The 72,089-nt window shown below is 54.5% G+C and overlaps 2 protein-coding genes across 2 annotated transcripts; one reads left to right on the top strand and one right to left on the bottom strand.

The window, feature by feature from the left end:
- Window positions 1-3,164: 3,164 nt before the first annotated feature.
- On the top strand, window positions 3,165-3,743 carry LOC133355227 (putative uncharacterized protein DDB_G0271606; the record flags this gene model as incomplete). The annotated part of the gene is made up of 1 exon (XM_061572599.1): window positions 3,165-3,743. A coding segment is annotated over one exon (579 nt), but the record flags the coding sequence as incomplete, so codon positions are not given.
- Window positions 3,744-4,542: 799 nt separating this feature from the next.
- Window positions 4,543-60,198, bottom strand: LOC133355026 (colorectal mutant cancer protein-like). Its single transcript, XM_061572282.1, has 4 exons — window positions 59,936-60,198; window positions 7,781-7,923; window positions 4,943-5,082; window positions 4,543-4,589 (listed from the first exon to the last, which is right to left on the bottom strand). The coding sequence occupies exons 2-4, from the start codon at window positions 7,903-7,905 to the stop codon at window positions 4,543-4,545; spliced, it is 312 nt and encodes a 103-aa protein (XP_061428266.1). The 5' UTR covers window positions 7,906-7,923; window positions 59,936-60,198.
- Between the last annotated feature and the right edge of the window lie 11,891 nt (window positions 60,199-72,089).

Below are 72,089 nucleotides of genomic sequence, written 5' to 3' on the forward strand. Positions count from 1 at the left end.
CCGCCTGATGACGAGCACCACTTTGTGTTGCGATCGAAACGTCGTGAGTTGTTGGTTTTTTGAATTTTACATTTTTACTATTTTTTTAATTTCTATTCTTACATTTTTATATCTACATGACTTTACAGAAAGAACTAAAGAATATGGAAACCATCTGTCGCTAACGACCCCCCCTCCACCTCTGCCACCCTCCACTCCACCCCCCCCACCACGGCAACCGCGGCACGGAACGACGACACTGAAAAAAACAAAACACAACAACAACAAAAACCCCGAGCGAGCGTCTCGGTTTTTTTTCCCTCCGCGACCCCCCCCCCCCCCAACTGCGGGGTCTAACGGCGGCGTCTTCAGCTGCGGGCGGCGTGGCTCAGGGCAGCGCTTTGTGACCCCCCCCCCCCCCCGCGAGATCCCGTGGCGCGCTGCGCAGGAGGCTCGCGCCGAGTGCCCAAGCCCCGTCGCACCCTCTGTGGCTCCCACGGCGCTGCATAGGTTGGGCCTCGAGACTTGCTGGGACCGCTCCCCGCTGCTGGACGTGTCACAGCCACCGGCCCTCCGCCCTCCTGCCCAATATCTACGGCGGTGGTTCTCGACCAATTTGTTCGCTGCGACTGTTACGCCCCCCCCGCCCCCCCCCCCCGCCCCCCGCCTTGTTGAATTTTGTTTTTGACGACCGTCCTCGTGCATGCGGGGGGAGCGGTGGCGCAGCGGTTAGCGCCACGCTGCGCTACGAACCCGGCGACCCGGGTTCGATTCCCGCTCACGGCCACCAACACCGCCGGTGACGACTATCTGAACCGGTCCTGGGCCTCCCCCAGGTCGACTCGGCCTCAAATGAGTACCTGGCGTGGGTTGTAAACATCGCCACTGGGGAGACAAAGGCGACCGGGTCGTGGTGCTGGCCACCCCCCCCTCGTGTGCCGTGCCGGCCCTTCAAAGGTGCTCGCTAGCAGCACTTGCCCCAACAGTCTGTTAAGGCTACACGGGGGATCTTTGTCTTTGTTGTAGGACAATGCGTCGGCGTACGGACACGGCCAACTCGGTAAAGTCACGTAGAAGGGAAGTAATAAAATAATAAAGAAAAGAGGGAGGGGAAATGAGACCGCAGGCGATCGGTTGACATGAACGCTCGTTCGATGGCCGCTAGCGCCTTGATGGATATCAGGGTCACGGACCTCGGTGTGCCACGGTTGGCAAGATGTTGACTACCTCGCCTGGTGTACAGGAGGTCGTGGGTTCGATCCCGACCCTGACGCCTGTTGTATATTTGGAGTTTGCGTGTCTCTCTCTATCATCATCACGGTGGCTAGGAGATGTTAACTACCTCGCCTGGTATACAGGAGATCTTGGGTTTTATCCCGACCCTGACGCCTGCTGTATACTTGGAGTTTGCGTGTCTCTCTCTCTCATCATCATCATCACGGTGGCTAGGAGATGTTAACTACCTCGCCTGGTATACAGGAGGTCGTGGGTTTGATCCCGACCCTGACGCCTGCTGCTGTATATTTGGAGTTTGCCTGTCTCTCTCTCTCTCATCATCATCACGGTGGCTAGGAGATGTTAACTACCTCGCCTGGTATACAGGAGGTCGTGGGTTCGATCCCGACCCTGACGCCTGCTGCTGTATATGTGGAGTTTGCCTGTCTCTCTCTCTCTCATCATCATCACGGTGGCTAGGAGATGTCAACTACCTCGCCTGGTATACAGGAGGTCGTGGGTTCGATCCCGACCCTGACGCCTGCTGCTGTATATTTGGAGTGCGCCTGTCTCTCACCCCCCGTGGTCGTGTAGATTTTTCTCCGGGTCCTCCGTTTTTCCCTCCACATTTAGAATCAACTCTTCCTCCACGTTTGTGCGTTCAGAGCATTTGGCTGCTGTACATTTCCACGCGATAAGGAATCTCGTGCAGCTATCAGTTGTGACAGCCTGGTCGCTTCTCAAAAAAAGCTGTACAGCTCTCCACAAACAACAACAACAATCGCCATTCGCCACTAAGTGGCGGTGACGTCACCACGAAGCTTGTGCCAGGCAAACACACAGAGACACACACGCAACTAAGATACAGAAATAGGGGGATTATGGGTAAAAGACACTGACGCCACCACCGCCGTCACAATCACTGCCAACGCTTCAACCCTCCCTCCGGCAGATGCCGCAGCATCTGGACATCTGCGCCGAAAGAGCTTCGTAAGCCACATCGGATTCGTCCGATATAAATAGATATTCTGATTCCGCGACCTTCCAAAGCAAGCAAAAAGCGCGCGCGGCAAACAACAACAACAACAACGACAAGAACAACGACAACGACAACAACAAGATCAAGAACATTCGAAAACTCCGAACACGTGACCACTCCATCGGAGCAAGCAGCACGCACTAAAAACAAACCGACACCGTCATCGTGTTGCGATGGTGCCGCACATCGCAGGGATCACCGCGCCCACCGTCCCGCGCTCACCTGCACCCCGCCCCCCCCGCCCATCTCCTCGGCTCGTAGAGTCGCACTGCTGCCTCTCGGCAACCAGAAACACTTCGGGGCTCGGCGTTTTCGCCTAATAGGGCCCACCTCCCCCCTCCCCCCCGGCGCATGTGACCATCCGGGGAGCGCTGGTAGCATATAAAAAAAACCACGCACGTAGGTATGTTTTATATATATGACGGTAATAACGGTGATGGGTTGAACGCAGAACGGGCACGGGTAGGACGGTCGAAATGGATTTGGGGGGCGGCGGTGGTGGTGATGTTGGCAGTGGTGGGGGCGGGGGGGGGGGAATTAACGACGGCGGTCTAGCCTCTGCCACCGTGGCACTTTCCCACACACAAGGTGCCCTCTGGATCAAATTATTAATAGCAGCAGCAGCAGCAGCAGCAGCAGCAGCAGCAGCAGCAGCAGCAGCAGCAGCAGCAGCAGCAGCAGCAGCAGCAGCAGCAGCAGCAGCAGCAGCAGCAGCAGCAGCAGCAGCAGCAGCAGCAGCAAGCAGCAGCAGCAGCAGCAGCAGCAGCAGCAGCAGCAGCAGCAGCAGCAGCAGCAGCAGCAGCAGCAGCAGCAGCAGCAGCAGCAGCAGCAGCAGCAGCAGCAGCAGCAGCAGCAGCAGCAGCAGCAGCAGCAGCAGCAGCAGCAGCAGCAGCAGCAGCAGCAGCAGCAGCAGCAGCAGCAGCAGCAGCAGCAGCAGCAGCAGCAGCAGCAGCAGCAGCAGCAGCAGCAGCAGCAGCAGCAGCAGCAGCAGCAGCAGCAGCAGCAGCAGCAGCAGCAGCAGCAGCAGCAGCAGCAGCAGCAGCAGCAGCAGCAGCAGCAGCAGCAGCAGCAGCAGCAGCAGCAGCAGCAGCAGCAGCAGCAGCAGCAGCAGCAGCAGCAGCAGCAGCAGCAGCAGCAGCAGCAGCAGCAGCAGCAGCAGCAGCAGCAGCAGCAGCAGCAGCAGCAGCAGCAGCAGCAGCAGCAGCAGCAGCAGCAGCAGCAGCAGCAGCAGCAGCAGCAGCAGCAGCAGCAGCAGCAGCAGCAGCAGCAGCAGCAGCAGCAGCAGCAGCAGCAGCAGCAGCAGCAGCAGCAGCAGCAGCAGCAGCAGCAGCAGCAGCAGCAGCAGCAGCAGCAGCAGCAGCAGCAGCAGCAGCAGCAGCAGCAGCAGCAGCAGCAGCAGCAGCAGCAGCAGCAGCAGCAGCAGCAGCAGCAGCAGCAGCAGCAGCAGCAGCAGCAGCAGCAGCAGCAGCAGCAGCAGCAGCAGCAGCAGCAGCAGCAGCAGCAGCAGCAGCAGCAGGAGCAGCAGGAGGAGGATGATGAAAAGGACGAGGATGGGGGAAGAGGAAGATGAGTAGGACGGAGGAGGAGGAGGATGGAGCAGGAGCACCGGACCTCACCGCTGCACCGTGCCAAGTTCTCGCATCGCTCAGCACAACTCCTGCGGGCGTGGTGGTGCGGAACGTCGGGACGTCGTGGCAATTGCCGCAGGACGTCGTCAAGTGAGCACTCGAATTCGACGTCTCCATGGCGCACCTCATTGGCTCGCGAGTGACGACATCGCGTTGAAGAGTGAAACAGGAGGAGGATTTCTCCACAAATCTGGCTGTCGCCTGATGATGCCGGTCGCGAATGCTGCCGAAACGTCGTGCCCAGATTGTAAATGTTGTGGCTTTGCTCTCCGACACACCGGTGTTGCTGTACCGGTAACGAATTGGCCACGTTCTGTTTACGTGACAAACCTTACCAATCGGCTGTGTCGGGTGGTGGTGGTGGTGGCGGGTGAAAAAGACAACCCCCTCGTGTGCTTCATTTTAATTTCGTCCCGAATCATCGAGGACCCATCTTCTTGGGTCTTTCGGTAAAGTCACGTAGAAGGGAAGTAATAAGACCAGGTCTGTCGGGGAGACAGCTGTTTCCCCGACAGACCTGGTCTTCACCTGAGGACGGCTGCTTGCGTTGTGGCCGAAACGTCGTGAAAATTATTTTATTATGTTTTATTTTTTATTATTTTATTACTTCCCTTCTACGTGACTTTACCGAAAGAACCAAGAAGATGAATCCCTGCAGTCACGAAAGCTTTAAATCGAAATTCATCGAGGACCCGTGAGCGGACGGAGATTGTCGAGCGGCACGGCGACTTGCGACCACCCGCGACAAACACCGCAAAGCGTGACGCACCGTGACCTGGACACACGTGACCTGGTCACACGTGACCTGGCCACGGTCCGTGACCCGTGGCGGCCTGGCCACAAATGACAGCCCGACCGAGTGGCTCAGCACGTGGTAACTGATCGCACGTCGATTCTAAACGCGGAGGGAGAAAAAGCGGAGGAGCCGGAGAAAAACCCGCGCGACCGCAACGGGGGGGGGGGGGGGGAGAGACACGCAAACTTCAAACGTGCGCCGGGCATCGTCAGGCTCTGGGATCGAACCCACGACCTCCTGTATACCGGGCGAGCGCAAGGAGACGGAACGCGACAACCCACGCACCGGCATCGGCCGCCACCATCGTGGACTGGTTCTCGGGCAGCGACGGCGTCTCCTCCTGCTCCAGGCTCTGCGAGTCGTCCAGACCGTCCGCCTGGCTCGCGCTGAGCTCCGACTCCTGCTCCAGGTACTCATCCTCCTCGCTGGCGTGAGGGCGGCAGGGAAGGAGGGGGGAGGGGCGGACCGCACGCAGAGGGGGACAGCGCGTCAGCGACGTCCAGGCGACGTGTTAGCGCGGCGCAGAGCAGCGCTTGTCCTACGCCTGTGGATCCCCGCCGTAGATGACGACGCCGCAGCGGCTTTGTTACCCCTCCCGCTGCATGAGGCTCGCGGCGAGCTCCAAAGTCTCATTTCGATTTAAAGCTTTCGTGACTGCAGGGATTCATCTTCTTGGTTCTTTCGGTAAAGTCACGTAGAAGGGAAGTAATAAAATAATAAAAATAAAACATTATAAAATAATTCTCACGGCGTTTCGGCCACAACGCAAGCAGCAGACGCTGTCTCCCCGACAGACCTGGTCTTCACCTGAGGACGGCTGCTTGCGTTGTGGCCGAAACGTCGTGAGAATTATTTTATTATGTTTTATTTTTATTATTTTATTATCTCCCTTCTACGTGACTTCACCTCCAAAGTCTCGCCGCACCCTCTGGCTCCCACCGCGTTGCCCCCGTTGGGCCTCAGGACTCGTGGAGACCGCTCCCCGTTGGCCATGTCGTAGCCACCGGCCCTCCGTCCTCCTGCCCGATATCTACGGCGGTGGTTCTCGACCAATTTGATAGCTGCGACTGTTACACCCCCCACACCCCCCCACCCAACTTGTTGAATTTAGTTTCAACCCAAGATACCAGCCACCTTGCCCGACCCCCAACATGGTTGTGGAAAATAAATGGACGAATAATGAACGTCAATGTCTTGTGAGGTGTACAACATAACATAACTAGCTAAGTAACCGCAAGCGAATTAAATAAGATTCAACGGACGCTCTGCACGCGTGGCGGAATTAGTTCCGCGCGCTGGTTTGAAACCACGTCGCCTACGATCAGCGAGTTCAGAAAGGTCTTTCACATCGTTCTGGTTTGCCCTGTGGATGTAAATGTAATCATTGTTATTTTATATTGGCAGATTCATACGTGATTATTCGCCAATTTACTCTCATGCATTATATAATTTCACACTTTTATAAGTCTGGGACATTGCCACGTACCGCCCCCCTCCGCCCCCCCCGGGTGTCCGCGTACCCCTGGTACAGAACCACTCGTGTGGACGATGGACCTCGCACGCCAGTTCGTTGCGCGTGTCGTACTCTATGTCCAACTCTGCTCAGGCCGCCCGCCAGTCACGTGACCTCCCGTCAAATCATGTGACCTCCCGCCAGTCACGTGACCTCCCGTAAAATCATGTGACCTCCCGCCAGTCACGTGACCTCCCGCCAGTCACGTGACCTCCCGTCAAATCACGTGACCTCTCGCAAGTCACGTGACCTCCCGTAAAATCACGTGACCTCTCGCAAGTCACGTGACCTCCCGTAAAATCACGTGACCTCCCGCCAGTCACGTGACCTCCCGTAAAATCACGTGACCTCTCGCAAGTCACGTGACCTCCCGTAAAATCACGTGACCTCTCGCAAGTCACGTGACCTCCCGCCAGTCACGTGACCTCCCGTAAAATCACGTGACCATCGCTCTAAATCCCTCCCCTCTGCCCGCCCCCCTGTGAAAACACAAACAAACCCACCCCGTGCAGCTCGGTCCTTCCTTCTCTCTTCTCCCTTCTCATCACAATCACCATCCCTCTCATCCCCGACATCTTGGCTGTCCCCCCCTCCTCCTTCCCCCTCCCCCCCTCCTCATCCCCCCCCCCCCCTCCTCTGATCCTACTCCTCCTGCCTCTCCCTCTCTTCCAGCCCCTCCCCCCCGTCCGCTGCCCTGTTGCGCAAGCAACTCCAGTCCCCTTCCCGTCATCGTCGTCGTGAGCCACGGGTTAAAGGTTTTTACGCAACAACAGTGAACTCACCGTGACGAAAGATAAGTGGGCAACTGCAGAGGTCGGCCGTGGTATGATCAAACACTGGGCGCCACAATGGCGAGATGTTAACTACCTCGCCTGGTATGGAGGAGATCGTGGGTTCGATCACGACCCTGATGGTGTTGCGTTACGCGGCGCACGGCCGTGGGCTGTGCCGCCAATTAAAGGTGACCGGGCAGGACGCGATGTCCGCACCCCTCCTGCATCCCCCTGCTGCCCCCTCCCCCCAGAGAGGGGCCACCGGGCTTGCTGGGTAAAATCGTCCACGAGCCCTTGGGGCCAAGTCGATCGCCGGGAGAGAAGGCGCGGCGTCAATAATCGGAAGAGACGGCGTTTAATTTTCTCAATTAGTGAATGCGATTATTTTGTTTTCTTACATTAACGTCTTTTGGGCAGCGCAAGCCTCCGTCGGTCAGAGAACGAACGCGCTGAAGCGGACGCCACAGCGCGACCTCTCATCAAATCCCCGCCAGCACGGACACGTGTGTACGCACGCTACGTTGAACATCTTTCACACCGTACGTAGCCGACCGTGGATAATTGGAAGTGCTAAGCGACCGCCCCCCCCCAAACCCCCCCGGTTCCACGCAGTACAGGGAGACGTCGTGAATTCGGGGGGGCCCCCGTTTCCCTTCCCTCCCTCCCCTCCCTCCCACCCTCCCACTCTCCCTCCCACCCTCCCTCCCCTCCCACCCTCCCTCCCCTCCCACCTTTCCTCCCACCCTCCCTCCCACCCTCCCTCCCCTCCCACCCTCCCACCCTCCCACCCTCCCTCCCTCCCACCCTCCCACCCTCCCACCCTCCCCTCCCACCCACCGAATGGTTGACCCCTGCAGCCGGTCGATCTTCTTGTTGAGCTCGGCGATGACGCTGTGCAGCTCGGTGATGCGCTCCTCGTAGCGGAGGGTCGCCTTCTCCCGCAGCTCCTCGTTCTCACGCATGAGGCAGGCGGGCTCGCGCTGCGCACGCACACAACAAACACAAAGATCCCCCGTGTAGCCTTAGCAGACTGTCGGGGCAAGTGCTGTTAGTGAGCAGCACCTACGAAGGCCGGCATGGCACGCGAGGGGGGGGGGGGGGGTGGCCAGCGCCACGCCCGGCCGCCTTTGTCTCCCCAGTGGCGATGGTTTACACACCGCACCAGGTACTCATTTGAGGCTGAGTCGACCTAGTGGAGGCCCTGGACCGGTTCAGATAATCGTCACCGGTGTTTGGCGGCCAAGAGCGGGAATCGAACTCGGGTCGGCAGGTTCGTGGTGCAGCTGCGAAAACCGCTGCGCCACCGCTCCCCACATGGACGCACAAACACAGACAAAGATCCACGGTATAGCTTTCAACAAACTGTAGGGGCAAGTGCTGTTAGTGAGCACTTATGAAGGCCGGAACGGTACATAAGATGGAGCATGGCATACACCACGCCCGGCCGCCTTTGTCTCCCCAGTGGCGATGTTTACTACACACCGCACCAGGAACTCATTTGAGGCCGAGTCGACCTAGGGGAAGCCCTGGACCGGTTCAGATAATCGTCAAGGGTGTTGGCCATGAGCGGGAATCGAACCCGGGTCGCCGGGTTCGTAGCGCAGCGCGCTAACCGCTGCACCACCGCTCCCCACAGTCGGGCACACACAGACACACAACAAAGCGCCACCATTCGTCCTTTCGGATTGTTGGTGCCGTTGGCGAGCGTCACGGGACGGCTATGAAAACGACAGAGCACGCCGCGGTTACGGACTACAGTAATCCCTCGCCACTTCGCGGTTCAAGTTTCGCGGCCTCAGTGCATCGCGGATTTTTCGAACTGATTTAAAGGCCTCATTATACCTGTGCAGTAGCACCATCATCATCATTCATCATCACATTCATCGAACTGCACAGGTCTGTCATCGTAGTCATTGTCATCGTCATTGTCATTGTCGTCATTACTGGAGTCAAGTCTCAAGATACTACCGTCATTGGTGAGTGTAGAACACCATAATACGTATCGTATGAGAGACAGAGAGTGAATGTATAATATTAAGGTTTAATAATTAAATAGATTTAAGTAAAATATATAAAGTATAAATATACATATTTTAAACATTCTGGTACCCACACACACATATACGGAAATTCCTAGGGGGCCAATCCTATTTCGCGGATTTTCACCTATCGCGAGGGGTTCCGGGCCCCATTAACCGCGATAAACGAGGGGTCACTGTACACTTTCGTCGCTTCACTGCTGGACAGGCGGCCTCCCGATTGGCGCGTCGATCATCGACGTTGTCTGTCCGACCAGACTTCGCCACGCTCGTCAGTGCGCGGGAGGCGGCGGCGGAGACGGGAGAGCAGTCACGTTGCGGTGCGCTAACCGCTGCGCCGCCGCTCCCCCCGCACCCCCACCCGCAGCTTAGGGACAAGGGGGTCGATAGCGCAACGCAACTCGGATGTGCAAAGGGGCCGTCCATAAATGACGTCACGCGATTTTGACCCCCCCCCCCCTTCGTCACACGGCATCACAAAAAGTCAGACCCCTCCCTCAAATATGACGTCACAAAGCTCTGCCCCCCCCCAAAATAAAACATGCTTCAAATCGCTTTAAACTATTGTCATTGTAGTGCGTATTTAATGTGGCGCTGCACTCTGATGTTGTAGGAGAAAACATTCATTAAAAAGTTTATTTAATTAAGTAGAACGTGTTGTCTATATTTGTTTAAAGTTGCGCATTTTTACGTGACGTCACATTTCTCAAACCCTGCACCCCCCAGGTGCGTGACGTCATTTATGGACGGCCCCAAAGGCGTCTCGAAGGACGCCTCAACCCTGACGCGAGCCGCGCCGCGTGGGGCGGTGACCTCAGGCTGGCCCCCGTCGGGGAGGGCCCAGACCACGTGGCCGAGAGACCACGCGGCTCCGAGAGACCACGCGGCTCCGAGAGACCACGCGGCTCCGAGAGACCACGCTGCGCCGAGAGACCACGCGGCTCCGAGAGACCACGCGGCTCCGAGAGACCACGCGGGCTCCGAGAGACCACGCGGCTCCGAGAGACCACGCGGCTCCGAGAGACCACGCGGCTCCGAGAGACCACGCGGCTCCGAGAGACCACGCGGCGCCGGAGACCACGCGGCGCCGAGAGACCACGCGGCGCCGAGAGACACGCGGCGCGAGAGCCACGCGGCGCCGAGAGACCACGCGGCGCCGAGAGCCCACGCGGCGCCGAGAGACCACGCGGCGCCGGAGAGACCACGCGGCGGCCGAGAGACCACGCGGCTCCGAGAGACCACGCGGCGCCGAGAGACCACGCGGCTGCCGAGAGACCACGCGGCTCCGAGAGACCACGCGGCTCCGAGAGACCACGCTGGCTCCGAGAGACCACGCGGCGCCGAGGAGACCACGCGGCGCCGAGAGACCACGCGGCGCCGAGAGACCACGCGGCGCCGAGAGGACCACGCGGCGCCGAGAGACCACGCGGGCCGAGAGACCACGCGGAGCCGAGAGACCACGCGGCGCCGAGAGACCACGCGGCGCCGAGAGACCACGCGGCGCGAGAGACCACAGCGGCGCCGAGAGACCACGCGGCGCCGAGAGACCACGCTGGCGCCGAGAGACCACGCGGCGCCGAGAGACCACGCGGCGCCGAGAGACCACGCGGCGCCGAGAGACCACGCGGCTCCGAGAGACCACGCGGCTCCGAGAGACCACGCGGCGCCGAGAGACCACGCGGCGCCGAGAGACCACGCGGCGCCGAGAGACCACGCGGCGCCGAGAGACCACGCGGCGCCGAGAGACCACGCGGCGCCGAGAGACCACGCGGCGCCGAGAGACCACGCGGCGCCGAGAGACCACGCGGCGCCGAGAGACCACGCGGCGCCGAGAGACACGCGGCGCCGAGAGACCACGCGGCGCCGAGACACCACGCGGCTCCGAGAGACCACGCGGCTCCGAGAGACCACGCGGCTCCGAGAGACCACGCGGCTCCGAGAGACCACGCGGCTCCGAGAGACCACGCGGCTCCGAGAGACCACGCGGCTCCGAGAGACCACGCGGCGCTGAGACACCACGCGGCTCTGAGAGACCACGCGGCGCTGAGAGACCACGCGGCGCTGAGACACCACGCGGCTCTGAGAGACCACGCGGCTCTGAGAGACCACGCGGCTCTGAGAGACCACGCGGCGCTGAGAGACCACGCGGCTCTGAGAGACCACGCGGCGCTGAGAGACCACGCGGCTCTGAGAGACCACGCGGCTCTGAGAGACCACGCGGCTCTGAGACCACGTGGCTGAGAGACCCGTGTCAATGCGGGATTCCAATTGTGGGGTGGGAGGGGAGGGGGCAAGGAAGGGTGGTGGGGGGGAGATAGCTGGGGTCACAAAGCAGCCCGTGAACTTATACCACATCAATACACGCACACTTGCGCATAAGTGCACACACACACACGCACACACACTTGCGCATAAGTGCACACACACACACGCACACACACGTGCACACGCACACACACGTGCACACATGCACATGCGCGCACACACACACGCACGCACACACGCGCACACACGCACGCAGACACGCACACACGCACGCAGACGCACACACACACGTGCACACACACACGTACGCACACACACACTTGCACACACATGCACATGCGCAAACACGCGCACGCACGCACACGGGCAGTGTAAATGAAGTCCAGCGCGATGCACAATTTGGTCAAGCGTCATGCCCGGCCGTCTTTGTCTCCCCAGTGCCGACAGTACGTTTGTTTACTGCATACCGCACCAGGTGCTCATTTGAGACGGAGTCGACCTAGGGGAGGCCCAGGCCCGGTTCAGCCATTCGTCACTTGCGTTGTCCAGTGCACTAACTACAACACTACCGCTACCCACACGCACAACCCGCACAACAACAACAACAACCGCCATTCGCCACTAAGTGGCGGTGACGTCACCACGACGCTTGTGCCAGGCTATGTGCACCTTGAGGCCACGTGAAGTGTCGAACGCCCGCTGGCAGGAGGTCACGGGGCAGACTCAGGTGCCACGGGTCGACTGACACACACCAAGAAAAATATCTCCTGTACATCCTTGACAGACTGTAGGGGGAAGTGCTGTTAGCGAGCACCTATCAAGGCCGGCACGGCTCACGAGGGGGTGAGAGAGTGGCCAGCACCACGCCCGGCCGCCTTTGCCTCCCCAGTGGCGCGATGTTTACACACCGCACCAGGTACTTATTTGAGGCTGAGTCGACCCAGGGGAGGCCCAGGATCGGTTCAGATAATCGTCACTGGCGTTGGTGGCCGTGGGCGGGAATCGAACTCGGCAATCTGCTGGGTTCGTAGCGCAGCGCGCTGACCGCTGCACCACCGCTCCCACACTCGACAATTCACGCACAGTGACTTACAAAGACAAAGATCCCCCGTGTAGCCTTAACAGACTGTTGGGGCAAGTGCTGTTAGCGAGCACCTGTGAAGGCCGTCACGGCACACGAGGGGGTGGGTGGCCAACACCACGCCCGGCCGCCTTTGTCTCCCTAGTGGCGATGTTTACACATCGCACCAAGTACTCATTTGAGGCTGAGTAGACCTAGGGGAGGCCCGGGACCGTTCAGATAATCGTCACTGGTGTTGGCCGTGAGCGGGAATCGAACCCGGGTCGCCAGGTTCATAACGCAGCACGCTAACCGCTACACTACCGCACACACAGTGACACACACACACAGTGACACACATACACAGTGACACACACACACACAGTGACACACACAGTGACACACACACACAGTGACACACACAGTGACACACACACACAGTGACACACACAGTGACACACACACAGTGACACACAGTGACACACACACACAGTGACACACACACACACAGTGACACGCACACACACGTGTGTGCGTGGAACCCGCCACGCACGTGTGCGCACCACGAGGAATTAGAGGCATTGCCGGAAAGGCAAAACGAGGATCACGTGGTGCTGCCCGAAATTAATCAGCAGCAGATGGGCGGCGCAACGTCACGGCAGTAACGAAGAGGAGAAGGGGAGGGGGGGCAACCGCGGAGGCCCCGTTTGTTTGACAATTAGCGATGCGTGAGGCTCGTTAGGGCAGGACGGAGGCAGCGCGCCAGCGCGAGTACACGCGCGCGGACAGAGGGCGAGCGGAGGGAGAGCGGAGAGAGAGCGGAGAGAGAGAAAGAGCGGAGAGAGAGTGGACAGAGAGTGGACAGAGAGAGAGCGGAGGGAGAGGGGACAGAGAGAGAGTGGAGAGAGAGAGAGAGAGCGAGGGAGCGGAGAGCAGATTTCGCCTCGTACGCGGGGAGCAACCCCCCGCGGGCATTCTCCTCCCATCACCGATTCTCGCTCGGCTCTGAACCCCCCCACCCCTCGCCCCCACCCCCCCCACCCCTCGCCCCCACCCCTCACCCCTCGCCCCCACCCCCCCACCCCCGTTTCCTCCGAAACTATTCCCAGCCGCCCCCCACACCGCCCCCCCCCCGCCCCCACTTCTCCAAAACGGTATCTGATTGCTTCCAAAACACTCCACACATCCTGACACGAGATGCATTATTCAGAAGACCTCTCCTCTCGGGTTTTTTTTAAACCCCCCACCCACCCAACCCCCACCCACCCCACACCTCCTCCGTTCAAGCCGAGAGGCCGCGCCTGGCTGCGCGCTGGCTACGACGCTGGCGCGCGCGAACACGGCTCGGCACGGCACGGCACGGCACGGCCCCGGGCGAAATCGCGCGGGTCCGTGTGACTTGTGCTAACGCACGCCACCACCGCCACCACCGGTGGCGGTGATGAAGACGATGAAGACGATGAAGACAATGATGATGATGATGAAGACGATGATGAAGACGATGATGAAGACGACGCTGATGACATTGACGACGACGATGACGACGACGATGGCCGGCGGTCGACACCAACGACCCGAGCTGCAGCTAACAGCGGAGGAAAAAAAATCGTCCCAGAGGACTACCGCCACGGAGATGGAGCGATGACATATACAGGCGTCAGGGTCGGGATCGAACCCACAACCTCCTGCGTACCAGGCGAGGTAGTTAACATCTCCTCGCCACCGTGGCGCACCGAGATCTGCGATCCTCTACCTATCGAGGTGTTGCCGGCCACCGGGTCGAGCGCTCGGACGGGCGACTACGACATCCGTAAGACCAGGTGCTACAGGCTGCGGCGAACGGCGCAGAGCGGCGTGCACTTCCACGATCCTCGCGGTTTTGACCCCAACGCGCGTGGGGTCGCGGTGGCAGCTGCTCATCCAGCAGCGGATCGCGCCTGCGTGAGAACGGTGCCGGGCAAGGACCACGGCCCGGAAAAATCAAAACAAACGCAATCCGTCAACGGACACTGCGGCGGCGGCGAGCGGCGAGCACCGAACGCGTTTAAAGCGACCTCCATGTGGGTGCCCTTTGTAAAAAAAAGATGCAAGTCTGCCCCCTCCCCCCCCCTACTTTTAGTTTTTTCACAGCACGACGGGACGATCGCATTCGCGGCACGCACAAAAAGAAGACAAAGCTCCCCGCCACGGACTGTTTGGGGCTAGCGAGCAGCGCCTATGAAGGCCGGCACGGCACGCGCGGGGTCGGTGATCAGCACCACGCCCGACCGCCTTTGTCTCCCCAGTGGCGATGTTTCCACACCGCACCAGGTACTCCTTTGAGACCGAGTCGACCTAGGGGAGGCCCAGGACCGGTTCAGATAATCGTCACCGGTGTTGGCCGTGAGCGGGAGTCGAACCCGGGTCGTCGGGGTTCATAGCGCAGCGCGCTGACCGCTACGCCACCGCTCCCCAGGGACACACGCACACAGACACACACAGAGACACACACACACAGACACACACACAGACACACACACACAGACACACACACAGACACACACACACAGACACACACACACAGACACACACAACAACAACAACAACCGCCATTCGCCACTAAGTGGCGGTGACGTCACCACGATGCTTGTGCCAGGCCAAGTGCACCTTGAGGCCACGTGAAGTGTCGAACGCCCGCTGGCAGGAGGTCACGGGGCAGACCCAGCAGGTGCCACGGGTCGACTGACTGAGATGACCGAGATGACACACACAGACAGACACACACACAGATACACACACACACACAGACACACACACGAACTAAAACACAACTCTTACAAAAAAATAAATGAGATGCGGGGCTGCTACAAACGGAGGGGGTGGGGGTTTGTGGTGCATTTGGGTCACTCGGCGCTCCCCGTTGGGAGGTGGGGAAGGAATATATTTGTTTTGTAAGCGCAAAAAAGTCACAAATGAATAATGACCGAGTGCGTTGTGTGACTGGCCGGATCCGTGGCATCGCGCCGGGGATATGAACTGAACTATTTTTTGTTATTTTACGAGGTAAGGGCCCAACAGAGCTGGCCATCACGAACGATGGCTCAACGAAGTGGCTTATTGCGTGGACATTTATAGCAGCAACCTCATATTCGTCAAGGCGTTGTGTTGATTCGAAATGTGGAGGGAAGAAAACCGGAGGACCCGGAGAAAAATCTACATGACCACCACAGGGAGAGAAACTCCAAATATACAGCAGCAGGCGTCAGGGTCGGGATCGAACCCACGACATCCTGTGTACCAGGCGAGGTAGTTAACATCTCCTAGCCACCGTGATGATGATGAGAGAGAGAGACGCAAACTCCGAATAGACAGCAGACATCGTCAGGGTCGGGATCGAACCCACGACCTCCTGTGTACCAGGCGAGGTAGTCAACATCTCCTAGCCACCGTGATGATGATGAGAGAGAGAGAGACGCAAACTCCAAATATACAGCAGGCATCGTCAGGGTCGGGATCGAACCCACGACCTCCTGTATCCCAGGCGAGGTAGTTAACATCTCCTAGCCACCGCGGCGCCCCTCAGATTCGGCACCACGGACGTTCGCTCCACAACCGAAACTAGAAGTGAGATGCGTAGAGAGCCGTGCAGCAAAAACAAAAGATAAAATGAAATAAATTTCGTGAAAAAAAATAATGATAAAAATAAAAACCCGCGGGCACACCACGCGGGCAACCGCTGATGCCGATCTTTAATTTCTCAATTACGATTTTCGATAACGGGGAAACAGACGCAGAGGGAACCGGAGTGCGAGCAGGTGTCGGGCGATCGACGCACGCATATTAAACCACCCGCGCTGCGATGCAGCTGAAGGCGCAGCCCCTGAAACTGCTTTACTGGGCATCTGTGAAAAAAAAGAGCTCCATATCTCATCGGATTGTTCCTCCAGTCTCAATAAAGATTCAGATTCTGCTCGCGCCTCCTGTTTTAATTCACTGGCCAGGGTACAGCGAAGGCAGCTGTGAGTTTCGAGACAAATCGCTCAACGTTCACCGGTTGTCGGACGGAGTTGAAATGTGCACTGCGGTCAACAACGCATCGCTTATAGGAGATGTTATCTCCCTCGCCTGATATGGGTTCGAATTCCGACCCCGACACCTGCTGTTTATTTGGAGTTTGCGTCTCTTTCTCTCTGATCATCATTACGGTGGCTAGGAGATGTTAACTACCTCGCCTGGTATACAGGAGGTCGTGGGTTCGATCCGGACCCTGACACCTGCTGTATTTTTGGAGTTTGCGCGTCTCTCCCTGTGGTCGTGTGGATTTATCTCCAGGTCCTCTGGTGTTTTCCTCCACCTGTGTGCGTTAAGAGCATTTGGCTGCTATGAATGTCCCCATATTGAACCACCACTTCGTTTAGCTTAGAGTAGGTAGGCGAGTGACACAGTTGACGAGTGGGTGAGCGAGCCACTGCGGGTTTAAAGGCAATGCCTCGACGTTTACCGGCTACGAGGCCGAGTTGAGGAATGCATCGCACTCAATACAGAGCGGCGGTCTTCAGTGCAAGGCCCGCGGGCCACTGGAGGCCCCCCGACACAACACACACAGAGTGACAACACCGCCCCATCATCATCATCGTCGTCGTGGTGGCGCTGTCACGAACTCCGAAAGGTTTCAAACGGTGTGGCTATCGGCAGATACCAGCAACATGTCTACGTACACCTACCCGCACAGATTGACTCTCCCAACCAACCCAACGAGCGTTACCGTTCAACAGCGTGACCGGCCCTCGGGTCCCCCTCTCCGTAAATGAAGGCTTCGTTTGTTGGTTTGACGAGCTACACGGACCGTCCCGTTCAGCCGGGGCCAGCGAAGAGCCGGGGCATCCCGGGCGGATCGCAATGACGCACGCCGCTCGGCAGTTGACGTCCCCGCAAACACAAGTAGCAAGCCGAGAGGGACGGGGAGTGGATCCCAGCAAACCGAGATTTCACGTCGACCTTCTCGGAGTGAGGGGCGACCGCCCGTGCCTCCCGTTCCCTCGACGTTGACTCGGGCGTGTTGGAAGGGGTGCGGCCGGCACCCGAAGGCTTTTTTATTCTTGGGTTTTTTCCGGTAAAGTCACGTAGGTAAAAAATTTAATTTATATTATTTTTATTTTACTTTTATTAATTTGAATTTTTTTACCTACGTGACTTTACCGAAAAAACCTAAGAATATGAATCCTTGCAGTCACGAAAGCTTCAAATCTAGCACCGAAAGCTTTTGCCCGCCGCACGCGATCTTTCCGACAGACGGACTCGGTGGTCGAACAGAAGCGCGGTCGAACGCGCCGGGGGATGGAGTCTGACCTGGCGACCTTCTGGATCGCATGTCCAGCGTTGCTGCTGACTGTTACTCCACCACTGTGGCAGGGCGGTGAGCGAAGGCAGGAGGGGTGAGAGGGGGAGATGGTGAGGGGAGGGGGGAATAGAAATGGAAGTGGTCGGGAGGGCGACAGGGCTAGATCACCTGATCGGGAAGAAGCCAAAAGCGAATCCAAAAACTATTTTAATTTCACCAGGTAAGGCCCACTGAGCTGTAGGTAGTTCTTTTTCAGAAGTGACCTGGCCATCACCAATGATAGCTCAACGAAGTGGGCTCATCATCATCATCACGTGGAAACTCACAGCAGTCAAATACTCTACAAACGCGTGATGTCGATTCTAAACGCGGACGGGGGAAAGAATCGGAAGAGCCGGAGAAAACAATCCACGCGACCACCACAAACCTCCGAATCCCTCCCCCCCCCCTCTCATCTGTACATGTATCTGTCCCTCTCTAAATCAGCTCGTGTCTCCCGTAAACCACGTGACCTGTCTACGGATGTGGCCACCTCCACTCTGAACCCCTCCGCCCTTTCCCCACCGCCCACTGTGAGAACAGACGCCGCTCCTCCGTGCAGCAGCAGCGTCGTAGAGATCCTGATGCAGCCTCCCCCTGCCTCCCCCCCTCCATAAGAGGGTTTTTTTTGGGGTTAGATCGCGTAAATATAGGTGTGTCGTTAAACCCGCCACCACCCAACACGGCCAATTAGTACGGTTTCTCACGTTAACAAAACATGCCAATTAGTTACTAGTTCGGCACTAACCGGTTGTGTGTTGGACAATAAACCCACTACAACATTTACCATTATAGTGTAGTGTATAGTGTAGTGTCGTATACTAGTTCAGCAACTAACCGGTTGTGTGTAGGAGAGTAAACCCACTACAACATTTACAATTATAGTGTAGTGTATAGTGTAGTGTATAGTGTAGTGTATAGTGTAGTGTAGTATACTAGTTCAGCAACTAACCGGTTGTGTGTTGGAGAGTAAACCCACTACAACATTTACAATTCGAGCACCTTGAGATGTCGACGGTAATTACAACAACAACCACCAGCATCATCGGGCGACAGCCAGTAATTACAATCAGCATCATCGGGCGGACAGCCAAAGTTTGCGGGGAAATCCTCCAGCGGATTCGGGGGTCAAAGCGAACTGGCGCTCTTTACCAACAGATGCATGGCAGCAACGAAGCAGAAGCAGCAGCAGCACATTCTGCGCGCACGCGGCTGGATGGGCCACACGTGTGCCAGGAAGGGGGGTGACACGCGTGTGATTAGCGGGGGGGTTGACACAGTGGGGGGGGGTGGGGGGGGGGTGATGCAAGCTGCGTCCTGGCCACCCCTCTCCGAGTGAAAAGGGAAAACGCACGTGGCCCTGCCAATGGACCGACACCTGCATTTTGGTTTTCCCAGCAGGGGAGTGGGGTGCTAGTGGGGGTGCGCGCCGGCCCATCTGGTCGAGGAGGAGGCCGCGCCAGCCGCTGCTGCAATCACGGGCCCCAGCGTGACATCTCGGGAGGTCGGCAAAGAGTAGAACACGAAGATTCCCCACCCCCCCCCCCTCCTCGTGTAGCCTTCAATGGTGCTGCCAGCGATCATCAGGGCACAACAGGCGGGTGGTCCACACGCCACGTGCCCCCGATGTCCACACACCGCAGCAGGCGTTCATTTAATGCCGAGTCTACCTAGCGGAGGCCCAGGAGAGGTTCGTGAATTCGCCGTTGCTGGTTGTGAGCGGGAATGGAACTTCGCGTCGCCAGATTCGCAGAGCAGTGAGCTTAACCTCTGCACCACGGCTCCCCACTCACAAAGACAAAGATCCCCCATATATACTTCATTGACTGTTCGTGCAAGTGCAGTTAGCGAGCACCTATTAAGGCCGGCACGGCACACTAAGGGAGGTTTGGTGGCCAACACCACGCCCGGCCGCCTTTGTCTCCCCGGTGGCGATATTTACACACCGCACCAGGTACTCGTTTGATGCGCACACACATGCGCGTTGCGCACTAAAGACAAAGTTTCCCCGTGAAACCTCCGCAGACTGTTGGGGCAAGTGCTGTTAGCGAGCAACTATGACGGCCGGCACGGGACGGAACACGAGGAGGCTCCTGGCCAACTTTGTCTCCCCCAGTGGTGATGTTTGCGCACCGCACAAGCGTACTTCATTTGAGGCTGAGTCGACCGAATGAACGCGTACACACACACACACACACGTGTACGTGCTCTCTGTACGTGCTCTCTGTGCATGTGTGTGCGCGTGTGGATGTGTGCCCCCCCCCCCCCCCCCAACTACGAAGAGTTGCAATAATCGCCCGCGGAGTTGGGACAGCAGCTGCCACATTGTGGTGATCCACATCGAGACCTCTCGCGACTCTTCAATGATTTTCACGCTTGAAATGCGACTTTTTTTTCAAACTTCTCTCTCTCTCTCCCCCAAACCCCCACCTCCGCCGCCGACAGCAGAAAACAAAAAAAACTCGCGAATTTACTCGGGAAAATAAATAAATCAACAGACGTGAAGAGCCGTGCTCACGTCACTGCTGCTGGGCGAAGCATCACGAATTGAAAGACGTAGCGGTAATAATAATAATAATAACCATTTACAAATCTGTCTGCCGCCTGACGATGCCGGTCGTAATTACTGGCGAAAAACGTCGTACCCAGATTGTAAATGTTGTGGCTTTGCTCTCCGATACACCTATGTGCTGTACTAGTACACTACACTATACACTACACTACACACTACTATACATTACCATACACTACACTATACACTACTCACTACACTATACACTACCATACACTACACTATACACTACCATACACTACACTATACACTACTCACTACACTATACACTACCATACACTACACTATACACTACTATACAATACACTATACACTACTATACACTACACTACACTATACACTTCACTATACACTACACTACTATATACTACACTATACACTACACTATACACTACTATACACAGTGCTGTACGAGTGACGAATTGGCACGTTCTGTTTACGTGACAAACCTTACCAATCGGCTGTGTCGGGTGGTGGCGGGTTTAACGACGCATTTATATATTTACGCGATATAACCCCCATAAAAAAACCCTATAACATAGATAACAATGTACATTCACCAAGTGGCACATTTCATTCGTACATCCCACCAATGCGCCACCACCATGTACGGAAATCCAGGAAAACCAGCTGAACATGCGGGATGCACGGCTAGAGCTCGGGTGGGGAGGGGGGTTAAAGGGGTGAGTTTTCAACGCACGACTTCAACATGTCAAGTGACTGCGGTTGTATTTTTGGCAAAGGCAAAGCGTTGTTTCAAAGTCTGGAGAGCTGCACTGGAAAGAAAAAAACATCTCGATCGCCCCAGGAAACGAGCCTTGACGCAAGTAAGCACGTCCAATTTTCTTTCGCACCGTACGTAGCCAAACCAAAGTGTCACATAGCTCGTTTTTTCTGAAGCGATCACAAATGATGGCCCAACAAAATGGAACTTCGAGAGCAAACGCGCACACCCCTTAAACGCACGTTTCTCAACTGTGGAGGGAACATCCCACTGGGATTTTTGCACACAGCGTTGGTGTACGGTGTTTTTTTCTGCAATATTTTGCTGTCTTTTCTTGGATTTTCTGTTTGCACTTAGTCACATTTTCACTTTAAGATGTTTTTTGTTCATTTTTTTGTTTGTTGCGGTTGCACCCGATGCAAGAGCCGAATGGCTCACAGGGCTCTACCTAATAAATTAACTTGAAATAAATAAACTTGAACAGCCGGATGTCATCGCCTTGCACGAAGGGGCCAACGCCACTCTCACGCCACGCGAGATGCCAGCGAGCGTCGCACGCTGGAGTCGCTCACGGCACCGACCCGCGCACGCGCGCACACACCTAGACCACGGGCTGACGCAGCGACCCCGCGAGACTCACAGAGCGGCACACGAGAACACGCAACCCGCGTGACTCGCGCGGCAGCAACGGCGACGCGGATTCCTCGCGCGCCGGACCGCGGCAGAGCCACCGAGCGGCCGCGTGGTCATCGAGCGTGCCGGCACTGAGACTCCATCGGAGCCCGGCGGGCTGAGGGGCCTAGGGGGTGGCAAGGGGAGGGGCGAGAGGGGGGGGAAGAAGATTGTACAGGGAGCCCCCCCCCGCCCCATCTCATTACTTGCACCGGTGCCCGTGGCAACCGCGCTGCGCCACTTGTGTCAAGTTTCGGCTGGAAGTTTGTGACGAGGCCCTCCATCCACATCCCCCCCACCCCGCACACCACCATCCCTCCGCTCCCCACCCCCACAGCACCATACTCCCTCTCCCCGCCCCCCCCCCACCACTTTCGTGTCACTCGGCGAAATGGAGCCGAAAGCTCCGTCCGGTCGCCGCAAATCAAAAACGCCCGTCAAGACGGCCCGGCCCGTAGATACACACACACACCAGTCTAGCTACCAGTCTTAATACCAGTCCAGCTGCCAGTCCAGCTCCCAGTCTAGCTACCAGCCTAAGCTACCAGTCTTAATACCAGTCCAGCTGCCAGTCCAACTCCCAGTCTAGCTACCAGTCTAGCTACCAGTCTTAATACCAGTCCAGCTGCCAGTCCAGCCACCACGCCGCTGCTCGAGCAACAAGACGCTCGCGTGCGACGTGGTGCATGGGATGTGGATCGACCCTCTCTCGGTGTGACAAGACACACAGGGGAGCGGTGGCGCAGCGGTTAGCGCCGCTGCTGCGTTCCGCAACACGGCCAACCGTCTGGTTCGATTCCCCACCGCGCTGAAACCGCATCCGCAGAAAAAACACACCCATGGCATCATGCCCGATACCTGGCGGACAAAAGGGTAAATTATAAAGTGTCCAGTAGTAGCTGTTGCGACTGCGGTCTTGCAGAAAGGGCCGCACAAAGTATGACAACGCAATGCCCCGATCGACAGGCACGAATGAGAGACATCGCGACGGTGACGCACACCGACACCTTTGCTCCTGACACGGTTATCTGGGCTTGGCCACCCTGAATGCGAAATTGTTGTTGTAGGTCTGAGTCTACGTCGGCGGCCGTACGGCAAGGGCAAGAAGAAAGAAAGGGAAGGAAGGAAGGAAAAAAGAAAGAAGGAAGAAAGAAGAAGCTGGAAGAAGGAAAAGAAAGAAGGAAGAAAGGAAGAATGAAAAAAAAGAAATGAAGAAACAAGAAGATGGAAGAAGGAAAAGAAGAGAAGGAAAAAAGACAGAAAAAAAATACGGAATGAAAAAGAAAGAAATAAGAAAAGAAAGAAATGAAAGAAGGAACTAATAAAAATGAAGAAAGAAGGAAAAGTTGAAAGAAGAAATAAGAAAGAAATAAGAAAGAAGTGATGCATAAGAAGAGGCGAGTGGCATCTGAATCCATCCCGACTCTACTCATCCGCGCTGACCGGCGTGGTGAAGTATGGTCAAATGCCCCCTCCACGTGGGGTGGGGGGGGGTGCTAAGGGCAGGCGCAGCCGAGGTCAGCGCAGGTCACGGCAGCTCGGCCACGCGGCCAGCAACACTCGGGCCTTGTGCACCGCCCAGGCAGTCCATAATAAAAACATACGTGTGTATATTATTAAAATATATGTAACAATTACAACGTTATGTTTAAAAGATGAATGTTTGCGCGCGTCAAAGGTCTTGCCAGGCCAGCCGGGCCCAGGCCCCAGCTCCCTGCGGCCCGTCCCACGCCCTCCAGTCGACACCTTCACACGGTCATCGTCACCATCGTCATCGTCGTCATCGTCACCATCGTCATCGTCAGCATCGTCATCGTCACCATCATCATCGTCACCATCATCGTCGTCGTCATCGTCACCATCATCATCACCATCATCGTCATCGTCACCATCATCATCGTCACCATCATCGTCACCATCATCGTCGTCACCATCGTCGTCGTCACCATCATCGTCGTCGTCACAATCATCGTCGTCACAATCATCGTCGTCAGCATCATCGTCGTCAGCATCATCGTCATCGTCGTCACCATCATCGTCGTCACAATCATCGTCGTCGTCACCATCAACATCGTCATCATCATCATCATCGTCATCGCCATCATCGCCGTCGTCGCGATCCACGGGCGTGGAAGCCCGTGGCAGGTCGTCCGCTGAACTTTTCGTTGTTTTCAGCTTTCCCCTCTCCATCTTGTCGCTGTCAATACGCCCAAGCAATGGCCGCGTTTTTCTGGCACCGATCTCGGATCTCGTCGTCGTCGTCGTCATCGCCGTTACTCTGTCAGGTCTTCCTCTTTCCCCCCGAACAACAACAACAACAACACTTTACACATTCCCGTTGTTGTCCTACAACAACAACACTTTACACATTCCCGTTGTTGTCCTACAACAACAACACTTTACACATTCCCGTTGTTGTCCTACAACAACAACACTTTACACATTCCCGTTGTTGTCCTACAACAACACTTTACACATTCCCGTTGTTGTCCTACAACAACAACACTTTACACATTCCCGTTGTTGTCCTACAACAACAACACTTTACACATTCCCGTTGTTGTCCTACAACAACAACACTTTACACATTCCCGTTGTTGTCCTACAACAACAACACTTTACACATTCCCGTTGTTGTCCACCCTTCACGTGCGCGTCCAAATAGTGCCGCCACTCGCCATCTCATCATTGCCTCCACCATCAGGTCGCCGTCTTCTTCAGCGTGCAACCTTTGTGCGCAACTTCTACTCTGGCCACCGTCACAGACGGCCTCAAGTCCACGGTGTTCCTCGCAGCCAGGTTAGTGAAGGCCTCCCCCGCACACTGTGATGATGACGTACATTCGTAACGTGGTGAATTTTACCCGAAGACCTCAATGCGCCCAATTGTATATGTCAAGCAAGAGACCAAGAGAAACGATTTTTTATTTTACCAGGTAAAGTCCCACTGAGTCTACGTAGCTCTTTTTTGTTTTCAGAAGCGACCTGACCACAATTGATAGCTCAACGACGTTACTTATCATCGCCGTGGTGGGAATTGACAGCAGCCAAATGCTCTAAAGGTGCGATGTCGATTTGTAATGTGGAGGGAAAAACCGGAGGACCCCGAGAAAAATCCACGCGACCACGGGAAGAGAGACACCGCAAACTCCAAATATACAACAGGCGTCAGGGTCGAGATCGAACCCACGACCTCCTGTGTACCAGGCGAGGTAGTCAACATCTCCTAGCCACCGTGATGATGATGAGAGAGAGACACGCAAACTCCAAATATACAGCAGACGTCAGGGTCGGGATCGAACCCACGACCTCCTGTACATCAGGCGAGGTAGTTAACATCTCCTAGCTACCGTGATGATGATGAGAGAGACACGCAAACTCCAAATATACAGCAGACGTCAGGGTCGGGATCGAACCCACGACCTCCTGTATAGCATGCGAGGTAGTTAACATCTCCTAGCCACCGTGATGATGATGAGAGAGAAAGAGAGACATGCAAACTCCAAATATACAGCAGGCGTCAGGGGTCGGGAACGAACCCATGACCTCTCCTGTACACCAGGCGAGGTAGTTAACATCTCCTAGGCGCCGTGATAATGAGAGAGAGAGACACGCAAACTCCAAATATACAGGCACTGGGGCGCCTGCTGGTCAATGGCGGTGAGTGAAGTCGAGGATGCTGGAGGGAAAGGAGTGGTGGTGGTAGTGGGGGAGGGGTGGGGTGGAGAGGGGCTGGGACCGTTTCGGACATCAATCGGCACTTCCTGACGTTATGATTCTGGACGAGGAGGTCAGGGGGTGCCCGCTCCCCACTGGCTCGTGGCTTACCGAGTGCCTAAAACTCCGAGGCGAGGTGCGGACGCGCCGAGGAATGCCTCGCGAGTGTCACCGGAACGTTCGGCAGCGTGCTGCTGCTCGGCACAGGCCTCGGAGAGAGTCGCGTTACTGAAAATAGTGCCCAGGGGAGATGACATCACGCCTCTGGCCTCTGACCTCTGACCTCACCAGGCTGGTTATTGACTCCTTGGGGCAGTTGTTGACTGGGGGTTTTCGCCATGGGGTCAAGATGTCGTTTCTTTCCGTTATTTTGTTGTAAAAAGAAAAACGAAATGTTCCTTTTGTTTAAAAACCAACACCCAAGTATGACTTTTTTTTGTCATTACCGTAAACATACGTACGGGCAGAGAGCCCTCGGTCAATCCACGCCGTGTCGGTCTCGGGCCCTTACGTGACCATACTTTGCCGTGCTGGTCAGCGGCAGACCGGTGTGGGGCAGCCCGGGACCGCCTTTCGGATGTCACTCGCCACCGAATGTAACCACGGACGGGAATCGAACACAGCTCGCGAGGTTCGTGGCGCCACCGCTCCGCCCGGGGGTTGATGAGCCAACGGGGGATGAAGCCGCGACCAAAACCCCACCGGTTTTACAAAATGCATTTTTTTTCACATTTTATTTTAGGCTGAAACTATTTTTTATTTTACCAGGTAAGGCCCACTTGAGCTATATTGCTCTTTTTCAGAAGCTTTTTCTGTTCAGTTTGTTGTCCTTGCCCCCCCTACCCTTCGCACACCTCCAATCATATTACAGCACGGGCGAAAGAAGTCCAACGGACATGCAGACATCGGACAGGCACTGCTCGACGACTTCCCCGCTAAGCGGTGTTCGCTTGATCAACCTCCCCCACCACCAACACCACCACCGCCACCACCAACACCACCACCGCCACCACCGCCACCACCAACACCACCACCACCACCACCGCCACCACCAACACCACCACCACCACCGCCGCCACCACCACCACCACCGCCACCACCACCACCACCGCCACCACCACCGCCACCACCACCGCCACCACCGCCACCACCAACACCACCACCACCACCCCCCCAAGTGGGTCCACGCACCACTCCCGGCAGGTTGTGTGACCTGAAATGTCGTAGCAACGGGGCCGGGCCACTCGTGGGCTCATAGTTTGAGAGTGAGTCACTTTGCGAGCGCCGGGGCTAAGGACTTCGCGTGCTTGGGGGGGGCGGGGGCGCACCCCATCGCAAGGGTCGAAGGAAAAAAAAACACGAAAAGAGACGGATTGGGGGGACGGGGGAAAGGGCGGGGGTGGAGGGTGGGGGCAGGGGGGAGAAACACGCGTGGTTCTTTGCGGGAACGCGTACGGGGAGCGGCGAAGGGGGCGTGCACGCGCGCGCGTGTGGGTGTGCGCGTGTGTGGGTGTGCGCGTGTGTGGGTGTGCGCGAGCGTGCGTGTATGTGCGTGGGTGTGCGTGGGTGCGTGTGCGCGCGTGTGTGTGTGCGTGGATGGGTGTGCGCGTGTACATGTGCGTGCGTGTGTGTGCGGGTGTGTGCGGGTGTGTGGGTGTGTGCGTGTGCGTGCGTGCGTGTGCATGCGTGCGTGTGTGTGCGTGTGTGTGGGTGTGTGCGTGTGTGGGTGTGCGTGGGTGCGTGTGTGTGTGCGTGTGTGCGTGTGTGGGTGTGTGCGTGGATGGGTGTGCGGGTGTGCGCGTGTACATGAGCACATGTGGGTGTATGTGCGTGGGTGTGCGTGTGCATGTTTGCGTGTGTATGTGCAAGAGTGTGGGGAGCGGTGGTGTAGCGGTTAGCACGCTGAACTACGAACCCGGTGACCCGAATTTGATTCTCGCTCATGGCCAACACCGGTGGCGATTAACTGAACCGGTCCTGGGCATCCCCTAGGTCGACTCGGCCTCAAATGAGTACCTAGTGCGGTGCATAAAACATCGCCACTGGGGAGACAAAGGCGGCCGGGCGTGGTCCTGGCCACCCGCCCCGTCAAGTGCCTCGCTGGCCTTCACAGCTGCTCGCCAACAGCACTTGCCCCAACAGACTTTTAAGGCTATTCGGGGGAGCTTTGCCTTTGTGCAAGAGTGAGGTTCGAGATGCTCCCGAATTGGGTTGTGATTTGACGAATGCTTCCCGGTGCAGGCCGAGCGACAAAGCGCCCAGCAACAAACAGCGCCCTCCGAGCGGCAACCCGTCAAGGGTGTGACGACGCATTTCCTTGCGGCGAGCGAGGCGATTGTTGAGACAGGTGAGACGGTGGCGGGAGGGGAGACGATGGCGGGAGGGGAGCCGAGCGGTAGGCGAGGGAAGAGGCGGAACGGCAAGCGAGGAGAGCGGCAGTGCGGCGAGTGGAGTCGGTGGGTCGGTGGGTTCAGCGTCACAATTCACTTTCTTCTCTTCAGAATTGGAATATGTCACTTATACTGGAAACTGGAGGAATCCCATGAGCTATCAAGCTCTATTTAAAGCTTTCGTGACTGCAGGGATTCATCTTCTTGGTTCTTTCGGTAAAGTCACGTAGAAGGGAAATAAAATAATAAAAATAAAACATAATAAAATAATGTCTCCCCGACAGACCTGGTCTTCACCTGAGGACGGCTGCTTGCGTTGTGGCCGAAACGTCGTGAGAATTATTTTATTATGTTTGATTTGTATTTTTATTATTTTATTATTTCCCTTCTACGTGACTTTACCGAAAGAACCAAGAAGACTATCAAACTCTTTTACACAGACGTCCAGTAGTGTGTGCGTGTCGTTGTAAACCTGCGGCACCGCAGCGTGGTTGAACATCGCATCGATGAGACGAAGCAGTCGGTCTGATCGGCCGAGTCTGTAACTTGGGCGACGTAATCAACGAGTGAAATTCACATGAACGGTCGCCACGGCAGTAGTCGGAGCGATGATGGGGCGAGTGACCGGCAGAGAACCAGCGAGCGACCAATCGCCGGTCAGCCGGATCGCCGCTTCACTCTGAAAATTCTAGATTTTAAGCTTTCGTGACTGCAAGGATTCATATTCTTAGGTTTTTTCGGTAAAGTCACGTAGGTAAAAATTTTTAATTAATAAAAGTAAAATAAAACCAAATAAAAAAATCACGACGTTTCGGAAGCAACACAAGCAACACAAGCCTCCGTCTTCAGGTGAAGACGGAGGCTTGTGTTGCTTCCGAAACGTCGTGATTTTTTATTTGTTTTATTTTACTTTTATTAATTTACATTTTTTACCTACGTGACTTTACCGAAAAAACCAAGAATATATTTCACTCTGAAACTTGTGCCGTGCGTGAGTCGAGCTTCTTTCGCGCCGTGCGTAGCCAACCGTGCTTGTCGGAGGTGCCGAGTACGGCCGCAGTCGTTAAAGTTCGGACTTCAGGAGGCCTTTGGCGCCTGCAAACAAACCGAAAGGCCTCAACGACGCCTCCTTAGCCAGACGAGCAAGGCGGCCGCTCCATCACAGCTCCGGTGGGATTGCCGTGACGAGCAAACGAATGGTTTCACCGTCGACGCGGGACACACCGTTGTTTTATACACGTGGTCAGAGAAACCGTGGGAACTGTCAGTGCCACGCGACTCTTGTCGTTTGCCGAGGTGTTTACATTCGTTGAACGTGGGCCCTGTTTTTGTCACCGCCGCCCCCTCCCGCCCCAAGATCAGGAATTGTAGCGCAGGTTCGGTGGCGAGCGACGGTGGAGGATCGTCATCGGCGTCGGGCACCGTGGAAAGCCCATCGCTTCCAGCCGCGCGAGTTAAGATGGGAGAGCGGAGCGCCCGGGACGTTGCTGTCGTCTTGCGAAAGGGGGCGGCTTGCCGTTGTTTGGTGCGGGTGGGAGACGATCAGTCACGGGTAAAGAGGCCGGGCAGCATTAGAGGCAAAAAACAGAGCCACAGCAGACCACCGGGAGGCCATCGTGACATTCACCAGCTGGGCGGCTTCCATCAAGTACCGCGCGCATTGACCCATCGAGTCAGAGAGTTGCAAATCTCCGAGCTCGCACGCGAGGAGGCGGGCGCCAACTGACGCCCGCCTCCCCATCGGCGCAACGACGCCGATGGCGCGATCCGATACGTCGGCGGTCGCCCGGCGCGGGGGGCCACCGTCGTAGACCCTCCGGGAACGTTCGAGGCCCCGATTCACGAAGGCCGCGAAAAGCCGACAGGCCGCCGGGAAAGGGCGACGGCAAACCGCGAGCGACCGAGATGCCGATCGCCGACGACGGATTGGTCCCGTCACGGCGCGCGGTCGACGAAACGCAGCCGGCCGGACGAAAGATAGCCGCACAAAAGGTGGATCCGGCGTTCAGATCCATCGCGTTGGCGGGGGGGGGGGCGTGTGAGCGCGTTCGGAAGCCTACGGGAGAGCCGGCGGAGGTTTCTAAGGCGCAGATGCCGAGCGCAACGCCCGGTGGTGACCATCGCGACCGGAAGGCCCCGGGGGAGGCGTCGAGCACGTCGAGTGAACCTACGTCGTTTCCTCTGACCGCTCGAAGGTACGAGCGTCGGTGGCGACCGACCTTTGACACCCGTTCCCAGCGGCCTGTGCGGTGGGGGTCCGTGAGGGACGCCCGCCGGGCAGTTCGAGGCAGTCGCCCTCCAACAACGGCAGAGTGGGGGGGGAGCGACGCTCACAACAGCGAGCGCCTCCGATAAGCACGGTTGGCTACGTACGGTGCGAAAGAAGTTCAACAAACATACGTACGACGGGCGGAGAGCCGGGCGGCTTTTTACGCAGCAGAATCAGAATATGTATTGATACTGGATGACGCAAAGTGGAGAACAGGTGGAACATCTGCCAGTCATCTCACTTAGCGACCTCCTGTTGCACCTAGCCTGGCACAGCAGTCAACCCATGGTACCACCCAGGTCTGTCACACGACCTCCTCCTGCACCTAGCCTGGCACAGCAGTCAACCCATGGCACCACCCAGGTCTGTCCCGCGACCTCCTCTTGCACCTAGCCTGGCACAGCAGTCAACCCATGGCACCACCCAGGTCTGTCACACGACCGGCTCCTGCACCTAGCCTGGCACAGCAGTCAACCCATGGCACCACCCAGGTCTGTCCGGCAACCTCCTCCTGCACCTAGCCTGGCACAGCAGTCAACCCATGGCACCACCCGGGTCTGTCCCGCGACCTGCTCCTGCACCTAGCCTGGCACAGCAGTAAACCCATGGCACCACCCAGATCTGTCACACGACCGCCTCCTGCACCTAGCCTGGCACAGCAGTCAACCCATGGCACCACCCGGGTCTGTCCCCTCCCACGCACTTCGCGAGACGGCCTCAAAGTGCACCTAGCCTGGCACATGCTCCGCTGGGGCGACGTCACCGTGGCTACGTTGGTGGTTGGCTTGTAGCAGCAGCAGCAGCTGTTGTTATTGTTGTTGTTGTCGCGGCGTTGCTGTTGTCGTTGGCGACGCTCCCGAATTCCTTGAAATCCTTCATCCCCCCCCCCACGCGGCGGGGGTAGGGTGGGGGGTAGGGTGGGGGGTAGGGTGGGGGGTAGGGTGGGGGGGTAGGGTGGGGGGGTAGGGTGGGGGGGTAGGGGGGGTAGGGTGGGGGGTAGGGGGGGTAGGGTGGGGGGTAGGGGGGGTAGGGCGGGGGGTCAGCCACCCCTGGGCTCACGCGATCCAGCAGCAGCAGCCCCATTGTTAGGGCAAATCCCCAACCCCCCCAATGTCCCCCACCCCCCCAATGTCCCCCACCCCCCCCACGTTGGTGGTTGGCTTGTAGCAGCAGCAGCAGCTGTTGTTATTGTTGTTGTTGTCGCGGCGTTGCTGTTGTCGTTGGCGACGCTCCCGAATTCCTTGAAATCCTTCATCCCCCCCCCCCACGCGGCGGGGGTAGGGTGGGGGGTAGGGTGGGGGGTAGGGGTGGGGGGTAGGGTGGGGGGGTAGGGTGGGGGGTAGGGTGGGGGGGTAGGGTGGGGGGTAGGGGTGGGGGGGGTAGGGGGGTGAGGGTGGGGGGGGTAGGGTGGGGGGTAGGGTGGGGGGGTAGGGGGGGTAGGGCGGGGGTTCAGCCAACCCCCCTGGGCTCACGCGATCCAGCAGCAGCAAGTCCCCATTGTTAGTGCAAGATCCCAACCCCCCCAATGTCCGCCCACCCCCCCAATGTCCCCCACCCCCGCCAACGTCCCCCAACCCCCCCAAACCTCCCCACAACCCCCCTCAACCTCCCCAAAAACCGCCCCCAACCTCCCCCACACCCCCCAACCTCCCCCACCGCCCCACCCTCACGCCTCCACCCCACCCACCCCCCAACCAATCCCCCAACCTCCGTCCCCACCCTCCCCTTCCGCCCCACCCCCAACCTCCCCCACCCCCCAACCTCCCCCACCCCCCCCCAACCTCCCCCACCCCCCAACCCCCCCACCCCCCCAACCTCCCCCACCCCCCCAACCTCCCCCACCCCCCAACCTCCCCCACCCCCCAACCTCCCCCACCCCCCCCAACCTCCCCCACCCCCCCAACCTCCCCCACCCCCCCAACCTCCCCCACCCCCCCCAACCTCCCCCACCCCCCCAACCTCCCCCACCCCCCCCCAACCTCCCCCACCCCCCCCCCAACCTCCCCCACCCCCCCAACCTCCCCCACCCCCCCCACCCCCCCTCGAGCCCGCGACTTAACGAGCCCATTCACGGCTTCTGCTCGCCACTCGTCCGCAGAGTGAGCGCCGATTGTCGGCTGTGATTACCGGGGGGCAGTAAAACATTCGCGAGATCACGGGGGCTGCTGCCGCTGCTGCTTGCACACCATCAAAGAGGCCGTTTGTTGACTCTTCGATGCAACGATCAATCCACCCCCAATCATCATCTAACTACCTACTACGCCCTGCCCCATCACCAAGCCACCAACGCACCCACCCACCGACCCACCCATTCATTCATTCGCTCACTCATTCCATTCACACATCCAACTACCATTCATCCATTCATCCCCTCGTTCATCCACCCATAAATCTAATCAGCTACCCACTCATCCACATACCTATCCATCCACTCACCCCCATCATACCTACCCATTCATCCACCCAACCGACGACACAAAGACAAAGATCCCCCGTATAGCCTGAACAGACTGTAGGGGCAAGTGTTGTTAGCGAGCACCTATGAAGGCCGGCACGGCACACGAGGGGGTGGGTGGCCAGCAACACGCCCGACCGCCTTTGTCTCCCCTGTGGCGATGTTTACACACCGCACCAGGTACTCATTTGAGGCTGAGTCGACCTAGGGGAGGCCCAGTACCGGTTCAGATAATCGTCACCGGTGTTGGCCGTGAACGGGAATCGAACCCGGGTCGTTGGGTTCATAGCGCAGCGTAGCGCTAACCGCTACACTACCACCACCGACCCACCCATCCATTCTACCACCCAACCGACGACACACCCACCCATGCACCTACATAACCACCCAGAAATCTATCCACCCGCTCACCCACCCACCAAACCACCAACATGGAGTTGATGTGCATCCATCTACAGTTATTCACGGGAGTGGTGCACAGACAAGGCAGAGGATTCCCCGTGTAGCCTTCAACAGGCTGCAGGGGCGAGCGCTGTTAGAGAGCACCTATGAAGGCCGGCACGGCACACGAGGGGGTGGGTGGCAGCGCCACGCCCGGCCGCCTTTGTCTCCCCAGTGGCGACGTTTTACACACCGCACCAGGTACTCATTTGGTGCCGAGTCGACCGAGGGGAGGCCCAGAAAGCCCGTCGGGTTGGCAGTGCTCGCGGCGACAAATCGCCGCTTCCACCCCGACGCCAACCCGGGCGGTGAGAATCCGTCCCTCCCAGCGAGGAGACAATAACAATTGGGGGGGGCAGGGGGGGTCTGACAGCCGATTCCCGGTCCCTACCACAGAGGGGGGGCGGGGGGAGGGTGACTGTCTGCCGTCTTAAAAACCTCACTGCTGGGCTCTGGGAGAGAGACGTCAAAAGCAAAACGCTCTCACGCTCAGCGGGCCTGGGCTGCCCCCCCCCCCCCCACCGCTCTGGCTGAACGTCCTCTCTCCGAATTGACGGCGGCGCACTTTGAACGTATAAGACAGAGACGGCGGTGGCCCCGCAACTGCCCGCTCGTGACCGCTGCTGCGGATGGAAGGACCTCCTTCACTGACTTCACTGGGGGTGGGGGGGTGGTAGGGATATTTTGGGCCAGGAGTACCCACACTTTTCCCCACCACGCACGCACGATCCTGAAATTTGCCAATGAAAAAAATAAACGTTCATACGCCTCCGAACCGGAACCGGAAATAATCCGAAGTACACGCACGAACCAAACGTTCAGTCGCAGTTAAGGGTGGCTGGGTGAAGACCGCCGCCATCCATCATCGGTGGATGTCTTCCAGATTCTAAACTAAACTATTTTTGTTGACCAGGTAAGGCCCACTGAGCATCTTTTTTCAGAAGCGACCTGGCCACAAATGATAACTCAACCAAGAGGCTTACCACGCAGAAATTTATAGCAGTCCAAATTACTCTAAACGCACGTTGATTCTGGGAAAAACCAGAGGACCCCGAGAAAAATCCACGCGACTGGGGAGAGAGAGAGACATGCAAACTCCAAATATACATGAGGCGTCAGGGTTGAGATGGAACCCACAGCTGCCTATATACCAGGCGAGGTAGTTAACGTTGCCCAGCCACCATGGCGCCCTGTGCACACGTGGCCTGGACGGGGCTTTTTTCCACATTGTCGAGAGAAATGTCAGCCACGTGCAAAATGGGATGTAAAAAAAAAGAATTAAGTACGGACAGGGTAATTACCTGTTAGACACAAGTATGTGATTTTTTTCCAGCTTTTCCAGCCGCCTATTATAATAATAATGAAATAATTCCCATTCCGATTTTTTTTTTTTTTGCTGGAAAATAGAAATATTCCATGAAATAAGTCACAAAATAGAAATATTCCACAAAATAAGCCGCAAAAATATTAATATGCCACAAAAATATAAATAACCCACAAAATAAGCCACAAAAATATAAATAACCCACAAAATAAGCCACAAAAATATAAATAACCCACAAAATAAGCCACAAAAGTATACATATGCCAGAAAAATATAATTAACCCACAAAATAAGCCACACAAGTCTAAAAAAACCCACAAAATAACCCACAAAAATATAAATAATCCCCAAAAAAAGCCACAAAAATATAATAACCCACAAAATAAGCCACAAAAATATAAATAACCCACAAAATAAGCCACACAAGTCTAAATAACGCACAAAATAACCCACAAAAATATAAATAATCCACAAAAAAGCCACTAAAATATTAATAACCCACAAAATAAGCCACAAAAATATAAATAACCCACAAAAATAGAAACAACTCCCAAAGACAAAAGCTACCGAGGGTCCTCGCGACGCTGCGTTTGCTTCTGCTCCAGATGCTTCGGAGCGTCAGTGGCGAGTAATTTTTTCCGACCGCTCCACTTTTCATCGTCCCTTCATCAGCCGCGCCGACCGAGACGCCGGAAATTGAAGACGTCGTCAACATGAAGCGTAATATTAAATAGCCAGATGGACGGATAAAAAAACAGACGCGCCCCGTGTGCTTTTATCAGATGATTCTTGAAAAGGAATCAGTCACCAAAGGAGTAGTCATTTTATTAGCCCTGGACGACTGATGGGGCTGAATTAATCCCAACCCCAACCCACCCCACAACCAAGAACTGAACTTATGACCTTCTGATTACGGGGTCGAGAACACGACCAACCCGGCCTCTCGCCCACACAAAGGCAAAGATCCCCCGTGTAGCCTTTGACAGACTTGGGGCAAGTGCTGCTAAGCGAGCACCGAAGAAGGCCGGCAATGGTACGTGAGAGGGCGATGTGGCCAGCACCACGCATGGGAGATTCTGTATCCCCACAATGCTGCTGATGTTTACACACCGCACCAGGTACTCATTTAAGGCTGAGTCGGCATAGGGGAGGCCCAGGACCGGTTCAGATATCTGCTGCTATGTTTGATCGTAAGTCGTCGGGTTCGTCTCGCGGTGCGTTCACCACTACACGACCGCTTCCACCCATTTCCCACGCACACACAAAGACAAAGATCCCCCATATAGCCTCAACAGGCTGTTAGGGAAAGTGCTCATAGCGAGCACCTATGACCGCCGGCAGGGCACACGATGAGGTGGGTGGCGGGTTCCGCCTTTGTCTCCCTCGCGCCCATATTAACACACAACACTAAGTACAAATCTGAGGCTGAGTCGACCTAGGGGAGGCCCAAGGACCTGTTCAGATAATCGTCACCGGCGTTGGCCGCGAGCGGGAATCGAACTCGGGTCGCCGGGTTGGTAGCGCAGAGCAGCGCTAACCGTTGCGCCACCGCTCCCCACTGCTCCCATCGCCGACGCGAGTTAAGGAATTGTCAGCAGTGCGGCAAAGCGTCGGAGGGTTAACGGCGTCACAACGACGACAACAACAACAACGACAACAACAACAGCAAACAAACCGCGGCGCTTGGCCACGTGACGGCTGGTGGCCACGTGACGGCTGCTGGTTAACTTGGCCGTGACATTGCCAGCGGGCCGGGTCGCGGGGGGGGGGAGGTGGCGGGGAGGGGGGGCAGTGGAGGAGGGGGGGGCAGCGGAGGGGGGGGGGCAGCGTTCCCTGCCCTCGGGGGCCCGATGAAAGCCGAGCGGAGCGATGCTCGCGCTGCCACGCGGGAACGAGGTTCCGAAAGAGAATAATTCCATAATCGGGGGGGGGTGGAGGGTTCTGTGTTTTTGGTTGTGTTGGATCGTGTGGATACGAACGCGTCGTTAAACAAGGCACCATCCGACACAGCCAATTAGTGAGGTTTGTCACGTGAGCGAATCTTGCCTAATTAGTTACTAGTACAGCACTAACCAAACCCACGACGTTGACGATTCAAGCACCGTGACGCTTGACCGGCAATTAGAGCGACGACCAGCCTTATCAGGCGACAGCCAGAATCCTGGAGTAAATCCTCATCCTCTTTCGTTCTAAGGGTGAAACAAAACAATAACAAGCGAACGCGACGGATGCATCCTTGAAAAATTTTCGTGCGAGGCGAAATCGTCCGAGTGGAACTCGCGCAAGAAATACAGCGGTATATTCTTAGGTTTTTTCGGTAAAGTCACGTAGGTAAAAAATGTAAATTAATAAAAGTAAAAAAAAAATCACGACGTTTCGGAGTCAACACAAGCTTCCGTCTTCAGGTGGAACCGTCACAGCACGATAGCTGTATCAAGTGAGAGTTTATTTTACTTTTATTAATTTAAATTTTTTACCTACGTGACTTTACCGAAAAAACCTAAGAATATGAATCCTTGCAGTCACGAAAGCTTCAAATCTAGAAAAAATACAGCGGTCCCTCGGTTACCGTTTCGCCTCCCACCGGACCCCACGGTTTCGACTCAACGTGAACATTTTGATGTAGGGAACAGTTTACCGTCATGCGCGCACGCGGTGGCACCAATTTCGACCAATCATAGCGCTCGTTCAGTGGGGCTGAGCAATGCCCTCAGCCAATCAGCGACGCCCATTTCGCGCCTGGCTTTGCTGTTCATGCTCTTGACACGTAATTGCTGTATTCGATTGGCAGTTATTTCGATTAATGGAAATTTTCATGGAATGGATGATAAAAAAAACAACGATAACCCGAGGAACTAATGTATTATAAATAGGTGGGGGCGGGGGGGGGTGTGTTCCAAGCCTCCCAGCTCAATCGACAAATGTATGACTGGTATACAGGAGGTCGTAGGTTCGATCCCGACCCTGACGCCTGCTGCTCTATATTTAGAGTTTGCGTGTCTCTCTCTCTCTCCCCGTGGTCACGTGGATTTTTCTCCAGGTTATCCGGTTTTTCCCTCCACATTTAGAATCAACATCACCACGCGTTTAGAGTATTTGGCTGCCGTTATACATTTCCACGCGATAAGCCACATCGTTGGGCTATCATTTGTGATAGCGAGGTTGCTTCTGAAAAAGAGAGGTATAGCTTAGTGGGCATTACCTGGTAAAAAAAATGAAAAGTTTAGATTTACTTTAATTCCATTAACTGTCAACCTGGTGACTGCAGGGATTCATCTTCTTTGTTCTTTTGGTAAAGTCACGTAGAATGGAAATAATAAAATAATAAAAATAAAACATAATAGAATAATTCTCACGATGTTTCGGCCACAACGCAAGCAGCCGTCCTCTTCTCGACAGACCTGTTCTCCACCTGAGGACGGCTGCTTGCGTTGTGGCCGAAACGTCGTGAGAATTATTTTTATTATTTTATTATTTACATTCTACGTGACTTTCCCGAAAGAACCAAGAAGATGTCAACCCAGTGTTTGGGGGCGAGGTTTCACAACGCCGCATTGGTCACCACCGCTCAAGTCTTCCGTGCCCTCCGAGTGACATTCCCCGACGGTGCCATCGGTGTCAGTTCACAAGCCGGTAGCGATTGTGCGTCCAAAAACTCCCGAAGTGAGCGGGGGTTACCAGCCCGTGGTCGGGAAGGGCTCCAGCAAGATGATGTCACGGGGGATTACTTCTGCAGGCGCTTTCCACGGCCTCATTACCCGCGCATTTTTGTAATCATCATTATCAGCAGATTTTATTTTTATGCGCAATTACGAGCCAGCGGACGTCAAGCAGAAACTTGGCGCTCAAACGCTGAAATAAACCCCTTGGAGTCAAATTAAGCGGGGAGAACGCCGAATCTGAGACCATGCATCCTGGGACCATTGTTGAAACTACCAACGTTAAAACTTATTTATTAAAAACAAATTGCTGGATGTGCTGTCGCGGCATCGTGTCCGCGCGGATTGCCTTCACGAGTGATCTCGGGATCCACACAGCAGGAGTTTAGCACTTTTTTTTCGATACCAGGTGGTAAGGCCCCACTGAGTTATTTTATCAGAATCGACCTGGCCATGGAAAACGATAGCCCGCCGAAGTGGCTCATCGTCGCGTGGAGATTTCTAGCAGCCACAGACTCGAAACAGGTGGTGATGTCGATTTCTAAACGTGGAGGGAAAAAGCGGAGGACCCGGAGAAAAATCCACGCGACCACGGAGAGAGAGAGAGACACCGCAAACTCCAAATATACAGCAGCAAGCGTCTGGCACGGGATCGAACCCACGACCTCCTGCATGCCAGGCGAGGGAGTTAACATCTCCTAGCCACCGTGGCACCCTCAGCTATTAAAACGGCCCTCTCACCTCCTTCCCTCGATGGGGACTGTGTCGCAGCCAAACACTCTAAACGCGTGACGTTAAATTCTATCGGTCGTGGGCAGGTCGCTTCTGAAAAATACCCATGTAGCTCAAGCGGGGGGGGGGGGGGGGGGCTATACCTGGTAAAACCAAAAATATAGTTGGTTTAAAAGTAGTCTCGTTTTCCCACTTTTATTCCAAGTATCCTTCTGGCGTCGCGCCACGAAACCAAGCGCCCCTCCCGTGGGACTTGCAGAAAGTGACACTTGCAGAACTACTTCCGAGATCCATGCGGGATGACCTCTAATCCCGGCCGGGGAACGCCGCGTTGCTTTCAGCCGGTACAGAGAATTGATCTATCCCAGCCCAGCGACGGACGAAGCACTTTTTTTTGTTGTAAATTAATCCTCCGTAACGGAATCTAGCAAAACCGGTTCAGATATCACCACCGAATGTTCATAAGCCATGACCGGGAACCGATTACCATCTCCTCGCTGGGTGCGCTAACCACCGTGTCGCCCACCCACCCACTCAAACACCCACCCACCCACTCAAACACCCACCCACTCAAACACCCACCCACCCATTCCACTCAAACACCCACCAACTCACTCAAACACCCACCAACTCACTCAAACACCCACCCACCCACTCAAACACCCACCCACCCACTCAAACACCCACCCACCCACTCAAACACCCACCCACCACTCAAACCACACACTCAAACACCCAGCCACCCACTCAAACACCCACCCACCCACTCAAACACCCACCCACCCACTCAAACACCCACCCACCCACTCAAACACCCACCCACCCACTCAAACACCCACCCACCACCCACTCAAACACCCACCCACCCACTCAAACACCCACCCACCAACCCACTCAAACACCCACCCACCCACTCAAACACCCACCCACTCAAACACCCACCCACTCAAACACCCACCCACCCATCCACTCAAACACCCACCAACTCACTCAAACACCCACCAACTCACTCAAACACCCACCAACTCACTCAAACACCCACCAACTCACTCAAACACCCACCAACTCAAACACCCACCCACCCACTCAAACACCCACCCACCCACTCAAACACCCACCCACCCACTCAAACACCCACCCACCCACTCAAACACCCACCCACCCACCCACTCAAACACCCACCCACCAACCCACTCAAACACCCACCCACCCACTCAAACACCCACCCACTCAAACACCCACCCACCCACTCACTCAAACACCCACCCACCCACTCACCAACCCACTAAAACACCCACCCACCAACCCACTCAAACACCCACCCACCAACCCACTCAAACACCCACCCACTCAAACACCCACCCACCCCACCCACTCAAACACCCACCCACCACCACTCAAACACCCACCCACCCACCCAAACACCCACCCACCCACCCAAACACCCACCCACTCAACACCCACCCACCCACTCAAACACCCACCCCACCCACTCAAACACCCACCCACCCCCACTCAACCACCCACTCACACACCCACTCACCAACCCACTCAAACACCCACCCACCAACCCACTCAAACACCCACCAACCCACTCAAACACCCACCCTCAAACACCCACCCACTCAAACACCCACCCACCCACCCAAACACCCACCCACTCAAACACCCACCCACCCAAACACCCACTCAACACTCAAACACCCACCCACTCAAACATCCACCCACCCACTCAAACATCCACCCACCCACCCAAACACCCACTCAAACACCCATTCACTCAAACACCCACCCACTCACTCAAACACCCACCCACCCACTCAAACACCCACTCACCCACTCAGCCAACCACCCACCCACCCATCCACCCACCCACCCACCCACTCACTCATCCACCCACCCACCCACTCACCCACAGCTCTTCGCCAATGAAGGGCAATGATACAATAGCGGTTTTTGGGTTCGATCCCGTAAATATGAATCGTTATACCCGCCACCACCACCCGACACAGCCAATTAGTCAGGTTTGTCACGTAAACAACGTGTCGATTCGTTACACAATCGCCGGTAATTAAAACCAGCCCCATCAGGCGGACAGCCAAAGTTGTGTTAAACCAAAGTACAGTCTGTTCTCCTGTAACTGAAGAACACCGTGTGATGGAAAAATCGCGTTATAACAAATTATATTTAATATAGGGGGGTAAAACACAGTGCGCGATAACACGAGAGGCGCGCTCGCAGGGTGAACGAAGACCGAGGCGCGTGGGTAGCGTCTATAAGCATCCAGCAGCATCCCAACGCCGTGTGCCACGCTACTCCACGCCGAGGAAGCCGTGCAAACCGCTTATTCCTACTCGCGCGACGGAGTTCCGTTCGCTCGCTCGCTCGCTCGCGCGACATCTCCAATCCGCACCCGCGTTATAAACAAAAGTGTTCCCCGGTACATTCGTCGCGTTGTATATCCAATTTGTGCGACGAAAACAACACCAACACCACCACCACGCGTTACGGTAGAACCGGCTGCGAGGTGGAATCATCTCGCCTGGTTGCGCAGAGTTTGACGGCGAGCGAACCGAGAGATGCGCTCGCCCGTGTCGGAATCGCAACACCGGACCGCGTCCCGGGCAAGCCACCGTCGGCATCGCCCCCCTCCCCGCGTGACCCCGCCGCCGTCGGCCGGTAATCGCGCGAGCACCGGGGATTTGGTTTAAATTGCCGCAACGTGCGCGTCGGCTTTGCCTTGCGCGGAAAAACCCGCGGTCGCCCCCCCCAAAAACCGCCCCCTACCCCCCCCCCCATCGCTCAACATCCACCACCCCGACCCTGTCATCGCGTGTTTCTGGCACACAGATGGACGGGCATTCTGACGTCACCACAACTGACCACCGCACCCCCCCCACTCATTCCAAAATCAATGAAATGCTCTGCCTCGCGCTCCCTGTCTCTCCCCCGCTCGCCGACGGTTCACGCCAAGTACCAAATCAGCGATCGGTGAGCGAACCACCCGCTCCAACCGCCCCCCCCCCCCCCCCATCGTTACGGAGTAATAGTGCACGCTGGGAAAAGCCACCCGCGAGTTTCGAGAGAGAAAAAAACGCGCAAATGCGCGTCGAAAGGCAACGCGGCCATCCGTCGTGCAAACAGCAGCACGGGCGGGCGCAGGTGCGTTGCGGGTTGCGTACGAGGCGAAAATAACACGGCGGGGAGGTGGCGGAGGAGGAGGGGAGGGGGGTCAAACTCTCCCCCCTGTAATCTCGCGAGCGCGGGCGCAGAGCACTCCATAGAGCGGCGGCGAGGACAAGCCCCGGCAAATTGATGTTGAAATTGTCCGGGTGGGTTGGGGGGTTGGGGGGTTGGGGGGATGTGGGGGGGGGGCCAGACGGCCGTGCGGCGTCGTGCGATCTGCATTTTGAACGGTGCCCGTGCGGCGCTCCTCGGCGCGCCGTTCGGAAGATCCCGCCGTATTTGTCTTGTCGCCTTCCCTCCGAGTGAGCCGTGGCGAGCGCCACGCGGCGCATTTGGGCCCATGGCGACGGGCACTTGGAGTTGAAGGGACGCGGCGGCGGGCGCGGTGAAGCCGGTGACGGTGAAGGCACCGCCACCGACGAGTTTCCCAGGCGTCGCCGATTCGACGGCAAGCCGGGCAAGGGATCAGAATATTTAGCCAGGAGGAGGAATCCGATGAGCTATGATGCAGCTCTTTTTCACAGATGTCCAGTCGGGGGCACGGGGTAAGAACGTTACGACAACAAACGATTACAAAAACACGATAGCAGTGCAAAGTACGAAGAAGGTAAACAAACCACCCCAGCACAAACAAATACAACACTAAGCCATCCCCATCCTAGCAGGCAAAAGCTCACGGAGGTATTCACTTATTTTTCAGAAGCGACCTGGACACAAAAATGATGGCTCAGCAAAGCAGCCCATCATCATTTGGACATTTATAGCGGCAAAACAATCTAAATAATCTCCATTCCGCGGAGCAGATGGGCCGTTCAGGACACAAACTGCATGGAAAAAAAACGTTTACGATTAAGAAGTCGAGATATGCGTACAGGCGGTGCTAAGAAACACTGGGTACTGACAGCTCGGTAAACATAGAACGTTGAGCCAACGTTGGCCCCAACGTTGGCTCAACGTTGGGATAACGTGGGATCAACATCGGCTCAATGTTGCGCCAAGGTTTGCTCAACGTTGGCTTAACGTCGAGCCAACGTTGGCTCATGTGTGTCTGTCTACGTGACGACAACAACACGTGACTCTCGTCGGGTGAATCCAACCTTATTGGACCTAGAAGCGGGAATTGCCCGATTCCTTTGAAAGATATCTCACCTGAAATAACATTTAACAAAGAAATGTTTTACGAAAGGAATTACCACGTCGATAAAATTACATTACCATTATTATCAATAATTACACTGGTCAACAACAAAAAAACTTTTTTTTCTGGCCTGGACTTTTGCAGCTGTTTTAGACTAATTTCAGGGTGCGGATTCCAAATCTGATCTCAGATTTGCTCGATCACATCTCATTTCTATGCTATCGGCATACCCCATTTTCATTGATTTTACCCGAAATTAACTCTGTCACTTATGATTGCAAGTTATTGCGAGTCAGTGACTGCTTTAGTGTTAAAATATGGTGCTGTATTTTTAGGATAGTGTGTTTATAATATAATTTTATATATCCACATTTACTTAATATTTTTCTTCTGCAGTTTTTTTTGAAAATGCAATATTTGATATCTCAAGAACCTGCTGTGATAGACAAAAACTGATGCCAGATTTGGAATCAGCACCCCAAAATTACCTTAAGACCGTTGGAATACCTTCTGCCAGAAAAAGTGTGTTGAACCAGTGTTATTTCAAAGGATCTCCCGACAAGTGTGGCCTCCCCGATGGCGTTCGATGTTTTCACGCAGCTCCTCCTCTGTGAGCTGCGGGGAATCCCGTCGCGTTCACGAGATTCAAATCGCCCACCGAGAGAAGTAAGTAAGAAGGCCGCTTTAATCGCTGGGGTGCCACGGTTGGCGAGGTGTTAACTACTTCGCCTGGCAGACAGGAAGTCGTGGGTTCGATCCCGACCCTGACGACTGTATATTTGGAGTCTGCATGTTCTCCCCGTGGTTACGTAGATTTTTCTCCGCGTTTTTGACTATTTGGCGGCTGTAAATTCCCACGCGATGATAAGCCACTTTGTTGAGCCGTCATTCGTGGCCAAATTATAGCTAAAAAAAAACGAGTTAGCTATCACCAGGGTTGGGACCAAACCCACGACCCCCCCCCCCCCCCACATACCAGGCGAGGTAGTTAACATCTCCTAGCCAACGTGGCCCCCCAGCATCACCACCGGGCCTACCCCTTGGGCCGCCGGGCCTACCTTTGCGCCCGAGAAGCGAGGCAGGCCCGCGGCGATCGCCTTAAACCGCAGCGGGGCCCGCCCGCACATCACAAGACGGCGTGAGTCAAGGCGAGGCAGTTGCCCGCAAATGGGGGTCAGAGCAAAGGTGAACTCATTACCGCGTGGGATTATCCGCACCCACCCGCACGCCCCGTCGCGGTCGGGGCCGGGCGAGAACGCCGACGGCACATCGAGGAAGACGCGCCGGGTGACGGCGTGACGCCACGAATATGGGTTGAGGCCCGGGCCGGGCCGGGACAATCACGCGCCGACGATTCTGGAAGAGGACAGCGTGAATGTGTCCTGCAACCCCTTGCGCCAACTCCCACTCTCCGACCTGACTCCCACCTGCAGAGCCAACTTTGTTCGACCCTCCCCTGCAGTATTCTTAGGTTTTTTCGGTAAAGTCACGTAGGTGAAAAAATTAATAATAAAAGTTAAATAAATATAAAATAAAAATCACGACGTTTCGGAAGCAACACAAGCTTCCGTCTTCAGGTGGAACCGTCACAGCACGATTGCTGTAAACGTCGTGATTTTTATTTTATTTTTATTTTACTTTTATTAAATTTAATTTTTTTACCTACGTGACTTTACCGAAAAAACCTAAGAATATGAATCCTTGCAGTCACGAAAGCTTCAAATCTAGAACTTCCCCTGCAGCTCCATTTCACTGCTTGGGCATAGCCAAGATACCGCTCTCAGCCCCCAGATCAGCTCTTCCTTCCGATATTAGGAAGTCACTGGGAGCGACGCGCTTTTAAATCATCATCGAGATTGACAACTCATTTAGTTTGTTGTCCTTCTCCCGCACCTCTGACTAGCACGGTTAGCTACGTACTGTGCGAAAGAAGTCCAACATAAATTTTGATTTAAAGCTTTCGTGACTGCAGGGATTCATATTCTTGGTTCTTTCGGTAAAGTCACGTAGAAGGGAAATAATAAAATAATAAAAATATAAAACAATCAAATTCTCACGACGTTTCGACTTGCTGTGGATTTCACACCTGATGATGATTGCTTGTGTTGCAGTCGAAACGTCGTGAGAATTTTTTTGTTTTATATTTTTATTATTTTATTATTTCCCTTCTACGTGACTTTACCGAAAGAACCAAGAATATGAGTCCAACATACATACAGGGAGCGGCTTCATCCAGCAGTGGATTGATCATGGCTGACGACGATGACAGGTATTAGAAGGAACTGATCCGTGTTTACTCTCTAACGAGGTCCCTGAGATATTCAGATCGCCTTCCTCTACGGCAGGGGTGGGGAACATGTATTCTGCCAAGGGCCATTTGGATATCTATAACATCATTCATGGGCCATAAACAATTATCAACTTAAAATTAGCCTGTTATATTTGGTCAAACATTTAATTAACTCGCCCCTAATGTGATGGCTTGAACTGCTTCTCTTTGGCGAGGCGTGTGATGTTAGCTGGTATTGATGATGTTGCTACTCGCAACTGCTTTTCCAGGTTTGCTCCTAGATTTATTGAATTTCGAGTCCTGCCTGCGGTTGCCTTGGCAGGGCCAGATCAAATGATTTTGCGGGCCTTATACGGCCCGCGGGCCGGACGTTCCCCACCCCCTGCTCTAAGGACCTCCGAGGTTGCTTCATTGGGTTCCGGTTGCCGAACGAAACGTTTTGAGGTCACGCTCATTACCCACAAAGTGTTTGTCGCAAATGAACCACGATGCCTCGTCAAGGAGCGTAAACCATCATCACGCGAAACTCCGGTGGTCGTCCTCGCAGCGGCTTTTTGGCTGGAACATCAAACAAAGAAGGGCACCGCATCGCGTGCTTTCAAATGACGTGACTCTCGTCGGGTGAATCCAACCTTATTGGACCTAGAAGCGGGAATTGCCCGATTCCTTTGAAAGATATCTCACCTGAAATAACATTTAACAAAGAAATGTTTTACGAAAGGAATTACCACGTCGATAAAATTACATTACCATTATTATCAATAATTACACTGGTCAACAACAAAAAAACTTTTTTTTCTGGCCTGGACTTTTGCAGCTGTTTTAGACTAATTTCAGGGTGCGGATTCCAAATCTGATCTCAGATTTGCTCGATCACATCTCATTTCTATGCTATCGGCATACCCCATTTTCATTGATTTTACCCGAAATTAACTCTGTCACTTATGATTGCAAGTTATTGCGAGTCAGTGACTGCTTTAGTGTTAAAATATGGTGCTGTATTTTTAGGATAGTGTGTTTATAATATAATTTTATATATCCACATTTACTTAATATTTTTCTTCTGCAGTTTTTTTTGAAAATGCAATATTTGATATCTCAAGAACCTGCTGTGATAGACAAAAACTGATGCCAGATTTGGAATCAGCACCCCAAAATTACCTTAAGACCGTTGGAATACCTTCTGCCAGAAAAAGTGTGTTGAACCAGTGTTATTTCAAAGGATCTCCCGACAAGTGTGGCCTCCCCGATGGCGTTCGATGTTTTCACGCAGCTCCTCCTCTGTGAGCTGCGGGGAATCCCGTCGCGTTCACGAGATTCAAATCGCCCACCGAGAGAAGTAAGTAAGAAGGCCGCTTTAATCGCTGGGGTGCCACGGTTGGCGAGGTGTTAACTACTTCGCCTGGCAGACAGGAAGTCGTGGGTTCGATCCCGACCCTGACGACTGTATATTTGGAGTCTGCATGTTCTCCCCGTGGTTACGTAGATTTTTCTCCGCGTTTTTGACTATTTGGCGGCTGTAAATTCCCACGCGATGATAAGCCACTTTGTTGAGCCGTCATTCGTGGCCAAATTATAGCTAAAAAAAAACGAGTTAGCTATCACCAGGGTTGGGACCAAACCCACGACCCCCCCCCCCCCCCACATACCAGGCGAGGTAGTTAACATCTCCTAGCCAACGTGGCCCCCCAGCATCACCACCGGGCCTACCCCTTGGGCCGCCGGGCCTACCTTTGCGCCCGAGAAGCGAGGCAGGCCCGCGGCGATCGCCTTAAACCGCAGCGGGGCCCGCCCGCACATCACAAGACGGCGTGAGTCAAGGCGAGGCAGTTGCCCGCAAATGGGGGTCAGAGCAAAGGTGAACTCATTACCGCGTGGGATTATCCGCACCCACCCGCACGCCCCGTCGCGGTCGGGGCCGGGCGAGAACGCCGACGGCACATCGAGGAAGACGCGCCGGGTGACGGCGTGACGCCACGAATATGGGTTGAGGCCCGGGCCGGGCCGGGACAATCACGCGCCGACGATTCTGGAAGAGGACAGCGTGAATGTGTCCTGCAACCCCTTGCGCCAACTCCCACTCTCCGACCTGACTCCCACCTGCAGAGCCAACTTTGTTCGACCCTCCCCTGCAGTATTCTTAGGTTTTTTCGGTAAAGTCACGTAGGTGAAAAAATTAATAATAAAAGTTAAATAAATATAAAATAAAAATCACGACGTTTCGGAAGCAACACAAGCTTCCGTCTTCAGGTGGAACCGTCACAGCACGATTGCTGTAAACGTCGTGATTTTTATTTTATTTTTATTTTACTTTTATTAAATTTAATTTTTTTACCTACGTGACTTTACCGAAAAAACCTAAGAATATGAATCCTTGCAGTCACGAAAGCTTCAAATCTAGAACTTCCCCTGCAGCTCCATTTCACTGCTTGGGCATAGCCAAGATACCGCTCTCAGCCCCCAGATCAGCTCTTCCTTCCGATATTAGGAAGTCACTGGGAGCGACGCGCTTTTAAATCATCATCGAGATTGACAACTCATTTAGTTTGTTGTCCTTCTCCCGCACCTCTGACTAGCACGGTTAGCTACGTACTGTGCGAAAGAAGTCCAACATAAATTTTGATTTAAAGCTTTCGTGACTGCAGGGATTCATATTCTTGGTTCTTTCGGTAAAGTCACGTAGAAGGGAAATAATAAAATAATAAAAATATAAAACAATCAAAATTCTCACGACGTTTCGACTTGCTGTGGATTTCACACCTGATGATGATTGCTTGTGTTGCAGTCGAAACGTCGTGAGAATTTTTTTTGTTTTATATTTTTATTATTTTATTATTTCCCTTCTACGTGACTTTACCGAAAGAACCAAGAATATGAGTCCAACATACATACAGGGAGCGGCTTCATCCAGCAGTGGATTGATCATGGCTGACGACGATGACAGGTATTAGAAGGAACTGATCCGTGTTTACTCTCTAACGAGGTCCCTGAGATATTCAGATCGCCTTCCTCTACGGCAGGGGTGGGGAACATGTATTCTGCCAAGGGCCATTTGGATATCTATAACATCATTCATGGGCCATAAACAATTATCAACTTAAAATTAGCCTGTTATATTTGGTCAAACATTTAATTAACTCGCCCCTAATGTGATGGCTTGAACTGCTTCTCTTTGGCGAGGCGTGTGATGTTAGCTGGTATTGATGATGTTGCTACTCGCAACTGCTTTTCCAGGTTTGCTCCTAGATTTATTGAATTTCGAGTCCTGCCTGCGGTTGCCTTGGCAGGGCCAGATCAAATGATTTTGCGGGCCTTATACGGCCCGCGGGCCGGACGTTCCCCACCCCCTGCTCTAAGGACCTCCGAGGTTGCTTCATTGGGTTCCGGTTGCCGAACGAAACGTTTTGAGGTCACGCTCATTACCCACAAAGTGTTTGTCGCAAATGAACCACGATGCCTCGTCAAGGAGCGTAAACCATCATCACGCGAAACTCCGGTGGTCGTCCTCGCAGCGGCTTTTTGGCTGGAACATCAAACAAAGAAGGGCACCGCATCGCGTGCTTTCAAATGCGCTCCTGCGGCCGTCTGGAATGCTCTTCCTTCCGATAACAGGAAGCCACTGGAGCTATCCACTTTTAGAGCTAAATTTAAAACTCATTTTTTAGAACTGCTTTCTTCTGTTTAGTTTGCTGGCCTTCCCCCGCACCTGCGATTAGCACGGTTGGCTACGTACGGCACGACAGAAGTTCAACATACGTACAACTCCTCCCACCGCTGCTACCCTAAACGCTTAACGTTGATCCTAAATGTGGAAGGGGAAAGCGGAGGACCTGCAGAAAAATCCACGCGACCACGGGGAGAGAGAGAGAGACGCAAACTCCAAATATACAGCAGACGTCAGGGTCGGGATCGAACCTACGACCTCCTGTATACCATGCGAGGTAGTTAACATCTCCTAGCCACCGTGATGATGATGACAGAGAGAGACACAAACTCCAAATATACAGCAGGCATCGGGGTCGGGATCAAACCCACGACCGCCTGTACACCAGGCGAGGTAGTTAACATCTCATAGCCACCGCGGCAGTACAGCAAAATCCACTGTTGTACTGTACTATGCTCCAGTGGTGTATCCAAGAGGGCTAGGCCAAGAGGTGACTGCCCGACCTGCCACCCACCCCTCTCCAGTGCCCCCTTTGAGTCCCCGCGCACTGACCCAAGTACACAACGCAACGATGGTCCAACGTTCCATGTCGGCTGGGTAGGGCCCGGTTAAAAAAAAAAACTTGACATTTCGCGAATGCCGTCCTCACCACCCCCCCCCAACCCCCTCCCCCCCCACTGTTTAGAATGGCCAAGTATGGTCAAACACCCCACCACCCCCTCCACCGCCCCACTTGATTGACATCGCTTAGGGCGGTTGGTTCTCATCCAGCAGTGGATCGACAGAAGGACTGACTGCACGTGCACCGTGACCGACGCGCAACGTTCAAAACACTGATTAGACGCAAACTGCAGGAACCAATTTGCTGTAAATGGAAACCAATTTAATGAAGGGACAATTAAAGTCAATGACACAGGCGGGTAAGTGTGTCTGATTACAATGCACGATGATTTTGCTTCAACGGACGTGATTAAGGTAAAGCTAAATAATTGTGCACACGCACGCACCCCAAATACGCCCGCTGTAGTCCTCGACTTTTTAAATCCTTTATATTAAGTTCACTTGCTTGCTTGCTTACGCGCTTACGACCGTGCAAATCTTTCGGTCGTTTTTTAACCCACTTCCCGTGATCCAATCGAGCTGACATTTTTCACACAGACTCGTTGTGCGTGACAATTTATTTTCGGGAAAATTTTTCAAAAATGTTCCACTTTTTAGGAAATTTTTTTCTTCATATTTAATTAAAAATACCAATATGATAAAAATGAAACTCTTACTCAAGAAAAACAGAAATGAATAATAAAATAATACCGATGCCACGCATATAAAGGATTTATAGTGAAAAACTTTGTTTTTACGGGTTAATTTTGATGGAGATGCGTTACGACGACCCCATCGTAAGTCAAAAATATCGTAAGTCGAAGATGGCCTCGCCTAGCCAGGAGTCTTAAAGAATGGTGATAAAGAATTTAGCAAAACAGAGCAATTGACAGTACCGTACTGTATAAACTATATAATGTATGTCGTTATTAATTACAATACTGTAAAATGTCAAGTAAAAAAACAGGGCAAATTCTTAGCCTACCTATGTGAACTGCAATTTAATAGAAAATTTTTTCAGGAAACAATCCTATCTGCATCACACAAGGCGGGAAATGCGTACATCCCGGCAGCGTCCCAACGTACAGCATTGTACCTCGTACGCTGCTGCGTTTGCCTGCCGCGCGAAATTTAAAATATTTAACAATTTTGTCGTTGCGGTATCGCCATCGTAAGATCGAAATATCGTAAGTCGGACCGTCGTAACTCGGGGACTACCTGTATTTGGAGTCTGCGCGTCTCTCTCCGTGGTCGCGTGGATTTTTCTCCGGGTCCTCTGGTTTTTCCCCTCCATATTTAGAATCATGCGTTTAAGAGTATTTGGGCTGCTACAGATTTCCACGTGATGGTAATAACACTTTGATCGCGTAAATATAAGTGCGTGTCGTGAAACCCGCCACTAGCCAACACAGCCAATTAGTAAGGCTTGTCACGTGAACAAAATCATTCATTACCCGTAGGAGCACACCGGTGTGTTGGAGTGCTGGAGAGTAAACCCACAACATTTACCATCCGAGCACGACGTTTCGCCGGTGATTGCAACCGGCGTCGTCAGGCGACAGCCAGAGTTGCGGAGAAATCCTCCTCCCGTTGCGGTGTCGAGGAAGGCGGCGTGGAACAGACGGAGGTGAGTCCGCACTTTTGCCGTACCGCCTTCTCCTGTAGTGACATAGGCCGTCACTACTGTGTCGGCCCGTACGAGGGCTGGGGGCCTCAAGGGGGTGCCTGGGAGGTCACGTGGTGGAGGGACCCAGACCTCCCGTGAGGTGGGGGAAGGGAGGCGTGGCCTGGGAAGGGAGGCGTGGCCTGAGAAGGGGATATAAGCAGGGTGTGATCGCAGAGCGGGGCTGTTGAACTCCGAAGTGAAGATGACATCATCAGTCCTCAAGTCCCGGGTCGTCGTCCTAGGCCAGGCAGCCCGCAGCCTGCCTGGTCCACTCTGTGTCGTGTCCCAGAGTGTTAGTGAGCTGAGGAAGGTGGTCACCACCTCATGTCCAGTGTTATATTACTTACCGTTTAATCAATAGTGTTGCCTCCAAGCTGTGTGTGTGTGTGCACCTAATTCGAACCCACTACACCAGTGGCGGTTCCTGCAAAATCTCTCAGGGGGGGCAAATGTCTGGATGACTGATAAGGATAAGGTCCACCCATGCAATGGATAAATTAACAGCTTAAGCATGTAAAGGCAACTTCACTTCTTTAATATTAATGAAAAAGTGACTCTTACAATACATCTTGTTTGTTTCTATCTCACAATTATTACAATCCACTCAGTTTCTTTTATTAAAGATTCCACTAGGTGGCGACATAATATTGTTGACTGAAACGTGCTTACATATGATGACGTAAGCATGTTAGGGCGAGTCCTCCCGGAAGCCATAGAGAATGCATTGCTTCTCCCGCCGTTCGAAAAAAAACATCTTTGAATGTAAGTCTATGGGAACACTCTGGGCGATTCTCAGCCGGAGTGAAATCGCCCAAAAAGAGGCGGTACTCCACAGAACGTGACATGACGCTGATTGGACTATATCCAGAGGCACAGTAACGGCTGAGATTGGTGGTGCGTCACCCAAGCGCCCTAATGAAGAAACCGCCCCTGCACTACACTCCTGGCGAGCCAGGGTGCTGCTCATCCTCAGAGCCCACAGGAAAGGAGCTTCACAACATTGTCTGTGTGTGATACGCCAACACCCGCTGCCGCCTCCACAGAGCGCGAGATCATAGGCCACGCGCGGCGCCACGCGGCGTCACGCTTGCGGCAGGCAACCGTCTGGCGTTACTGTGCACGTTGAACTTCTTTCGCGCCGTACGTGGGGCGACCGTGCAAAAATCGGGAGGCGCGGGCGAAAGTCCAAGAAAGTAAAAAATGAACCCGTAAAAACAAAGTTTTTCACTCTAAATCCTTTATATGCGTGGCGGCTAGAGTCCTCTCGTCCTCTGGCTTGAGATGGCTGCCACCTATGGGTCAGATGATTGTCTGCCAGCATTAAGCAATTGGTAATTAAATATTTTAAAAAAATTCCCTAAACAGTGTAAAATTTTGGAGAAAAAAAATTCACGAAAATTAATTGTCACGCACAACGAGTCTGTGTGGAAAATGTCAGCTCGAGTGGATCACGGGAAGTGGGTTAAAAAACGACCGAAAGATTTGCACAGTCGTAAGCAAGCAAGCACGCAAGCACGCAAGCAAGCGAACTTAATATAAAGGATTTTAAAATGCCAAAAGTTCGACGCTTGGGACATCACCACCTGATTGGCTTCAGTGGTGACGTCGCCCTGCCGCTCTGTTCAAGACCTGAAGCAGGTGGATTGCTTCACCATTCTGGCAAATCGCCCGATGATGCCGGTCGCAATTACGAAATGTTCGTACTGCTCAGATTGTAATCGTTGCGGATGTACTCTCCGACACACCGGTGGGCTGAAGTAGTAAACTAATTGGCTCTTCGCTTGCAAGTTTCAGATTTACTGAGATACACCCGTCCTTGCACGGGCAAAAGGCTCGTGTCGTTACCGAGTTACTCGGGCGGGCAATGCCTCGACAGCTTCCTCGACGATACGGCAGGCCACTGCTGCTTACCAGAGGTCGCAACCGGGTACCCGATACCCGTACCCTACCCATACCCGTACCCTACCCGATACCCGTACCCTACCCGATACCCGTACCCTACCCGATACCCGTACCCTACCCGATACCCGTACCCTACCCGATACCCGTACCCTACCCGATACCCGTACCCTACCCGATACCCGTACCCTACCCGATACCCGTACCCTATCCGATACCCGTACCCTACCCGATACCCTACCCAATACCCGTACCCGATACCCGTACCCTACCCGATACCCGTACCCTACCCGTACCCTACCCGATACCCGTACCCTACCCGATACCCGTACCCTACCCGATACCCGTACCCTACCCGATACCCGTACCCTACCCATACCCGTACCCTACCCGATACCCGTACCCTACCCGATACCCGTACCCTACCCGATACCCGTACCCTACCCGATACCCGTACCCTACCCGATACCCGTACCCTACCCGATACCCGTACCCTACCCGATACCCGTACCCTACCCGATACCCGTACCCTATCCGATACCCGTACCCTACCCGATACCCTACCCAATACCCGTACCCGATACCCGTACCCTACCCGATACCCGTACCCTACCCGTACCCTACCCGATACCCGTACCCTACCCGATACCCGTACCCTACCCGATACCCGTACCCTACCCGATACCCGTACCCTACCCGATACCCGTACCCTACCCGATACCCGTACCCTACCCGTACCCTACCCGATACCCGTACCCTACCCGATACCCGTACCCTACCCGATACCCGTACCCTACCCGTACCCTACCCGATACCCGTACCCTACCCGATACCCGTACCCTACCCGATACCCGTACCCTACCCGATACCTGTACCCGGCGACCCTGGTACAGCCGGGTACGGGTAGGCCGTGAGTCACTGGTGAGTCACCGTTTGTCACTCATTTCGGGTAGGGTACGGGTAGGGAATGGGTACCCGTACCCGGCCGGGTACGGGTACCCATTTGCGACCCTGGTGCGGCCGGGTACGGGTAAGGAATCAAAACCCGTTTGCGACCTCTGCTGTTTACCAAGTCACAAGCTCTCACCACAGCTGTTCACTACGCATCGTCACCAACTTGCATCAGCATTACAACTTGACGTTAATAACCATATCGTTCCCACTAACTTACCGTTAATAACCATGTTATTGTCACTAACTTACCATTAATGACCATATCGTTATTACAAAATTACCGTGAATATCCACATCACTGTTACTTAATTACCATAAATGATCATCGTCACTAACCTTATCGCCAAACAACCATTACCATCGTCACTAACCTCCTGCGATCATCAGCCAGAACGGACCGCGTGTAACGTCATCACCACTCAAAGACAAAGATCCCCCGTGTAGCCTTAACAGACTATTGGGGCAAGTGCTGCTAGCGAGTAGCACCTATGAAGGCCGGCACTGTGACACACGAGGGGGTGGGTGAGCCAGCACCACGCCCGACCGCCTTTGTCTCCCCAGTGGCGATGTTGACAACACAGCACACCGGGTGTTGGTGGCCGTGAACGGGAATCCAACTCGGATGACCATCACAGCGATGCGCTCCCACGGCCCCAGCTGAAGCCATCCCACGTGGCTCGGACCACAGATCATGGGCTCTTTATTTGACTTACTGTTCAAACAGACAGTACAAGTTTGCGGATTAAAGATCTCTTTGTGGATTAAAAATCCTCCACGAAAAACGAGAGAACAGATGGCTGGCCGGACAATACAGTGCGTCTTTGATCTCTGTTTGCGAGCGCCTATTAAACTCAACTTTTTTTTATTTTAGCAGGCGAGACATCCACTGCGCTGCTATGTTTTATTGCCAGATAGGGGAACATCTATTCTTATTTTTGATACTGGCAAAAAAAACTTCCATGGAAACTATTTATTTTATTTTAACCAGGTAAGGCCCACTGGACTTCTTTGTTCAGAAGCGACCTGGTCATCACAAATGATAGCCCAAACGAAGTGGCTGATCTTCTTGGTTCTTTCGGTAAAGTCACGTAGATCTACGTGACTTTACCGAAAGAACCAAGAAGATGAATCCCTGCAGTCACGAAAGCTTTAAATCGAAAAGTGGCTGATCGTCATCATCACGGGGAAATGTATGTAGCAGTAGCCAAATATTCTCGAAATGCGCGATGTCGTTTCTAAATGTGGTCGGGGAAAAACCGGAGGACCCGGAGCAAAACAAAAATCCACGCGGGGAGAGAGACAGAGACACGCAAACTCCAAATATACAGCAGCAGGCATCGTCAGAGGCGGGATCGAACCCACGACCTCCTGTATACCAGGCGAGGTAGTTAACATCTCCTAGCCACCGTGATGATGATGAGAGAGAGAGACACGCAAACTACAAATATACAACAGGCGTCAGGGTCGTGATCGAATCCACGACCTCCTGTAGTCCAGGCGAGGTAGTTAACATCTCCATACGAATAACGTGGTGAGTAGAAACATGCACGCCCGACCGCCTTTGTCTTCTCTCCTTGATCATTATATCAACCTATTTTTCAGGCCGAGTCGATCTAGAGGAAGCCCCAGATGAGCTTCTAGGAAAGACAAAAACATCAGCTAAAGTTTGCCACTGGTGTCGATGATGATGATGGTGTGAGCTGCACCGCACTCGTTTAAGGCCGAGTCGACCTAGAAGAGGCACACAACCGTCCCGATGTAAGCCGTGGCGGTATATTGGACTTGTGTAGTGCGGCAACCATTGCACCACCGCTCTTCATTGGCAGGGCGCCACACCGCAGGAAATACAAAGAGCAAAGTTCCCCGGGTAGCCTTAACATGCTGGTGGGGCAAGTGCTCTTAGCGAGCACCCATTAAGGCCGGAGGGGATGAGTGACCAGCACCACGCCCGGCCGCCTTTGTCTCCCCCGACGTTGATGTTCATTGGGGCCGTCCATAAATGACGTCACGCGATTTTGGACGATTTTTGACCCCCCCCCCCCTCAAATATGACGTCACAAAGCTCTGCCCCCCCCCAAAAACCATATTTCCATTTTGAAAATGAAACATGCTTCAAATCGCTTTAAACTATTGTCATTGTAGTGCGTGTTTAATGTGGCGCTGCACTCTGATGTTGTAGGAGAAAACATTTATAAAAAAAGTATATTTAATTAAGTAGAACGTGTTGTCTATATTTATTTAAAGTTTTGATGAGACCTCACGTTTCTCAACCCCCCCCCCCCCATCGTCACAAATGTCTGACCCCCCCCCCCCCCCACGTGCGTGACGTCATTTATGGACGGCCCCATACACCGCGCCTGGCACCGCACGGGACACGCTCAAAAATCCATCGTCACTGTCCATTGGTCGTGAGCGGGAATCGGACACGGGTCCGCCGGGTTCAGTAGCACAGTGCGCTAACCGCTGCGCCACCGCTCCCCGACAGACATCATCATCATCGTCACACATTCACGCACACATCACAAACGATCATTACAAAGACAAAGATGCCCCCCGTGTAGCCTGTAACAGACTGTAGGGGAAAGTGCTGTTGTTAGCGAGTAGCAGCACCTATAAAGGCCCGACCGCCTTTGTCTCCCCAGTGTTTACTACCGGTTAATATAATAGCCACTGATGTTGGCCGTGAGAGAGAATCGAACTCGGGTCGCCGGGTTCGAATCGCAGCGCGCTAACCGCTGCGCCACCACTCCCCACACACACATTAATACACATCACATCACACTTACATCATCACACACTCACATCATCACACACTCACTCACACTCTCTCACACACACACACTCATACACACACATCACAGACACTCAACCACATCACACACATTCACAAAGAGAGACAAAGACCCCCCCTCCTCCCCCGTATAGTCTTCACAGACTGTTGGGGCAAGTGCTGTCGGCGAGTGGCACGGCACACGAAGGGATGGGTGGCCAGCAATACGCCCCCAGTGGCGATGTTTTACACACCGCACCAAGTATTACTTTGAGGCTGAGTCGACCTAGGAGAGGCCCAGGACCTGTTCAGATAATCGTCACCGGTGTTGGCCGTGAACGGGAATCGAACTCGGGTGGCCGAGTTCGTAGCGCAGCGTAGCGCTAACCGCTACACCACCGCTCACAATCACTCCCACACACACACTCACACACTCACGCACACACCCACTCAACACACTCCCCCCACTCACTCCCACACACACAATCACTCCCACACACCCACACGCACACACCCACTCAACACACTGCCCCCACTCACTCCCACACACACAATCACTCCCACACCCACTCACGCACACACCCACACGCACACACCCACTCAACACACTGCCCCCACTCACTCTCACACACACAATCACTCCCACACACACTCACGCACACACCCACACGCACACACCCACTCAACACACTGCCCCCACTCACTCCCACACACACAATCACTCCCACACACACTCACGCACACACTCACACGCACACCACCCACTCAACACACTGCCCCCACTCACTCCCACACACACAATCACTCCCACACACACTCACGCACACACCCACACGCACACACCAACTCAACACACTGCCCCCACTCACTCCCACACACACAATCACTCCCACACACACTCACGCACACACCCACACGCACACACCCACTCAACACACTGCCCCCACTCACTCCCACACACACAATCACTCCCACACACACTCACGCACGCACCCACACGCACACACCCACTCAACACACTGCCCCCACTCACTCCCACACACACAATCACTCCCACACACACTCACGCACACACCCACACGCACACACCCACTCAACACACTGCCCCCACTCACTCCCACACACACAATCACTCCCACACACACTCACGCACACACCCACTCAACACACTGCCCCCACTCACTCCCACACACACAATCACTCCACACACACCACACCCTCACGCACACACTCACAATCACTCCCACACACACACTCACACACACAATCACTCCCACACACACTCACGCACACACCCACTCAACACACTGCCCCCACTCACTCCCACACACACAATCACTCCCACACACACTCACGCACACACCCACACGCACACACTCACAATCACTCCCACACACACACTCACACACACAATCACTCCCACACACACTCACGCACACACCCACTCAACACACTCCCCCACTCACTCCCACACAATCACTTCCACAATACACTCATCCCCACAATCACAAAGATCCCCCGTGTAGCCTGTAAAAGACTGTAGGGGCAAGTGCTGTTAGCGAGCACCTATGAAGGCCGGAACGGCACACGAGGTGGTGGGTGGCCAGCACCACGCCCGGCCGCCTTCGTCTCCCCAGTGGCGATGTTTACACACCGCACCAGGTACTTATTTGAGGCCGAGTCGACCTAGGGGAGGCCCAGGACCGGTTCAGATAATCGTCACCGGTATTGGTGGCCGTGAGCGGGAATCGAATTCGGGTAGCAGGTAGTAGCGCAGCGCGCTAACCGCTACACCACCGCTCCACACACACACACTCACACATACACTCTCACACACACATACTCTCACACACATACACTCACACACTGACACACTCAAACATACACTGTCCCATACTGAAACACTCAAACACACTCTCACACTCTTACACTCACACTCTCACTCTCTCCCATACTGACACTCACTCACACACTCACACACACTCTCACACACAGCCTCTCTCTCGCATACTGACACACTCAAACACACACTGTCCCATACTGAAACACTCACTCACACACTCTCACATACTGATACACTCAAACGCACTCACACTCTCACGCACTCTCACACACTCTCACACACTGATACACTGATACACTCAAACACACACTCACACTCTCACGCACTCTCACACACTCACACACACTCACACTTTCACACACTCTTACACACACACTCTCTCGCATACTGACACACTCAAACACACTCACACTCTTACACACACTCACTCTCTCCCATACTGACACACACACACTCACACACTCACTCTCTCCCATACTGACAAAGATCCCCCGTATAGCCTTAACAGACTGTAGGGGCAAGTGCTGTTAGCGAGCACCTATGAAGGCCGGAACGGTACACGAGGGGGTGGGTGGCCAGCACCACGCCCGACCGCCTTTGTCTCCCCAGTGGATACTGACACACACACTCACACACTCTCTCTCTCCCATACTGACAAACTCACAAAAGACAAAGATCCCCCGTATAGCCTGCAACACACTACTGGGGGCAAGTGCTGTTCGCGAGCATCACCTACGAAGGCCGACACAGGGCGCACGAGGGGGTGGAAACAAACACCGGGCCGCCTTTGTCTCCCTCGTGGCGATGTTTGCTACACCACCATCACCACCACCTCGTTTGAGGCCGAGTCGACCTAGGGGAGGCCCACGACCAGTTCAGACAATCGCCACCATGCGCTCGCCGTGATTGGGAATCGAACTCGGATCGCCGAGTTAGGAGCGCAAGCGCGCTAACCGCTGCGCCACCGCTCCCCCCACTCACAAAGATCCCCCGTGTAGCCTCAACAGACTGTTGGGGCAAGTGCTGTTAGCGAGCAGCAGCAGCAGTACCTGTGAAGGCTACCGGCACTGTGGCACACGAGGGGGTGGGTGGCCAGCTACCACGCCGGGCCGCCTTTGTCTCCTCAGTGGCGATGTTTTACGCATCGCGAAAAGGTGCTCTCATTTGCGGCTGAGTCGACCTAGCGGAGGTCCAGGACCGGCGTAGCGCTAACCGCTGCGCCACCGCTCTACCTCCACTTACAAAACAAAGATCCCCCGTGTAGCCTCAACGGAGCGTAGGAGCAAGTGTTGTTATCAAACTCACCTCTCATGCAGCGCTGGGTATATCCACCGTGTGATGATGATGATGAACAAACGAGGCTCTCGAAAGCTTCTTAAAGACGAATGAAACGGCGAGGATTCAACCTCCAAGCACGCAGAACCTCCTCCCTGTAAGCTCCAACAGCAGTAGCTCCACCACCACCACCACCACACAACACTGTTGTTGTTGTTGTTGTTGTTCTACTACAGCCCCATCCCAACAACAACAGCAGCAGCAGCAGTAACAACAGCAGCAGTCAGCGCACTAACAGCGAGCCGGGCTTGCTGGCTGATGGACTCTTTTTTTCGGGTCGTACCATTCTCTTCCTCGGCGACAGCCAGTGGGGGGTGCTGTGTAGAGGGGGGGGGGATTTGTTTTCGAACCCATCGTCAAAGACTCACCCCCCCCCCTGTATCTGTGAGCGTACAATGGTTTGGCCCGAATGCCTTTGTGAAGCTTTTGCGAGGGTTTCTTGCTGAGGCCCCATTCCCCCCCTCCTCCCCCCTCCTCCCCCCTCCTCTCTCCTCCTCCCCCCACCTCCTCCCCCCACCTCCTCCCCCCACCTCCTCCCCCCACCTCTCTCCTCCTCCCCCCACCTCCTCCCCCCACCTCCTCCCCCCACCTCCTCCCCCCTCCTCCCCCCCCCCACCTCCTCCCCCCCCACCTCCCCCCCACCTCCTCCCCCCACCTCCTCCCCCCACCTCCTCCCCCCCCTCCACCTCCTACCCCCACCTCCTCCCCCCACCTCCTCCCCCCACCTCCTCCCCCCACCTCCTCCCCCCACCTCCTCCCCCCACCTCCTCCCCCCTCCTCTCTCCTCCTCCCCCCACCTCCTCCCCCCACCTCCTCCCCCACCTCCTCCCCCCACCTCCCCCCTCAACCTCCTCCCCCCACCTCCTCCCCCCACCTCCTCCCCCCACCTCCTCCCCCCCACCTCCTCCCCCCACCTCCTCCCCCCTCCTCTCTCCTCCTCCCCCCACCTCCTCCCCCCACCTCCTCCCCCCACCTCCTCCCCCCACCTCCTCCCCCCTCCTCCTCCCCCCACCTCCTCCCCCCCCACCTCCTTCCCCACCTCCTCCCCACCCTCTCGCTCACAGCCACCACCAAACTATCGGGACCGCTTTTTTCATACTGGTGGTGGTTGGTGGTGGTGGTGGTTGGTGGTGGTGGTTGGCGGTGGTGATGGTTGGTGGTGGTTGGTTGTGGTGGTTGGCGGTGGCGGTGGCACTGCAGGAATGTTGTGGTCGCCACAGAGAGGGAGCTACCCCCCCATTGCATTCAAGGGGCCTGTTGGAAAAGGGGGGGGGGGTACAATCCACTGGCCGGGCTCAATCCACTGCTGGATGAAGATATCTCTCTCCCTCTCTCTTCCAAACCACCGCAACCTCTTCCCGCGATCCTGCGCGTCAAATTATTCCATCGCTCCGTCTCTCCCTCCCCAGTCCTCCTCCGCCGTGGATGTGTTCCATGTACCCCCCACTAATGCACAGTAATGCCCCCCCCCCCCCCCACACACACTCCTCCCATCTCCCCATTCAGAAGAAGCCTTTTGTGGACCACGTGATGCACTGGAGGGCAGGCGTTTCAACGTCGACATCAATGATCGTGAGCGCGGTTGGCTACGTGCGGTGCGAGAGACGAACACACACATACAATCGCTGGCCATGATCAATCCACTGCTGGATGTAGACCTCCGCGAGCCATAGATTGAACCGGCAATAAAACGAATGTTGTTAAACCGGTGTGTTTGAAACGAGAGATTCTCCGCGTGGAAACAAAAATGTACAGCGCGAACGCATTGGGGACTTTCAGCGCAGCCTCGATCGCGAATTGCAAAGTCGAGATTTTCAGTCTGCAGTCGAAACCGTGGCCTCTTAGCGAGGAATTCATTATTAATTTACAGCACATTTTATGGAATGGCGAGGGGGCGAGGGGGCGGGGGTGAGCGGTGGCACGGTGGTTAGTGCACTCTGAACCATTCGCAGCCATTAAATGGGACTAACGTGTCTGTGGCGTCAATGTTGTGATTGCGTGATTTTCCACTCTACACCCGAGCCGTGCCGTGCGGAGGGGGCATGCCGAGCCAGGCAGGCCGCGTCACGGGAGGCGCCAGTTTGTTTTTTTTCCCACTGCAAATGTTTGGCCCCGAGCCAGTTTCCAATGTCTTGCCTCGATCATCGTATCACGGTTTTGGTTCCGAGTGCCATGCACTGGCTCGTATCAGATGTTCCAGTGGAAAATCGAGAATGAATTTCGATTTAAAGCTTTCGTGACTGCAGTGATTCATCTTCTTGCGTCTGAATGGACGCTGTCGCCTCGACAGACCTGGTTTTCACCTGAGGACGGCTGCTTGCGTTGTGGCCGAAACGTCGTGAGAATTATTTTATTATGTTTTATTTTTATTATTTTATTACTTCCCTTCTACGTGACTTTACCGAAAAAAACAAGAAGATGAATCGAGAATGAGTTTCACAGCCTGGCTGTAGACCTTTGCTTACAGACAAATTACCAGGTTTGAACCATGACATTAATTCAAACGCAGGGCTGTGGTCACACACCACAGAGGCAAAGATCCACCCTTATATAGCCTCAACATGCTTTTGGGGCAAGTGCTGTTAGGTGAGTGGCACCTATGAAGGCCCGTACGGCAACACGACAAGGGTGGGTGGCCAGCACCACGCCCGGCCGCCTTTGTCTCCCCAGTGGCGATGTTTACACACCGCACCAGGGACTCACTTGAGGCCGAGTCGACCTAGGGGTGGCCCAGGACCTGTTCGTATAATCGCCGCTGGTGTTCGCCGTGAGCGGGAATCGAACTCGGGTCGCCGGGGTTTAGTAGCGCAGCGTAGCGCTAACCACTGCGCCACCGCTCCCCACCCTCACACACCACCGGTCAGCCACCCGCCCCACCTGTTTGTACCATGGGCTCTAATTTTGCGGTTCGTCCAAGGGGCGTGAGATCTGAAAGAGCAGCTTTTAACCTTGGGGGAGAGAAGAGACGGCTGCTTTGATAACGAGTGGAGTGACTGGGTTTCTTTTTTTCGCCCTCGCCTGGCTGTATGACCTGAATAAACACGGGAGGTTTGTTTGAGTGACACGTCTTTTGAAAGTCGATAGTCAGGATTAAAGTAACAACACCAACAAGAAAAAAGCTACATTTTTCTTGACTAAAAAAAAGTTTACAGTACCCCAATCAAGACCAGGAGACATTTAAAAAATAAGTAAATAAAATGATATCAATATTCAGCCCTTTGTCGATCCACTGCTGAATGAAGAACTTCATTCGGCCATCTATTTCACGTTACCCATCGGCGGCGAGGGTGAGTGAAACGCGAGGTGGCCCAGAACTGATTCAGATACCACTGAATGTTGTTCCGTAACACATACTTGTCAACCCCTGACCTTATCGCAGACCAATTCGAACCTTATTGGTCACATCTCAACGTTCATCCTGCAAAGTCCCATCACAAGGGAAAAACACAAATAGACAAAACATTCTAGATTTGAAGCTTTCGTGGCTGCAAGGATTCATACTCTTTGTTTTTTTCGGTTAAGTCACGTAGGTTAAAAAATAAAATAAATGAAAACAACTAAATTAAATCACGACGTTTCGATTGCAACACAAGCAATCATCATCAGGTGTGACAACCATTTCCTTGCTGTGCTTGTCCCACTTGATGATGATTGCTTGTGTCGCAATCGACACGTCGTGATTTAATTGAGTTGTTTTCATTTATTAGACAAAACATGTTTCTACTCCATTCCCCAGTACAAGAAAACGGGTAAACCGTATGGGTAGACAGAATATGGTAACAGGGAGTTGACATCGTAAAATTCGGGTTCACGGCGCCGCGGGCTAACCGCTGCACCACCGCTCCCCAGGAAGCCCGTTTAGTTCACATCGCCACTTAATTTGCGGGGAAGTGACCCAACAACCCACCACCACTTCCACCGTGGTGTCTGTATGAAGAGCCCTCACCAACGACACCAGGGCACTGGCACCCTTACCGCTGATGGGACCCAAGCAAGGGGAAAACCAGGATCACGAATTGCCCGCTTGAACAAATTCTGCTCGAAAACATAAACCCACCAGCACCACCGTCACTGTGGTGTCTAGATGAAGTACCCTCGTCAACAACGACACCAGGGCACTGGCACCCTTACCGGTGATGGGACCCAAGTAAGTGGAAAACCAGGATCACGAATTTCCCGCTTTAACAAATTCTGCTCGAAAACATTGGTCCAAGAAGGCCACCCCCACCACCACTCCCAACCCGCGGAAGGTCGCAGGAAACCAAATGTCAAATAACTTTTTTTCGGCGACTAAACAGAGCCTTGTCTGTAAGTGATCTATTTATTTATTTATAACGTTTTCACTTCCCACCGCTGCCACAATGGCCTGGCAGTAGGGCTCTATGGGGGCGGGGTGGAGGTCTCGTTCACTCATCCATGAGAGGGTGCCTTGCGCCCCGCTGCCACTGCGAGTGTTTCTAATTAAGGGTCCGAAGTGAGGAATTCGCGTCGTTCTGAAAGCATTCGTACCGCCGCTCGCTTCCACCAATACTCGTCCTCGCAGTCATCACGGAGAGTCATTCACCGGTCGCCTTTTGGCGTTCTCTGCGCTGAGACCGGTGAGACGAGAACAGAAGGAAGGATGTCTCTGGTGCAGGACCAGTGCCGGATCATCCTTAGTAGCACAAATATAGCTACATATGTATTAGCTACTACATTTGTATTTTAATGTTTGACCAATGATACAGAAATAACTATGTGTAGCCATGAATGTACATTTGTAACCACAATTGAATAGCTTCACATCACGTGTGTGTGTGTGTGCACATGTGGTGTGTGTGGGGAGCGGTGGTGTAGCGGTTAGCGCGCTTAGCTACGAACCCGGCGACCCGGGATCGATTCCCGCTCTACGGCCAACACCAGTGACGATTATCTGAACCGGTCCTGGGCCTCCCCCCTAGGTCGACTCAGCCTCACACGAGTACCTGGTGCGGTGTGTAAACATCGCCACGAGGGAGACAAAGGCGGCCGGGCGTGGTGTTGGCCACCCACCCCCTCGTGTGCCGTGCCGTCTTTCATAGGTTCTCGCTAACAGCACTTGCCCCTACAGTCTGTGAAGGCTACACGGTAGATCTTTGTTTTTATGTGTGTGTAAATAGGCAAGTGTACGTGTGTGTGTGTAATGCATGGAGCAGTAAGTGCTGTTAACGAGCGCCTATTAAAGCTGGAAACGCATACGGGGGGGGGAGGGTGTGACCAGCTCCACGCCTTTTTCTACCCAGCGTGAAGCTACGATGCCACCTGTCCATGGACACGACTCACTCTCACCCTGCTCCCCCCCCCACACCCTGCTCCCCACCCCACCGCACACACCCTGCTCCCCCCCACCTCACACCCTGCTCCCCCCACCCCCCACACCCTGCTCCCCCCCACCCCTCACCCTGCTCCCCCCCACCCCCCACACCCTGCTCCCCCCCACCTCACACCCTGCTCCCCCCACCCCCCACACCCTGCTCCCCCCCACCCCTCACCCTGCTCCCCCCCACCCCCCACACCCTGCTCCCCCACTCTGGCCCCCCACCCTGCTCCCCCCCACCTCACACCCTGCTCCCCCCACCCCCCACACCCTGCTCCCCCCCACCTCACACCCTGCTCCCCCCACCCCCCACACCCTGCTCCCCCCCACCCCTCACCCTGCTCCCCCCACCCCCCACACCCTGCTCCCCCCCACCCTCACCCTGCTCCCCCCCACCCCTCACCCTGCTCCCCCCCACCCCCCACACCCTGCTCCCCCCACCCCCCCACACCCTGCTCCCCCCCCACCTCACACCCTGCTCCCCCCACCCCCCACACCCTGCTCCCCCCACCCCCCACACCCTGCTCCCCCCCACCCCTCACCCTGCTCCCCCCCACCCCCTGCTCCCCCCCACCCCCTGCTCCCCCCCACCTCACACCCTGCTCCCCCCCACCCCCACTCCCTGCTCCCCCCCACCCCACTCCTTGCTCCCCCCCACCCCACACCCTGCTCCCCCACCCCCCACCCCCTGCTCCCCCCCACCCCACCCCCTGCTCCCCCCCACACCCTGCTCCCCCCCCCACCCCACCCCCTGCTCCCCCCCCCACCCCTCACCCCCCACACCCTGCTCCCCCCCACCCTGCTCCCCCCCACCCCACACCCTGCTCCCCCCCCCCACACCCTGCTCCCCCCCCACCCCACACCCTGCTCCCCCCACCCCACACCCTGCTCCCCCCCCACCCCACACCCTGCTCCCCCCCCCCACACCCTTCTCCCCACCCACACCCTACTCCCCACCCCACCCCTCACCCCCCACACCCTGCTCCCCCCCCCACACCCTGCTCACCCCACACCCCACACCCTGCTCCACCCCCACACCCTACTCCCCACCCCACCCCTCACCCCCCACACCCTGCTCCCCCCCACCCTGCTCCCCCCCCCCACACCCTGCTCCCCCCCACCCCACACCCTGCTCCCCCCCACCCTGCTCCCCCCCACCCACACCCTGCTCCCCCACCCACTTAAACAAGCACGGCCCATGCAATTAGGCGCGCGCGCAATCTCACACTTTCATTTCTCATCCCCCACGGGGACCCCCAGCCGTGAACACACACCCAGCGCTGGCCACGCCCACCCAGCGCTGGCCACGCCCACCCAGCGCTGGCCACGCCCACCCAGCGCTGGCCACGCCCACCCAGCGCTGGCCACGCCCACTCAGCGCTGGCCACGCCCATCCAGCGCTGGCCACGCCCACCCAGCGCTGGCCACGCCCACTCAGCGCTGGCCACGCCCACCCAGCGCTGGCCACGCCCACTCACGGCGTCATCGTTAACGCCGCCTTTTTTTTGTTTTACAACAGAAATACGTTTTAAAAAAAAAAAATACTTTCAAAAGTAAGGCTGAAAGTGATTTAAAGAAAAAACTTTTGCTGGTATTTAGAGACAGAGAAATACATTTCTACTACAATATTCGAACCGCGCCTCCCATTTTTCCCCAAGCCTCCGAAAAGCACGGTTGCCTACGTACGGCGCGAAAGAAGTCCAACATTATTAGACCCCCTTTGCCAGTACCAAAATATAATAATAGGGGTTTTTCCGGTTTTTCTGGCAACAAAACTGAAACCTTTTTACAAGGATTCATGTTACTGCATTCACCACAATAGTACGCCTTTTGGCGTCCTCTGGTCGAGCACCAATCGAGACGAGGCTCAAAAGAAAGCCGTCTCTGGTGTGGACCAATCAGTTTCAAGGACAATTCATATATTATCAGAGTGTGTTTTTTGTTTGCATTTTGACCGCAAGTATTGTGGTTAATGCAGACATGATTCCTAGTAAAAAGGTTTCAGCTTTTTTGCCAGAAAAAAGGGGAAAAACCCTATTATTATAAGTTCAACATTGATACCATGCATTATATTATACGCGACGCATATTAGCAAAAGCGATCTCTATTATACATGGCATCAAGTAGTACCGTGCGTTTAAAATTCATTGCATGCGGCAATAAACGCCATTCTAAACAAATGTTAAAGGCGCAGGCCTGCAATTGCGTGCTGTCCACGCCACTGCATGTGGAAGGGTTTCCCAGCAGAGGCAGCTCTACTACTAATAGTAAAGTTACGTAGAAGGGAAATAATAAAATAGTAAAAATAAAACATAATAAAATAATTCTCACGACGTTTCGGCCACAACGCAAGCAGCCGTCCTCAGGTGGAGAACAGGTCTGTCGAGAAGACAGCGTCTGAATGTCATCTCGACAGAGGACGGCTGCTTGCGTTGTGGCCGAAACGTCGTGAGAATTATTTTATTATGTTTTATATTTATTATTTATTATTTCCCTTCGACGTGACTTTACCGAAAGAGCCAAGAAGATGAATCCCTGCAGTCACGAAAGCTTTAAATCGAAATCTACTACTAATACTTAATATGTTACACGTGTAAGGAGTCGTCCATAAATGACGTCACGCGATTTTGGACGATTTTTGACCCCCCCCCCCCCTTTCGTCACACGACGTCACAAAAAGTCAGACCCTCCTCAAATATGACGTCACAAATCTCTGCCCCCCGCCAAAAAATATAAAAATGCTTCAAATCGCTTTAAACTATTGTCATTGTAGTGCGTATTTAGTGTGGCGCTGCACTCTGATGTTGTAGGGGAAAACATTTATAAAAAAAAGTATATTTAATTAAGTAGAACGTGTTGTCTATATTTATTCAAAGTTGCAAATTTCTCACCCCCCCTCCCCTCGTCACAAATGTTTGACTCCTCCCCCAGGTGCGTGACGTCATTTATGGACGGCCCCTAAGGCGTATTTCATCCAAGGACCCCAATGCGCCACCGTGGATGCAAAGCAGCGGAAATTCGACAGAGCCGAGCAGCGTAAGTGACTGAAACTGTGGGAGGAAAAGCCACGCACGTTCAAGGGGGTGAGTTCTCAGCGGCAGATTTAAATCTCACTAGAGCAGTGGTTCTTCACCTCTCCTGCAGTCTCGAGCCACTTTGGTTCTCAATCGGTAAAACATTTTACAATGTTCATTAATACATCGGCTTTGATGGAACACAGTAAGTTTTGATTGAAAGCTTTCGTGACTGCAGGGATTCATATTCTTGGTTCTTTTGGTAAAGTCACGTAGAAGGGAAATAATAAAATAAAAATACTTTTATTTTATTATTTCCCTTCTACGTGACTTTACCGAAATAACCAAGAATATAAAGTAAGTTGTACCTACGTGCTTTCCATGATTTATCTGCTAAAAATTTAACCCGTAAAAAAAAGTTTTTCACTATAAATCCTTTATATGCGTGGCATCGGTTTATTTTATTATTCATTTCTGTTTTTCTTGAGTAAGAGTTTCATTTTCATCACATTGGTATTTTTAATTAAATATGAAAAAAATGTTTTCCTAAAAAGTGGAAAATTTGGGAATATTTTTTTTACGAAAATAAATTGTCACTCACAACGAGTCTGTGTGCAAAATGTCAGCTCGATTGGATCACGGGAAGTGGGTTAAAAAACGACCGAAGGATGTGAACCAATTGCTTAATGGTGGCTCTCACTGACTCTTACTTGATACAGCAATCGTGCTGTGACGGTTCCACCTGAAGACGGAAGCTTGTGTTGCCTCCGAAACGTCGTGATTTTTATTTGATTTTTATTTTACTTTTATGAATTTGAATTTTTTACCTACGTGACTTTACCGAAAAAACCTAAGAATAGGAGATCAGAGGTTGTCAAGAACCTCATTTGGTGGTGGTATACAAGTGTGATGATCAGTTCCTGTAAGTAACGTGGGGCTTACCCACTGACAGCCTTGCAGGTTAATACCAGAGACAGATGCCCCCTCTCAACGCTCCAACGTTGGCCAGAAGTTTCGGGAAGAGGTAGACGTACCCACACTTTACCCCACCGCACACGCGACGTACCGACCGACACAACTTGTGGTGTGCCCACTTATTAAGCTAAAACTAAAGTATTTTTGTTTATTTTATTTATTTTATTTATTTTTACCAGGTAAGTCCCACTGAGCTGTATAGCTCTTTTTCAGGTGCGACCTCGCTATCAAAAATGGTAGCTCAACGAAGTGGCTTATCATCATCACGTGGAAATTTATAGCAGCCAAACACTCTGAAGGTACGCGGATTTTAAATGTGGAGAGAAAGAGCCGGAGGACCTGGAGATAAATCCACGCAACCACGGGGAGAGAGACACCGCAAGCAGGCATCGAACCCACGTCCTCATGTAGACCAGGCGAGGTAGTTAACATCTCCTAGCCACCGTGATGATGATGATGAGAGAGAGACGCAAGCTCAAAACATACAGCAAGCGTCAGGGTCGGGATTGAACCCACGACCTCCTGTAGACCAGGCGAGGTAGTTAACATCTCCTATCCACCGTTATGATGATGAGAGAGAGACACAAGCTCCAAATATGCAGCAGGCGTCAGGGTCGGGATCGAACCCAAGACCTCCTGCATACCAGGCGAGGTAGTTAACATCTCCTAGCCACCATGATGATGATGAGAGAGAGAGAGACACGCAAACTCCAAAAATACAGCAGGCATCGTCAGGGTCGGTATCGAGCCCACGACCTACTGTAGACCAGGCGAGGTAGTTAACATCTCCTAGCCACCGTGATGATGATGGTGGAGCGGGGGGGGGGGGGGCTTGGGGGGGAGGTGACACGGAATAAATTGACGGCATTCGAGTCCATTACAAACACAGTCAGACTTGGGGCTCATTCCAGACATTTTGGTGGGACACTTCAGTTCGTGGTACTCACCCCAGCTGCTCACCCCCGCTGCTCACCCCCGCTGCTCACCCCCGCTGCTCACCCCCGCTGCTCACCCCCGCTGCTCACCCCCGCTGCTCACCCCCGCTGCTCACCCCCGCTGCTCACCCCCGCTGCTCACCCCCGCTGCTCACCCCGCGTGCTCACCCCGCGTGCTCACCCCGCTGCTCACCCCGCTGCTCACCCCACGTGCTCACCCCAGCTGCTCACCCCAGCTGCTCACCCCAGCTGCTCACCCCCGCTGCTCACCCCACGTGCTCACCCCACGTGCTCACCCCAGCTGCTCACCCCACGTGCTCACCCCACGTGCTCACCCCACGTGCTCACCCCACGTGCTCACCCACGTGCTCACCCCCGCTGCTCACCCCCGCTGCTCACCCCCGCTGCTCACCCCCGCTGCTCACCCCCGCTGCTCACCCCAGCTGCTCACCCCAGCTGCTCACCCCAGCTGCTCACCCCAGCTGCTCACCCCCGCTGCTCACCCCCGCTGCTCACCCCCGCTGCTCACCCCACGTGCTCACCCCACGTGCTCACCCCACGTGCTCACCCCAGCTGCTCACCCCACGTGCTCACCCCACGTGCTCACCCCACGTGCTCACCCCACGTGCTCACCCCACGTGCTCACCCCACGTGCTCACCCCAGCTGCTCACCCCAGCTGCTCACCCCATGTGCTCACCCCAGCTGCTCACTCCAGCTGGCGACGGTTACTGGGCATTGCCGTTACATAGAGTCGCATAGAGATCCATAGAGTTACATAGAGACCCATAGAGTTACATAGAGACCCATAGAGTTACGTTGAGACCCATATAGTCACATAGGGATCCATAGAGTTACATAGAGACCCATAGAGTTCCATAGAGACCCATAGAGATACATAGAGACCCATATAATTACATAGAGACCGATAAACCACATCCCAGAACCATCGGCAGTGGCAGCAGTTCCAGGCTGTGCAAATTAACAAGAGCACAAACAACAACAACAACAACAGATTATTGACACGAAACCCACGCCAAACCCCGCCGCAAACAGGATAGAGTATAAAACAAACAGAGCTTAGAACACGACTCGATAAACAGCGTCAACAAAGCCTGGCACAGGCGGCCGTGTTAATTAGCCATGCACACAGCCTCGGTCAGAACGGCGCTCGATGACAGAAGGATGATGACGATGATGATGACAATGATGATGACAGATGATGACAGAAGGATGATGACGATGATGATGACAGTTGACGATGATGATGATGAGAGAAGATGATGATGACAGATGATGACAGAAGGATGATGACGATGATGATGACAGTTGACGATGATGATGCTGATGATGAGAGAAGATGATGATGACAGATGATGACAGAAGGATGATGACGATGATGATGACAGTTGACGATGATGATGCTGATGATGAGAGAAGATGATGATGACAGATGATGACAGAAGGATGATGACGATGATGATGACAGTTGACAGATGATGACAGATGACTGATGATGATGGCGAGAGATGATGACAGATGACAGATGATGCTGATGATAACGATGATGACGATGATGATGATGATGATGACGATGATGATGCTGATGATGATGCTGATGATGCTGATGATGACAGATGATGATGATGACAGATGATGATGCTGATGATGACGATGATGATGATGCTGCTGATGATGATGAGAGATGATGACAGATGCTGATGATGACAGATCACGACAGATGATGATGACCCTGCTGAAGAAATGAACTGAGATCGCACACGGATGCGCTTTTGCGGCCGTCTGGAACGCTCTCCCTTCCGATATTGAGAAGCCACTGGGAGCTAATGCCACTGTTCAATCATCA

This window comes from Lethenteron reissneri, chromosome 50 (genome assembly GCF_015708825.2).
Source record: "Lethenteron reissneri isolate LAM-NWPU_2019-01 chromosome 50, ASM1570882v1, whole genome shotgun sequence".
In the NCBI taxonomy this organism is placed as follows: domain Eukaryota; kingdom Metazoa; phylum Chordata; class Hyperoartia; order Petromyzontiformes; family Petromyzontidae; genus Lethenteron; species Lethenteron reissneri.

What these genes read in the sequence shown, in the direction of transcription:
- LOC133355026 (XM_061572282.1), bottom strand. Translation starts at nt 7,905, where the DNA reads ATGCGTGAGAACGAGGAGCTGCGGGAGAAGGCGACCCTCCGCTACGAG. An exon ending in CTGCAGGGGTCAACCATTCG is followed by an intron (nt 5,083 to 7,780) that starts GTGGGTGGGAGG and finishes CCCTCACGCCAG; the next exon opens with CGAGGAGGATGAGTACCTGG. An exon ending in GATGGTGGCGGCCGATGCCG is followed by an intron (nt 4,590 to 4,942) that starts GTGCGTGGGTTG and finishes GGTGGTCGCAAG; the next exon opens with TCGCCGTGCCGCTCGACAAT.